Source organism: Salmo salar, chromosome 14 (assembly GCF_965601325.2).
Source record: "Salmo salar chromosome 14, fSalSal1, whole genome shotgun sequence".
Classification (NCBI taxonomy): domain Eukaryota; kingdom Metazoa; phylum Chordata; class Actinopteri; order Salmoniformes; family Salmonidae; genus Salmo; species Salmo salar.
In genome coordinates, this window is record NC_138304.1 from 98,468,141 (window position 1) to 98,539,886 (window position 71,746).

Genomic DNA, 71,746 nt, shown 5'->3' on the forward strand with positions numbered 1-71,746 from the left:
GGGGTGCATTCACAGAGCATTCAGAAAGTATTCAGACCCCTTTTTCCACATTTTGTTACATTACAGCCTTATTCTAAAATTGATTAAATCGTTTTTCCCCTCATCAATCTACACACAAAACCTCATAACGACAAAGCAAAAATGTTTTTATTTTTTATTTTAGCAAATTGTGATGAAAATACAAATCTGAAAAATCACATTTCCATACACTACCAGTCAAAAGTTTAAGAACACCTAATTATTCGAGGCTTTTTCTTTATTTTTTACTATTTTATACATTGTAGAATAGTGAATACATCAAACTATGAAATAACACATGTAGTAACCAAAAACAAGTGTTAAACAAATCCAAAAACATTTTATATTTGAGATTCTTAAAAAGCCACCCTTTGCCTTGATGACAGCTTTGCACAGTCTTGGCATTCTCTCAAACATCTTCACCTGGAATGCTTTTCCAACAGTCTTGAAGGAGTTCCCATATATGCTGAGCACTTGTTGGCTGCTTTTCCTTCACCCTGCGGTCCAACTCATCCCAAACCATCTCAACTTGGTTGAGGTCGGGGGATTGTGGAGGCCAGGTCATCTGATGCAGCACTCCATCACTCTCCTTCTTGGTAAAATAGCCCTTACAGCGCCTGGAGGTGTGTTGGGTCATTGTTCTGTTGAAAAACAAATTATGTGGATCCACACATGCAGAGATCCTCCAGTCACCGACTCTACATCTCACATAGACACGGCTACTTTGAAGAATCCAAAATATATTTTGATTTGTTTAACACTTTTTTTGGTTACTACATGATTCCATATGTGCTATTTCATAGTTTTGATGTCTTCACTATTATTCTACAACGTAGATAATAGTACAAATAAAGAAAAACCCTTGAATTAGTGGGTGTGTCCGAACTTCTGACTGTACCTGTATGTAAATGAGATATTTGTGTATTAACATAACACTCAGGTTCAACATGTCATAACACTCAGGTTCAACGTGTCATAACACTCAGGTTCAACGGGTCATAACACTCAGGTTCAACGTGTCATAACACTCAGGTTCAACGTGTCATAACCCTCAGGTTCAACGTGTCATAACACTCAGGTTCAACGTGTCATAACACTCAGGTTCAACGTGTCATAACACTCAGGTTCAACGTGTCATAACACTCAGGTTCAACATGTCATAACACTCAGGTTCAACATGTCATAACACTCAGGTTCAACATGTCATAACACTCAGGTTCAACGTGTCATAACACTCAGGTTCAACATGTCATAACACTCAGGTTCAACGTGTCATAACACTCAGGTTCAACACTGAGCAGCCTAGAGGGAGAGACGGACAGAGACACAGGGTCACACTCGGACAAAAATGAGCGCACACACACACACACACACACACACACACACACACACACACACACACACACACACACACACACACACACACACACAAACAAACAATGTTGTGTATCGAACGTTCCATTATGCTACAATGCTGATATGGATAAGCCACAAGCCCAACACATCCCTGTCCTCTAGTGTGTTTTACTGTCCCGTGGTGTAGGGGGTCTAGATCACAACCTTCTCTAATACAACACACACAACCTTCTCTAATACAACACACACAACCTTCTCTAATACAACACACACCTGTTCTCTAGTGTGTTTTACTGTCCTGTGGTGTAGGGGGCCTAGATCACAACCTTCTCTAATACAACACACACAATCTTCTCTAATACAACACACAACCTTCTCTAATACAACACACACAACCTTCTCTAATACAACACATACACCCTTCTCTAATACAACACATCCCTGTCCTCTAGTGTGTTTACTGTCCCGTGGTGTAGGGGGTCTAGATCACAACCTTCTCTAATACAACACACACAACCTTCTCTAATACAACACACACCTGTTCTCTAGTGTGTTTTACTGTCCTGTGGTGTAGGGGGCCTAGATCACAACCTTCTCTAATACAACACACACAACCTTCTCTAATACAACACACACAACCTTCTCTAATACAACACATACACCCTTCTCTAATACAACACATCCCTGTCCTCTAGTGTGTTTTACTGTCCTGTGGTGTAGGGGGCCTAGATCACAACCTTCTCTAATACAACACATCCCTGTCCTCTAGTGTGTTTTACTGTCCTGTGGTGTAGGGGGCCTAGATCACAACCTTCTCTAATACAACACATCCCTGTCCTCTAGTGTGTTTTACTGTCCTGTGGTGTAGGGGGTCTAGATCACAACCTTCTCTAATACAACACACACAACCTTCTCTAATACAACACACCCCTGTCCTCTAGTGTGTTTTACTGTCCTGTGGTGTAGGGGGCCTAGATCACAACCTTCTCTAATACAACACACACAACCTTCTCTAATACAACACATCCCTGTCCTCTAGTGTGTTTACTGTCCCGTGGTGTAGGGGGCCTAGATCACAACCTTCTCTAATACAACTCACACAACCTTCTCTAATACAACACACACAACCTTCTCTAATACAACACACAAACCTTCTCTAATACAACACATCCCTGTCCTCTAGTGTGTTTTACTGTCCTGTGGTGTAGGGGGTCTAGATCACAACCTTCTCTAATACAACACACACAACCTTCTCTAATACAACACACACAACCTTCTCTAATACAACACACAACCTTCTCTAATACAACACACACAACGTTCTCTAATATAACACACACACAACGTTCTCTAATATAACACACACAGACACACACACAACGTTCTCTAATATAACACACACACACACACACACAACGTTCTCTAATATAACACACACACACAACGTTCTCTAATATAACACACACACACACAACGTTCTCTAATATAACACACACACAACGTTCTCTGTGTTGCAACACACGTCACACTGCTCTTATTTCAGACTCTAATAACACACACACACAGACACAGACACAGACACAGACACAGACACACACACACACACACACACACACAGAGACACACACACACACACTTCCAGTACATTGTTTGGAGTATCAGCTGTCCATCAGTATGTTGTAACAGTCCATCCTCTTGATGGGGAACAGCTGAGATCCTCCCAGGATGTAGACAGCATTATCCCAGAACACCGCTGTGGCATCACAAAGCTTCTCAAACGGACGCTTGCTATAGAGTGCGTGCAGCTAAACGCGAGCAAAACACATGCATGTCCAGCTTGTACACACACTAATCTTGATGTTGCCTCACTGGATGTAAACCACTGGGCTATAATATTACTTTAGTTTGCTGACAGGATAAGTTATGTGTTAGCTAGCCGGTTAGCACTGCTCAGTTTCTTCTTTCTTCTGGGTTCCTGTTGAGGTAAAATCATTTGCAGCGGCTGTCAAATATCGCCATCTAGCGTCGGTTTACAGACCGCCTCTGCTTGTCTCTTTTCATTCTGGGCTACTTGCTGCAGATAGGCCTACCGTTTTGTCGTTTCATAAATGCACTACTTAAAATGACGGCGCTGACGTGTCAAATGTCTGTTTACTGTTGAACGCTAAAATGTATCGCTATGCATGTCACAGTTCCAGTGTATCAGCTGGGTGCACCTGTCCTGTCTGTGTCCACAGCTAGAAAACCTTTCCGCAAAACCAGTCCCATGACCGGTGACGTCACCGGGACTACGGGCAGAGGTGACCTGGATACACAGAGAGAGAAAGAGAGATTCAGGAGAAAAACGAATAAAGAGAGATTGATTGCGGGGATTAACTGTTGGGTCTCTCGGGATCATTTCAGCGAGAATGTCTGTGCTATTCTGTTGCTGTGTCTCTCCTTCCGAAGACAATGACGAGGTATTGTATTGGAACAGGAAAGAAACATGATGTATTGTCTGGAGTTAGACTACACAGTAAAAAAAAGTAGCCTATAACTTTATTTTTAGCGGGGCAACATCATTTGTGGAATCAGACACATAACCACGGACGGCAGGTAGCCAGCCTATCAGTTAAGAGGTTGATCCAGTAACAGAATCCCTGAGCTGACTAGGTGAAAAATCTGCTCTTGAGCAGGAAGAAGGTTAACCATAATTGCTCCTGTAAATTGCTCTGGATAAGAGCGTCTGCTAAATTACTCAAATGTAAAAATATTCAATCATGCGTTAGGCTACTTTCAAATAATAAGCTTGATCAGATCATATTTACAACAAACCAATGTAATAGTGCGCAACACATGACCTACATGTTTCTGCATCAGGAAGTGTTATGCCACAATATTACACACTACTGAATATAATAGGTCTATTGTTACAGTGTTTTAGACATTGATTGGATTTGTAAACCCGCCCATACCTCACTCACACAGTGGAACGTGTGTTACAGAGACAGCCTCTACTTCACACCAAGCCTTCAAAATCAGCTAAGCCAGAGTCGGCCAGACAACCTCGATCAGCACCCACAGGTTCAATCACACATATTACCATCATATTACAAGTGTGTGTGTGTGTGTGCGTGTGCGTGCACGTGCGTGCGTTATTGTGTGTGTGTGCGTGCGTTATTGTGTGTGTGTGTGTGTGTGTGTTTCAGTGAGTCGGTTGGTCCCAAAGCGTGTGTGTGTGTTATTGACTCTGTGTGTGTGTGTGTTTCAGTGAGACAGAGTGGTCGGTTGGTTCCAAAGCGTGTGGGTCTAATAGACTTGGACCAGCGGTTCTCTGATGTAGCCGTGACGTTCAACCAACAACAGGAGAGCTATGATGCCATGAAGGAACGCATCATCTCTCTGCGACGCACCTACGACTGTAACAATGACAGCAACCTGACTCTTACAGAGTGTGTGAGGAAGATTAAAGAGGAGCACAGTGAGACACACACACACACACATTTGTTTTAGTATCCTTGTGAAGACCAAACAATTGATTCCCATTCAAAATCCTATTTTCCCTAACCCTTTACCCTAACCCTTAACCTAACCCTAACTCCTAACCCTAACCCTTAACCTAACCCTAACTCCTAACCCTAACCCTTAACCTAACCCTAACTCCTAACCCTAACTCCTAACCCTAATTGTAACCCTAACCTAAAATAGCCTTTTCCTTGTGGAGACCGGCTAAATGTCCCCACTTGTCCTTGTTTTACTATCATTGTGAGGACTTCTGGTCCCCACGAGGTTAGTGAAACCAACCCCAAAAACATGCAGGCATAACAGAGCCATGCCAGTCCTCTCTCGCTCTCTTCCTGGCCTCACAGTTCCAACTCCATCATCAAGTTCGCTGACGACACGACAGTTGTAGGCCTGATTACCAACAACGACGAGACGGCCTACAGAGAGGATGTAAGCACTCTGACGGCATGGTGCCATTTAAACTTTTCTCCCTCAACGGCAGCAAAACAAAGGAGCTGATTGTGGACTTCAGGAGGAACCAGGCTAGGCATGCCCACATCCTTATCAACTGGGCCGCCGCAGAGACGGTCAAAACGATCAAGTTCCTAGGCGTACACATCTCCGAGGAGCTGAAATGGTCAACCCACATGGATATCGTGGTGAAGAAAGCACGACAGCAACTCTTCAACCTCAGGACATTCTACTTCTCACTTCCTCCCCTGCTGCTCCCCCCATGGACATTCCCTCAGGAACATTCTATCCCCCCCCCCCACCCCCACCCTACCCCCATCCCCCAATGGACATTTGTCATTATTACAGTTAAATATGTCTATATTATTATTTTACATTTTGTTATTATTGTTTCATTAACTACTCTTTTGGACCTGCACCGTTGGAGCTCAGAGCTTAATAATTAACTGTACCCTGTGCAAGTGACATATAAACTCTTCTAATCTAATCTACCCCGCTCACTCCCACTCCCTTCCATACGACAGGTAAAGGGTAAGTCTACAGATGAAGGCTTATAACCTCTCTCTCTCTCTCTCTCTCTCTCTCTCTCTCTAGAGGACAGTTGGTGTGTAACCATGGTGATGAAGGGGTATGACTTCTCTCTCTCAGTGGTTCCGCTGAGGTCTGCGGTTGAGGGGGAGGAGTCTCCGCCTAGCCGCCTCCGATTGGCTCAGGAGGAGCTCTGGGCCATTTCCCAGGGCGCCAAAGTGATAAGCGCCGCTGGGACCAAGCTCCAGGAGCTGATAGGCTGGCTGCTAAGTGGGGCCGAGCGAATGGCGGAGCAGGTCAGGGAGGCGGCACCAACCCATCAGGACCGCTGTAGACTGGAGGAGAACCTGATTGAGACCATGCAGGAAGTGAGAAGGGCGAGGGAGCTTTCACTAAGTTACCGCCAGCGGGCTGGAGAGGTCCAAACTGAGGCTGCACAGGTAGCAGGACTGGACTGACACACACTGTGGAAAACCAGCTGTGGCTCCCCCAAAACGTAGCAGTTTCTGCAGCCCACTCAGACACTCTTCTGCCATGTTACATAGCCTGTTTATACACTTATGGTTGTGGCCAATAGTTAGGCTACACTCTACGCCTAATTGTCATTGAGACCTATAGGCCTAAGATGGCCGCCAGCTGCAAGGTAATTTAGATATTCAATTTGGCACCGGCTGCCATATGTTACCGCATCGAGAATATTGAAATACTGCTAGTTTTTAATTAAACTGCCTTTTTCGTCAGCACGCTAGGCTAGCTAATGCTAAAGCAACCCATTGGATTCCACAACACTTCCGGAAGCTACTCATCCCAATGTTAGGCATTGTATTTTAATGGAAAGCAATGGGCTGCTTTAGCATTAGCTAGCCTAGCATGAGGAGGAAAAAGGCAGTCTACTTGAAAACCAGCAGTATTGCTATATTCTCGATTTGTCGTTTCTTGATATTGAGATAATTAGGAGTAAGCTACAACATCTTCCATCCCTGAATTGAGGTACATTTGCATTCACCTTATGATATCCAGTGGAACAACCACTTTACAATAGTACATCTATATCTTTTTTTGGGGGGGGGTGGGGGGGGGGGGTAGAAGGATTGCTTTATCCTATCCCAGGTATTCCTTAAAGAGGTGGAGTTTCAGGTGTCTCCGGAAGGTGGTGATTGACTCCGCTGTCCTGGCGTCGTGAGGGAGCTTGTTCCAGCATTGGGGTGCCAGAGCAGAGAACAGTTTTGACTGGGCTGAGCGGGAACTGTGCTTCCGCAGAGGTAGGGAGGCGAGCAGGCCAGAGTGCCCTTGTTTGGGTGTAGGGCCTGATCAGTGCCTGAAGGTACGGAGGTGCCGTTCCCCTCACAGGTCCGTAGGCAAGCACCATGGTCTTGTAGCAGATGCGAGCTTCAACTGGAAGCCAGTGGAGTGTGCGGAGGAGCAGGGTGACGTGCGAGAACTTGGGAAGTTTGAACACCAGACGGGCTGCGGCGTTCTGGATGATTTGTAGGGGTTTAATGGCACAGGCAGGGAGCCCCGCCAACAGCGAGTTGCAGTAATCCAGACGGAGATGACAAGTGCCTGGATTAGGACCTGCGCCGCTTCCTGTGTAATACATAATTTGTCTCTTCCTTTATAGTCATTCCCCTCTATCCAGGGACCTAGTGCTGTTGTTCCTCTATCCAGGGACCTAGTGCTGTTGTTCCTCTATCCAGGGACCTAGTGCTGTTATTCCTCTATCCAGGGACCTAGTGCTGTTATTCCTCTATCTGGGGACCTAGTGCTGTTATTCCTCTATCCAGGACCTAGTGCTGTTATTCCTCTATCTGGGGACCTAGTGCTGTTATTCCTCTATCCAGGGACCTAGTGCTGTTGTTCCTCTATCTGGGGACCTAGTGCTGTTGTTCCTCTATCTGGGGACCTAGTGCTGTTGTTCCTCTATCCAGGGACCTAGTGCTGTTGTTCCTCTATCCAGGGACCTAGTGCTGTTGTTCCTCTATCCAGGGACCTAGTGCTGTTATTCCTCTATCCAGGGACCTAGTGCTGTTGTTACTCTATCTGGGGACCTAGTGCTGTTGTTACTCTATCTGGGGACCTAGTGCTGTTGTTACTCTATCTGGGGACCTAGTGCTGTTGTTCCTCTATCCAGGGACCTAGTGCTGTTGTTCCTCTATCTGGGGACCTAGTGCTGTTGTTCCTCTATCCAGAGACCTAGTGCTGTTGTTCCTCTATCCAGGGACCTAGTGCTGTTGTTCCTCTATCCAGGGACCTAGTGCTGTTATTCCTCTATCTGGGGACCTAGTGCTGTTGTTACTCTATCTGGGGACCTAGTGCTGTTGTTACTCTATCCAGGGACCTAGTGCTGTTGTTCCTCTATCTGGGGACCTAGTGCTGTTGTTCCTCTATCTGGGGACCTAGTGCTGTTATTCCTCTATCCAGGGACCTAGTGCTGTTATTCCTCTATCTGGGGACCTAGTGCTGTTGTTCCTCTATCTGGGGACCTAGTGCTGTTATTCCTCTATCCAGGGACCTAGTGCTGTTATTCCTCTATCCAGGGACCTAGTGCTGTTGTTCCTCTATCCAGGGACCTAGTGCTGTTGTTCCTCTATCTGGGGACCTAGTGCTGTTGTTCCTCTATCCAGGGACCTAGTGCTGTTATTCCTCTATCTGGGGACCTAGTGCTGTTGTTCCTCTATCTGGGGACCTAGTGCTGTTGTTACTCTATCTGGGGACCTAGTGCTGTTATTCCTCTATCTGGGGACCTAGTGCTGTTGTTCCTCTATCTGGGGACCTAGTGCTGTTATTCCTCTATCTGGGGACCTAGTGCTGTTGTTCCTCTATCCAGGGACCTAGTGCTGTTATTCCTCTATCTGGGGACCTAGTGCTGTTATTCCTCTATCTGGGGACCTAGTGCTGTTGTACCTCTATCTGGGGACCTAGTGCTGTTGTTCCTCTATCTGGGGACCTAGTGCTGTTGTTCCTCTATCTGGGGACCTAGTGCTGTTATTCCTCTATCTGGGGACCTAGTGCTGTTGTTCCTCTATCCAGGGACCTAGTGCTGTTATTCCTCTATCTGGGGACCTAGTGCTGTTATTCCTCTATCTGGGGACCTAGTGCTGTTGTACCTCTATCTGGGGACCTAGTGCTGTTGTTCCTCTATCTGGGGACCTAGTGCTGTTATTCCTCTATCTGGGGACCTAGTGCTGTTATTCCTCTATCTGGGGACCTAGTGCTGTTATTCCTCTATCCAGGGACCTAGTGCTGTTATTCCTCTATCCGGGGACCTAGTGCTGTTGTTCCTCTATCTGGGGACCTAGTGCTGTTATTCCTCTATCTGGGGACCTAGTGCTGTTATTCCTCTATCTGGGGACCTAGTGCTGTTATTCCTCTATCCAGGGACCTAGTGCTGTTATTCCTCTATCTGGGGACCTAGTGCTGTTATTCCTCTATCCAGGGACCTAGTGCTGTTATTCCTCTATCTGGGGACCTAGTGCTGTTATTCCTCTATCTGGGGACCTAGTGCTGTTATTCCTCTATCTGGGGACCTAGTGCTGTTATTCCTCTATCCAGGGACCTAGTGCTGTTATTCCTCTATCTGGGGACCTAGTGCTGTTGTTCCTCTATCCAGGGACCTAGTGCTGTTGTTCCTCTATCCAGGGACCTAGTGCTGTTATTCCTCTATCCAGGGACCTAGTGCTGTTATTCCTCTATCCAGGGACCTAGTGCTGTTATTCCTCTATCCAGGGACCTAGTGCTGTTGTTCCTCTATCCAGGGACCTAGTGCTGTTATTCCTCTATCTGGGGACCTAGTGCTGTTGTATCTCTATCTGGGGACCTAGTGCTGTTATTCCTCTATCTGGGGACCTAGTGCTGTTGTATCTCTATCCAGGGACCTAGTGCTGTTATTCCTCTATCCAGGGACCTAGTGCTGTTATTCCTCTATCTGGGGACCTAGTGCTGTTATTCCTCTATCTGGGGACCTAGTGCTGTTATTCCTCTATCCAGGGACCTAGTGCTGTTGTTCCTCTATCTGGGGACCTAGTGCTGTTATTCCTCTATCCAGGGACCTAGTGCTGTTATTCCTCTATCTGGGGACCTAGTGCTGTTATTCCTCTATCCAGGGACCTAGTGCTGTTGTTCCTCTATCCAGGGACCTAGTGCTGTTATTCCTCTATCCAGGGACCTAGTGCTGTTGTTCCTCTATCCAGGGACCTAGTGCTGTTATTCCTCTATCTGGGGACCTAGTGCTGTTATTCCTCTATCCAGGGACCTAGTGCTGTTATTCCTCTATCCAGGGACCTAGTGCTGTTATTCCTCTATCCAGGGACCTAGTGCTGTTATTCCTCTATCCAGGGACCTAGTGCTGTTGTTCCTCTATCTGGGGACCTAGTGCTGTTATTCCTCTATCTGGGGACATAGTGCTGTTATTCCTCTATCTGGGGACCTAGTGCTGTTGTTCCTCTATCCAGGGACCTAGTGCTGTTATTCCTCTATCCAGGGACCTAGTGCTGTTATTCCTCTATCCAGGGACCTAGTGCTGTTGTTCCTCTATCCAGGGACCTAGTGCTGTTGTTCCTCTATCCAGGGACCTAGTGCTGTTATTCCTCTATCTGGGGACCTAGTGCTGTTATTCCTCTATCCAGGACCTAGTGCTGTTGTTCCTCTATCTGGGGACCTAGTGCTGTTGTTCCTCTATCTGGGGACCTAGTGCTGTTATTCCTCTATCTGGGGACCTAGTGCTGTTGTTCCTCTATCCAGGGACCTAGTGCTGTTGTTCCTCTATCCAGGGACCTAGTGCTGTTATTCCTCTATCCAGGGACCTAGTGCTGTTGTTCCTCTATCCAGGGACCTAGTGCTGTTATTCCTCTATCCAGGGACCTAGTGCTGTTGTTACTCTATCTGGGGACCTAGTGCTGTTGTTCCTCTATCTGGGGACCTAGTGCTGTTATTCCTCTATCTGGGGACCTAGTGCTGTTGTTCCTCTATCCAGGGACCTAGTGCTGTTATTCCTCTATCTGGGGACCTAGTGCTGTTATTCCTCTATCTGGGGACCTAGTGCTGTTATTCCTCTATCTGGGGACCTAGTGCTGTTATTCCTCTATCTGGGGACCTAGTGCTGTTGTTCCTCTATCTGGGGACCTAGTGCTGTGGTTCCTCTATCTGGGGACCTAGTGCTGTGGTGCCTCTATCTGGGGACCTAGTGCTGTGGTTCCTTACACCTTGCACTGGTAACTCTATGGGTCCACCTCTTATCGGATGGTAATCTCATTCACACTCACTGAGAGGAGAGAGACCTCTGGGGACACTGACCTCTGGGTCACTTTGAATTATTTTGGGAATCAATGTAGGCTATTTTTACTATCATGTAAAAAGCACACTATGGACCTACACTGTTAGAAAACACTCTCCTGCAGGGTTTGGCTGGTCTTGGAGTGCCACAGATTATGACTGGTTATAGATAATGTTTAAGTATTGTATTGTGAGTATGTCTATGAACTAGTTAGAAATATTAGCTGAGATATATCCTGATTTATTCTGGACAGGAATTCCTATTCTAAATCCTAATCTAATCAAACACTGTTCATTAAACCACTGTCGATTTTAGAGATCATGTTAGGGTTTCTTCTGTGTTAATACTGTATGTTATTGTGTTTTATAACAAATTAAAACTGCACTCTGTTGTTAGTGTTTGAGTGACATAGCGGAGTATTAGAACATGGTACACTGCACCTCTAAACCACTTAGCACACAGAGACTCCTTATTGGTACTGACAGGACCCCGCAGCAGGACAGGGAGATGTGGGGAGGGAGGGAGGGACTGTGTGGGGGGGTTAAGGGTGGGAGAGAGATGTGTGTGTGATTGGAGAGAGAGAGAGAGAGAGAGAGAAAAAGGGAGATGAGAAGATGGAGGAAAAGCTTTGCTACTGACATGTTGCACTGTAGTGTGGACAAGGACGAGACAGTTCATGTGTCTGGTCAATCATTTACATCATGTATTAGTTCAAATGTTACTGCAATTATCTGAAAGGCGGTTTTCTGCAGCGATAACCGTTGCAGGACCATTAGCTATGCACATTTTACACTGCACCTCATAAACTACTGGCAGATGGAGGCTTGTCTATGAATGTACCAAATTATCATAATATATTTCCAGAGTTACTTTTTACATCAACCTGGTGTATTTATTATTAAACCATTATATTTTTCTGGTTAATAACAATTATATAATGTAAGTCAATAAGCCTTGCAGTGATAACCATGTAGATACAATTTATAATACAGCATATTAAAAATACATACCCTTTAAAGAGTTGAGAACATTGTATACTTTCCCTTTTAAAATCACATATAAAGATGAATTTCAATGTTACAAATATCAGATATTATATAAAACACAATGGTTCATCACTAGTGGTTCTGGGGGGGGGGGGGGGGGGGGGGGGGTGCAGTGCCCCTATAACAACAATTTTGGACCCCCTTGTGGCCCCCCTAAATGTGGAGTATGAAATAATGTTTACATAACACATTTTTGCTATCGTTCTTTTTTTACATCCGTTATTAGACAGTGGCAACGATGATGATTATGAACATGGTCTTTTGCCTGCAATGCAGTGAAGAACACGATATGACAACAATAACGTCTAATGTAACTGGCCCCTCTAACAGTACAACTGGCCCCAGCTTGCCCCCCCCAGTTGAAATGGTGTAGAACCGCCACTGTGGTTCATACACGACCAGTGTCTCTTCCTCTTCCCGTGGTCTGCCCTGACTGTCAGAGATGACAGCGACAATCCACCGTATTTGCGGAAATTATGATGTCCCGCCCCTATATCAAATTGCATTGGTCGCTATTTCTGGAGGCGTGGGGGTTACATTTTATACTGTTTGACCATTTGCTCACATGCCTGTCATTCCGAATTAATCCTCGAATTCAAGCTAGTAGGAATTGTGGTCGTAAATGAAGATGTAGGTTGATAAATGATTTAGATAGTGGATTTGTGGAGTAATTGATAGCTACCCATATGCCTGGACGGTACAATAGTGGACTTGGAGACAAAGGAAATCTCGAGATAGCATGATAGTAAGTAAATAATACATTTTTTCTCTCCAGCTAGCTCGTCTTCTTGGAGAGGCCATTCTGACTGCATACACATTTTCAGTTTGAAATCTGACTGAGTTGGCGATTCTGCTCTGGAAAGCAAATATAGCTAACTAAAGTAGTTAGTCCTACTAGCGACCTCACACAAAGCAGCTTGCAATAACTGTTAGGTAAAGTAGCTATCTACAATAGGAAGCTAGCTAGCGGATGTCTGTAGAGCTGACTGGCGAAGCTTTGATAACTAGGAATCATGCCAACTACCGTTAGCATCTACTGTAGCTAACTAACGTCGAGTTAAACTGTGTCAGGCGTGAGTTCAAACCAGCTAATTAGTAACTTCGTTTCGTGACTAGGTTGGCAAGATAGTACAGTTAGCTAATTAGCAACTAGTTTACTGTCATTGGCGTGACAAGCCCAGGTGGCTTCCGTAATCAGACAGCTGTCATAAAGTTTGTCCTTCAGCTAGCTAACAAGTCATTTATACCCTAGTCTTATTTCCAGATGTACCCTTTTCAGTCTGGTTTAGTCTCCATATGATGTAGCTAATCGATTTGATTATGATTTGTATTGTAGTGACGGTCAACTAGCTACTGCTTAGTGTTTATGCCAGTAGATGTTGTGGCTGTACACTGATCAATAGTCTTGTAGCATCGATCTGCGGTGGATACCACAGACCCAGGAAGGGTGGGTATCATTTGTGTAAAGTTCCAACAGGAATCTGTTCCAAAAACTTCGTAAAGTACAAGGTCGCCAACAAACAACTCATACAAAGTAGCACGATCAATTCACCTAGTTAACTAGCTGCCGAATAGGCATCAACTCACCACCTAACTTATTCTTCATGTTTGTCCATAGGCAACCAGAGGGAGGACAGACATTTTTCGGAATAAACGTGGTGAGTGAAAACTTAATGAGGTTGCCCACTCCCTACCCGGTATCTTATTCTGCCGCTGTACGACGTTGTATGAGTTGTTTGTTGGCAACCATGTGATTTACGAAGTTTTTGGAACAGATTCCTGTTGGAACTTTACCCAAATTATACCCACCCGACTCACCACTGTAGAGGTGTACACACAGAGTCCCTCTGCTACAGGACAGTTCCACAGTAATGGGATTACACTTTTGACTCTGATTTTTCACTTTAAAATGTATGCCAAACAAAAACCATTGATTTCAAAGTTTAACAAACCATGCACAAGGACTACTTGGAATAATTTACACGGGCATTTTCACAAAAACACATTTACTGGAAGAATTGTGCTGAAGCACATTTTTGTAAATCTCCCTCCGTTTTTATGCGACCACGTTTTTCAAATATCTGCACCAAATTAAGATTGAAAGATGCAGAAAGAACGTGGTGTCGGCTACGACATGACACTTGAGTTTTGAAGAAAAAAAACGATGGTTATTGAACTACAATAAGTGAAGTGGATTTACATCTGGTAAAGGAATAAGATCATGTGACCCTTATCTGTACTACACATAAATATATAATTATGGATATGAATATCATAGTAATGTATCTTCAATAGGTACACAAAGGTAGAAATATTCAATATCTGTCTTTTGCATATTTGGGTATTCTACACACTGGCTATTTATTATAATGAGCTCCTCCCCCAAATAAGACCACGCCAAAGACGGTACAGTACTGCTTCTCCAATGCAAATCCCAGATCACAAATGGAGGCGACGCCATGGCGACGTTGGCTAGCTAAACTCAGGCGTAAAAACACGTCATCGGGCCTAACGGTCGTATTGTGCTGGACTGCGCATGTGCAGGCCATCAAATCAAAGGCACTCCTTTAAATATAGAGTTGATTTTTGACAACAAAAACAAAAATGTCAGTTTGTCACTCACGAGGTAGGAGTAATAATAAGTTCAGCTACTTGAGACATTGGCTGGAATCTAGGTTGTGACTTTAGACAACTTAAGGAACAGTGTTTCACTTCTCTCATTGACTTCTCCAAGTCCAAACCCCGGCCTGCTCTGCTTCACAAGTGTTCCTGGAAGTCTCGCGATGTTGCGCCTCTTGGTTTAGAAACTCTGTGACCACGGTCTGTACCAGACCAAATTTGAACCAATCACAGTACAGTAGAGTACAGTACATACAGTGAAGTAGATATGTTCAGTACAATACACTACATTGTACTGCACCAGGGGTCTCATTAATGCAGAATTCTGTGTTTTTAACGCAAAAAGATTTTAAAACGCATATGAAATGTGTTTTCTATGAAGGAAAGCTAAAGTTGCACATCCCTGATCAGTTTATTGATGCAAAAAAACACTGACTTTCAATATGAAACACAGGTGACGAGTTCTAAACGCAAATTTGTTGATGGTCTGCGACCTCTGCTGTACTGAACTCTACTGTAAAGTAATGTATAGCACTGTGCTCTACTGTAATGTATAGTACTGTGCTCTACTGTAAAGTAATCTATAGTACTGTGCTCTACTGTAAAGTAATGTATAGCACTGTGCTCTACTGTAAAGTAATGTATAGTACTGTGCTCTACTGTAAAGTAATGTATAGTACTGTGCTCTACTGTAAAGTAATGTATAGTACTGTGCTCTACTGTAAAGTAATGTATAGTACTGTGCTCTACTGTAAAGTATAGCACTGTGCTCTACTGTAAAGTATAGCACTGTGCTCTACTGTAAAGTAATGTATAGTACTGTGCTCTACTGTAATTACTGTGCTGACCGAACTTGTGAAACGGACTTCTATCATTGGTTCAGATTTAGTCCGGCCAGAGCAGACTGACCAAATTTCAACTACTTTTAAACGTTCCTGGACGTCCGGTGTCGTCGGTGCTCAGTGGCTGAGGATGCTTATTACAGTAAACGGGGAGAGTTATGAGCTGAACATAACAGTATGCCAGTGGAAGGGAGGACAGTAGCGGGTGATCCAACTGGTTTGTAACTACTATCATTTCTTATTGTAGCCAATTCAATTGCAGTAAGATAATTCATAGTTTTAATCCCTTAATAATTCATAAACTTCATATCAGCAAAATAAAACTAATTGGTAGGTCTACCTTCACTTGTTACTTCTGTGATCTTTCATTATCCTCCCTCCACATGAGGAGAGACATTATAAAATATCTTCAAGGTATGTGGGGTTTTTGGTAACAGAATTACAAGGCAATGTTTCTTAAACTTACAGAAAGCAGAAACATTTATCAAAAACGTAATATGTGTTGATAGTAGTTGGCAGGGGACTTTGGGCTCCCGAGGGGCGCAGCGGTCTAAGGCACTGCATCTCAGTGCTGGAGGCGTCACTACAGACCCTGGTTCGATTCCAGGCTGTATCACAACCGGCCCGTGATTTGGGAGTCCCGTAGGGCTGCGCACAATTTGCCCAGCGTATTCAGGGTTTGGCCGGGGTACGCCGTCATTGTAAATAAGAATTTGTTCTTAACTGACTTGCCTAGTTAAATAAAAGGTTAAATACATTTAAAAAAATCGACATTGTTTTGATGTATTTCTAATACAGTAAGACTTTTTCTAGTGGATGTTGTCTAAGACCCCTTTTCCATCTGTTTGACCAGAAATCAAAGCCTTATTCCTAGGAAAATGTATATATTCCTTAATATCTCTAAAATATAGACTCTCTTATCTTTCATTTGACACCCGTTCATGGCTCCTGAAAGGAGAGAGCTTGGTCTAACAGCAGTATGAGGAGAGGGCGCTCAGTAAATATGATCAGAGCTAAGCCTTTACTGTGGTTCCTGAATTAAAAGTTGACATTATGCTGTGGTGCATTGAGGTACACTAAGGTATAGTACGGTATTGACGTTATGCTTTGGTGCACTATGGTATTGACGTTATGCTGTGGTGCACTATGGTATTGACGTTATGCTTTGGTGCACTATGGTATTGACGTTATGCTGTGGTGCACTATGGTATTGACGTTATGCTGTGGTGCACTATGGTATTGACGTAATGCTGTGGTGCACTATGGTATTGACGTTACGCTGTGGTGCACTATGGTATGGTATTGACGTTATGCTGTGGTGCACTATGGTATAGTATGGTATTGACGTTATGCTGTGGTGCACTATGGTATAGTACGGTATTGACGTTATGCTGTGGGGCACTATGGTATTGACGTTATGCTGTGGTGCACTATGGTATAGTATGGTATTGATGTTATGCTGTGGTGCACTATGGTATAGTATGGTATTGACGTTATGCTGTGGTGCACTATGGTATAGTATGGTATTGACGTTATGCTGTGGTGCACTATGGTATAGTATGGTATTGACGTTATGCTGTGGTGCACTATGGTATAGTATGGTATTGATGTTATGCTGTGGGGCACTATGGTATTGACGTTATGCTGTGGTGCACTATGGTATAGTATGGTATTGAGTTATGCTGTGGGGCACTATGGTATAGTATGGTATTGATGTTATGCTGTGGTGCACTATGGTATAGTATGGTATTGACGTTATGCTGTGGTGCACTATGGTATAGTATGGTATTGACGTTATGCTGTGGTGCACTATGGTATAGTATGGTATTGACGTTATGCTGTGGTGCACTATGGTATAGTATGGTATTGACGTTATGCTGTGGGGCACTATGGTATAGTATGGTATTGACGTTATGCTGTGGTGCACTATGGTATAGTATGGTATTAACGTTATGCTGTGGTGCACTATGGTATAGTATGGTATTGACGTTATGCTGTGGGGCACTATGGTATAGTATGGTATTGACGTTATGCTGTGGTGCACTATGGTATAGTATGGTATTAACGTTATGCTGTGGGGCACTATGGTATAGTATGGTATTAACGTTATGCTGTGGTGCACTATGGTATAGTATGGTATTAACGTTATGCTGTGGGGCACTATGGTATAGTATGGTATTAACGTTATGCTGTGGTGCACTATGGTATAGTATGGTATTGACGTTATGCTGTGGGGCACTATGGTATAGTATGGTATTAACGTTATGCTGTGGTGCACTATGGTATAGTATGGTATTGACGTTATGCTGTGGTGCACTATGGTATAGTATGGTATTGACGTTATGCTGTGGTGCACTATGGTATAGTATGGTATTGATGTTATGCTGTGGGGCACTATGGTATAGTATGGTATTAACGTTATGCTGTGGTGCACTATGGTATAGTATGGTATTGACGTTATGCTGTGGGGCACTATGGTATAGTATGGTATTGACGTTATGCTGTGGTGCACTATGGTATAGTACGGTATTGACGTTATGCTGTGGTGCACTATGGTATAGTATGGTATTGACGTTATGCTGTGGGGCACTATGGTATAGTATGGTATTAACGTTATGCTGTGGGGCACTATGGTATAGTATGGTATTGACGTTATGCTGTGGTGCACTATGGTATAGTATGGTATTGACGTTATGCTGTGGGGCACTATGGTATAGTATGGTATTGACGTTATGGTGTGGTGCACTATGGTATAGTATGGTATTGACGTTATGCTGTGGTGCACTATGGTATAGTATGGTATTGATGTTATGCTGTGGGGCACTATGGTATAGTATGGTATTAACGTTATGCTGTGGTGCACTATGGTATAGTATGGTATTGACGTTATGCTGTGGTGCACTATGGTATAGTATGGTATTGATGTTATGCTGTGGGGCACTATGGTATAGTATGGTATTGACGTTATGCTGTGGTGCACTATGGTATAGTATGGTATTGATGTTATGCTGTGGGGCACTATGGTATAGTATGGTATTAACGTTATGCTGTGGTGCACTATGGTATAGTATGGTATTGACGTTATGCTGTGGTGCACTATGGTATAGTATGGTATTGACGTTATGCTGTGGGGCACTATGGTATAGTATGGTATTGACGTTATGCTGTGGGGCACTATGGTATAGTATGGTATTCAGTGTAAAGCGTTGGTACCCTGGCGCTATTGCTTCTCTCCTCATTGAATGAATTAGGTGAATTGATGAATGAGTGATGGAAACCAAATAGGAACTGATAAATGTACACGACTTCACCATTTTGAAATTGAATGAACTGAATAATGATGAAGAAGAGGGTGATTTTTTTTTTTTTTGAATTTAGAACAATAGTGTAAAAATAGCAGGAAACGGATGTCCGTGCCTGGTCAGCTGGTTTCTCTTCTCTGACACCACTAATCCAGCTGTAGGTGAAGCTTTATCCTTAGGAACCACCCAGTTCCCGGGTCAACAGTAGCCTGTTTACTTGCCTCCCAAGGGGACTGTGACCTCTTTGAAGCGATGGAGGAAAGTCAACAAGATCCCCAAATATTCTTTCACAATAGCTGGCCTTACAGTATCTGCAGTTTTGCGCTGTGAAATGTCCCACTCTGTGGTGAATAGCATCCTCTTCACAAGCACCCACTCTTTGTTTATGTAACGGGCTGTAAGGCACAAGTGTTCTATTTTTAGAAAATTGTCAGTCCACATGTCAAGTGTAATTACGCCGTTACCCAAGTTCTCTGAAGTCCGGGACCACCCGCCAGCCGATGCAGGTCTCTGTAGTGGTAGAAGAGATTGTTTCTATCAGAGTCCTTTACATCCCCCAGTCATTTAGTTTAATACTTCGGCTAGGTGTGGAAATTCCACAATTTGTGCCACAGTTTAGGCTACTGATAGATGCTGCGGTCAGTCATCTGAGCGAGGATTTAACCTTCCGAATGAATGGTTATGGAATGTTACTGAATAGATAACAAGAATATAAATAAACATCTGGTGGCATCAAATCAGATTTTATGTCACATGCGATGAATATATGTGGTGTAGATTTTCCCGTGCTTGTTTACGACCCCGTCTTCCCAACAATCAACAGTTGTGCGTTATGAGTCTGACAGCACAGTGGGTCGTCGAGGATTTCCTACTGAGGAAAGCCGTATTGCATGCTCAAGAATGTGCTGGTTCTCATATCGCTGCTGCCATTTCAGTGGCATTTGAGAACATGTTTGAAACTTGGAAACATTTGAACACACCCCGGTATTCCATCTGTTTAAAGTGTTTAAACGTTTTGCTCACATCAGCCACAGAGTGAGAGCACACAGACATCTGGAAAAACAGGGTCTTTCACGCAAGGCACAGTGTTCTATTCTTCAACGTGTAAAAAGGCATTTAGCTTGTTTGGGAGAACTGCTTCATGGCTGCGTTTCCCTTTTATAATCCGTTCTTGTCTGCTCTGCCACACAGGACGATCATCGGAGCCGGTCTAATAGGATTCCACCTTCCTTCTAAACTGCCCTTTTATTTGTAGAGTTCGATGTCTCGTCGAAGGTCATAGCGGGCTTTCTTGTGTGTCCGTGTCCCATTCCTTGAAAGCGGAAGCTCTAGCCTGTATCCCAGCCTGTATCCCAGCCTGTATCCCAGCCTGTACTTCATGGTTTTTGGTTTGGATACATTCTTAATCACTGTGGGGAGAACATTGTCTATGCACTTATTGAAATCAACGCTATCGGATGAATCGCGGGAACGTCAAATGTTATGTTCCTTTTGATGGAATAGAAGGAAGGCCCTTCTTGCCATGTCTCTCAGATCGTTCACAGCTTTGTGGAAGTTACCTGTGGTGTTGATGTTTAGGCCGAGGTATGTATAGTTTTTTGTGTGCTCTAGGACGACGGTGTCTAGATGGAATTTGTATTTGTTGTCCTGGCAACTGGACCTTCTTTGGAACACCATTATTTGTGTCTTACTGAGATTCACTGTCAGGGCCCAGGTCTGACAGAATCTGTGCAGATTCTGGTGTAGTAGCACCAGATCATCAGCAAACAGTAGACATTTGACCTCAGATTCTAGTAGGGTGAGGTCGGGTGCTGCAGACTGTTCTACCGTCGCCAATTCTCTCTCGCTCTTTCTCTCTCTCGGTCTCTTTTCTGTTTCTACAGGAAAAAACATCTGGGGCAGCACTTTCTTCTCACCTCCAAGCTCTCCAAAACAGGGTGTTCTGATTGGTCCATTCACTTCCTGGCTTTTGTTCCTGTCTGATAACATGCCAGAGCAACGTTTGCTTGTCCTGTCCATTTTTACAGCACTTGTTCACTTCCCTTCATGGTTTTATAAGAAAAAAGACTGGTGTAGACAAGCCCATGCTTACACCAATCCACTTTTAAGTGGGTGGGGTGGGGAGGAGTGTGTTATTTGGGAGGAAGGACAGAGAATTGGGACTCAGAGTGTGAGTATGGGTTAGGAGGTGAGGTCATGGTGACTGAGGTGTCTGGGAATGGTGTGTGTCTGGGAATGGTGTGTGTGTGTGTGTGAGACTGGGAATGCAGTGTGTGTGTATGTGTGTGAGACTGGGAATGCAGTGTGTGTATGTGTGATACTGGGAATGCAATGTGTGTGTGTGTGTGTGTGTGTGAGACTGGGAATGGTATGTGTGTGTCTGGGAATGGTGTGTGTGTGTCTGGGAATGGTGTGTGTGTGTCTGGGAATGGTGTATGTGTATGTGTGAGACTGGGAATGCAATGTGTGTGTGTGTGTGTGTGAGACTGGGAATGGAGTGTGTGTGTGTGTGTGTGTGAGACTGGGAATGGTGTGTGTGTGTGTGTGTGAGAGACTGGGAATGATGTGTGTGTCTGGGAATGGTGTGTGTGTGTCTGGGAATGGTGTGTGTGTGTCTGGGAATGGTGTGTGTGTGTATGTGTGAGACTGGGAATGGAGTGTGTGTATGTGTGAGACTGGGAATGGAGTGTGTGTATGTGTGAGACTGGGAATGCAGTGTGTGTGTGTGTGTGAGACTGGGAATGGAGTGTGTGTGTGAGACTGGGAATGGAGTGTGTGTGTGTGTGAGACTGGGAATGCAGTGTGTGTATGTGTGAGAGACTGGGAATGCAGTGTGTGTGTGTATGTGTGAGAGACTGGGAATGCAGTGTATGTGTGTGTGTATGTGTGAGAGACTGGGAATGCAGTGTGTGTGTGTGTGTGTATGTGTGAGAGACTGGGAATGCAGTGTGTGTGTGTGTGTATGTGTGAGAGACTGGGAATGCAGTGTGTGTGTGTGTGTATGTGTGAGAGACTGGGAATGCAGTGTGTGTGTGTGTGTATGTGTGAGAGACTGGGAATGCAGTGTGTGTGTGTGTGTATGTGTGAGAGACTGGGAATGCAGTGTGTGTGTGTGTGTATGTGTGAGAGACTGGGAATGCAGTGTGTGTGTATGTGTGAGAGACTGGGAATGCAGTGTGTGTGTATGTGTGAGAGACTGGGAATGCAGGTGTGTGTGTGGTGTGTGTATGTGTGAGAGACTGGGAATGCAGTGTGTGTGTATGTGTGAGAGACTGGGAATGCAGTGTGTGTGTGATGTGTGAGAGACTGGGAATGCAGTGTGTGTGTGTATGTGTGAGAGACTGGGAATGCAGTGTGTGTGTGTGTGTGTGTGTATGTGTGAGAGACTGGGAATGCAGTGTGTGTATGTGTGAGAGACTGGGAATGCAGTGTGTGTGTGTATGTGTGAGAGACTGGGAATGCAGTGTGTGTGTGTGTGTGTGGTGTGTGTGTGTATGTGTGAGAGACTGGGAATGCAGTGTGTGTGTGTGTGTGTATGTGTGAGAGACTGGAATGCAGTGTGTGTGTGTGTGTGTATGTGGAGACTGGGAATGCAGTGTGTGTGTGTGTATGTGTGAGAGACTGGGAATGCAGTGTGTGTGTGTATGTGTGAGAGACTGGGAATGCAGTGTGTGTGTGTGTGTGTGTATGTGTGAGAGACTGGGAATGCAGTGTGTGTGTGTGTGTATGTGTGAGAGACTGGGAATGCAGTGTGTGTGTGTGTGTATGTGTGAGAGACTGGGAATGCAGGGGTGTGTGTGTATGTGTGAGAGACTGGGAATGCAGTGTGTATGTGTGAGAGACTGGGAATGCAGTGTATGTGTGAGAGACTGGGAATGCAGTGTGTGTGTATGTGTGAGAGACTGGGAATGCAGTGTGTGTGTATGTGTGAGAGACTGGGAATGCAGTGTGTGTGTGTGCGTATGTGTGAGAGACTGGGAATGCAGTGTGTGTGTGTGTGTGTATGTGTGAGAGACTGGGAATGCAGTGTGTGTGTGTGTGTGTGTATGTGTGAGAGACTGGGAATGCAGTGTGTGTGTGTGTGTATGTGTGAGAGACTGGGAATGCAGTGTGTGTGTGTGTGTATGTGTGAGAGACTGGGAATGCAGTGTGTGTGTATGTGTGAGAGACTGGGAATGCAGTGTGTGTGTATGTGTGAGAGACTGGGAATGCAGTGTGTGTGTGTGTGTGTATGTGTGAGAGACTGGGAATGCAGTGTGTGTGTGAGAGACTGGGAATGCAGTGTGTGTGTGTATGTGTGAGAGACTGGGAATGCAGTGTGTGTGTGTATGTGTGAGAGACTGGGAATGCAGTGTGTGTGTGTATGTGTGAGAGACTGGGAATGCAGTGTGTGTGTATGTGTGAGAGACTGGGAATGCAGTGTGTGTATGTGTGAGAGACTGGGAATGCAGTGTGTGTGTGTATGTGTGAGAGACTGGGAATGCAGTGTGTGTGTGTGTGTGGTGTGTGTGTGTGTATGTGTGAGAGACTGGGAATGCAGTGTGTGTGTGTGTGTGTATGTGTGAGAGACTGGGAATGCAGTGTGTGTGTGTGTGTGTATGTGTGAGAGACTGGGAATGCAGTGTGTGTGTGTGTATGTGTGAGAGACTGGGAATGCAGTGTGTGTGTGTATGTGTGAGAGACTGGGAATGCAGTGTGTGTGTGTGTGTGTGTATGTGTGAGAGACTGGGAATGCAGTGTGTGTGTGTGTGTATGTGTGAGAGACTGGGAATGCAGTGTGTGTGTGTGTGTATGTGTGAGAGACTGGGAATGCAGTGTGTGTGTATGTGTGAGAGACTGGGAATGCAGTGTGTATGTGTGAGAGACTGGGAATGCAGTGTATGTGTGAGAGACTGGGAATGCAGTGTGTGTGTATGTGTGAGAGACTGGGAATGCAGTGTGTGTATGTGTGAGAGACTGGGAATGCAGTGTGTGTGTGTGCGTATGTGTGAGAGACTGGGAATGCAGTGTGTGTGTGTGTGTGTATGTGTGAGAGACTGGGAATGCAGTGTGTGTGTGTGTGTGTGTGTATGTGTGAGAGACTGGGAATGCAGTGTGTGTGTGTGAGAGACTGGGAATGCAGTGTGTATGTGTGAGAGACTGGGAATGCAGTGTGTGTGTGTGAGAGACTGGGAATGCAGTGTGTATGTGTGAGAGACTGGGAATGCAGTGTATGTGTGAGAGACTGGGAATGCAGTGTGTGTGTGTATGTGTGAGAGACTGGGAATGCAGTGTATGTGTGAGAGACTGGGAATGCAGTGTATGTGTGTATGTGTGAGAGACTGGGAATGCAGTGTGTGTGTGTGTGTATGTGTGAGAGACTGGGAATGCAGTGTGTGTGTGTGTGTGTATGTGTGAGAGACTGGGAATGCAGTGTGTGTGTGTGTGTGTATGTGTGAGAGACTGGGAATGCAGTGTGTGTGTATGTGTGAGAGACTGGGAATGCAGTGTGTGTGTGTGTGTGTATGTGTGAGAGACTGGGAATGCAGTGTGTGTGTGTGTGTGTATGTGTGAGAGACTGGGAATGCAGTGTGTGTGTGTGTGTGTGTGTGTATGTGTGAGAGACTGGGAATGCAGTGTGTGTGTGTGTGTGTGTGTGTGTGTGTGTGTGTATGTGTGAGAGACTGGGAATGCAGTGTGTGTGTGTGTGTGTATGTGTGAGAGACTGGGAATGCAGTGTGTGTGTGTGTGTGAGAGACTGGGAATGCAGTGTGTGTGTATGTGTGAGAGACTGGGAATGCAGTGTGTGTGTGTGTGTATGTGTGAGAGACTGGGAATGCAGTGTGTGTGTGTGTGTGTATGTGTGAGAGACTGGGAATGCAGTGTGTGTGTGTGTGTGTATGTGTGAGAGACTGGGAATGCAGTGTGTGTGGTGTGTGTATGTGTGAGAGACTGGGAATGCAGTGTGTGTGTATGTGTGAGAGACTGGGAATGCAGTGTGTGGTGTGTGTGTATGTGTGAGAGACTGGGAATGCAGTGTGTGCGTGTGTGTGTATGTGTGAGAGACTGGGAATGCAGTGTGTGTGTGTGTGTGTTGTATGTGTGAGAGACTGGGAATGCAGTGTGTGTGTGTGTGTGTGTGTATGTGTGAGAGACTGGGAATGCAGTGTGTATGTGTGAGAGACTGGGAATGCAGTGTGTGTGTGTATGTGTGAGAGACTGGGAATGCAGTGTGTGTGTGTATGTGTGAGAGACTGGGAATGCAGTGTGTGTGTGTGTGTGTATGTGTGAGAGACTGGGAATGCAGTGTGTGTGTGTGTGTGTGTGTATGTGTGAGAGACTGGGAATGCAGTGTGTGTGTGTGTGTATGTGTGAGAGACTGGGAATGCAGTGTGTATGTGTGAGAGACTGGGAATGCAGTGTGTATGTGTGAGAGACTGGGAATGCAGTGTGTATGTGTGAGAGACTGGGAATGCAGGTGTATGTGTGAGAGACTGGGAATGCAGTGTGTATGTGTGAGAGACTGGGAATGCAGGGTGTGTATGTGTGAGAGACTGGGAATGCAGTGTGTGTGTGTGTATGTGTGAGAGACTGGGAATGCAGTGTATGTGTGAGAGACTGGGAATGCAGTGTGTGTGTGTGTGAGAGACTGGGAATGCAGTGTGTGTGTGTGAGAGACTGGGAATGCAGTGTGTGTATGTGTGAGAGACTGGGAATGCAGTGTGTGTATGTGTGAGAGACTGGGAATGCAGTGTGTGTATGTGTGAGAGACTGGGAATGCAGTGTGTGTATGTGTGAGAGACTGGGAATGCAGTGTGTGTATGTGTGAGAGACTGGGAATGCAGTGTGTGTATGTGTGAGAGACTGGGAATGCAGTGTGTGTATGTGTGAGAGACTGGGAATGCAGTGTGTGTGTGTGAGAGACTGGAATGCAGTGTGTGTGGGAATGCAGTGTGTGTATGTGTGAGAGACTGGGAATGCAGTGTGTGTGTGTGAGAGACTGGGAATGCAGTGTGTGTGTGTGAGAGACTGGGAATGCAGTGTGTGGTGTGTGTGAGAGACTGGGAATGCAGTGTGTGTATGTGTGAGAGACTGGGAATGCAGTGTGTGTATGTGTGAGAGACTGGGAATGCAGTGTGTGTATGTGTGAGAGACTGGGAATGCAGTGTGTGTATGTGTGAGAGACTGGGAATGCAGTGTGTGTATGTGTGAGAGACTGGGAATGCAGTGTGTGTATGTGTGAGAGACTGGGAATGCAGTGTGTGTGTGTGTATGTGTGAGAGACTGGGAATGCAGTGTGTGTGTGGTGTATGTGTGAGAGACTGGGAATGCAGTGTGTGTGTGTGTATGTGTGAGAGACTGGGAATGCAGTGTGTGTGTGTGTATGTGTGAGAGACTGGGAATGCAGTGTGTGTGTGTGTATGTGTGAGAGACTGGGAATGCAGTGTGTGTGTGTGTATGTGTGAGAGACTGGGAATGCAGTGTGTGTGTGTATGTGTGAGAGACTGGGAATGCAGTGTGTGTGTGAGAGACTGGGAATGCAGTGTGTGTGTGAGAGACTGGGAATGCAGTGTGTGTGTGTGTATGTGTGAGAGACTGGGAATGCAGTGTGTGTGTGAGAGACTGGGAATGCAGTGTGTGTGTGTGGGTGTGTGTGTGTCTGAGAATGGAGTGTGTGTGTGTGTGCGCGAGCGACTGGGAATGGAGTGTGTGTGTGTGACTGGGAATGGAGTGTGTGTGTGTGTGTGTGTGACTGGGAATGGAGTGTGTGTGTGTGTGACTGGGAATGGAGGTGTGTGTGTGTGTGTGACTGGGAATGGAGGGTGGTGTGTGACTGGGAATGGAGTGTGTGTGTGTGTGTGTGCGCGAGCGACTGGGAATGGAGGGGTGTGTGTGTGTGCTGGGTGGAGGTGTGTGTGTGTGTGTGTGACTGGGAATGGAGTGTGTGTGTGTGTGTGTGTGACTGGGAATGGAGTGTGTGTGTGACTGGGAATGGAGTGTGTGTGTGTGTGTGTGTGTGTGTGTGAGTGTGACTGGGAATGGTGTGTGTGTGTGACTGGGAATGGAGTGTGTGTGTGTGTGTGTGGTGTGTGTGGTGTGTGAGACTGGGAATGGAGTGTGTGTGTGTGTGTGTGTGTGTGTGTGACTGGGAATGGAGTGTGTGTGTGTAAGACTGGGAATGGAGTGTGTGTGTGTGTGTGTGTGTGTGTGTGTGTGTGTGTGACTGGGAATGGAGTGTTTGTGTGTGTGTGACTGGGAATGGAGTGTGTGTGTGTGTGTGTGACTGGGAATGGAGTGTGTGTGTGTGTGTGGGGGGTTGCAGCTAGAATTGGCATGCTCTCTGCAGGTTTCTATTGACCCAGGTTTTTTTTATAAAAGCAATGTCGCAAAATGTTTTATGGAAATGGCAGATATAGGAGACATTTTTATCCATTCGTCTGGGTCAAACTTTATTTATCAAGACAAGTGATGATGGAAACAGTAAATTCCGTAACTGTAAGCTCCACTCCACATTTTAATTTGAAATGTCTACTTCTTGCAAAATAAAAAAATGACTATAAAAATCAAGTTTCTTTGCAGGACAATGATTGTCCTGACTTTCAAGAAGGCCTTCGCCTTGCAGTTCTGATTGGCTGGCATGTTTCACCGTCCAATTATTTTAGATGTACAGGAATGCAAGTTTCACCTTGGCGACCGTGGCGATAGGTTGGCACATGAGAATTATTAGAATATGGCAAATATTAGTCAGTTATTGCATTCTATCCAAGCTGGCTTTCACGGGCTGCCTGAGACATGAAGCAGATGCATTACCTCAGAAAGTAATCATACCTCTTGACTTATTCCACATTTTGTTGTGTTACAGCCTGAATTCAAAATGGATTAAATCTTTGTTTTTTCTCACCCAATCTACAAACAATACCCCATAATGTCAACGTGAAAACATGTTTTTAGACATTTCTGCAAATCTATTGAAATGAAATACACTATATTTACAAAAGTATTTCTGTATGTGGACAAATTAGTGGATTTGGCTATTTTAGCCACACCCATTTCTGACAGGTGTATAAAATCGAGCACACAGCCATGCAATCTCCATGTCCTTACTCAAGATCTCAGTGACTTTCAACATGGTACCGTCATAGGATGCTACTTTTCCAACAAGTCAGTTAGTCAAATTTCTGCCCTGCTAGAGTTGCCCCGGTCAACTGTAAGTGCTGTTATTGTGAAGTGGAAACGTCTATGAGCAATAACAGCTCAGCCGCGAAGTGGTAAGCCACACAAGCTCACAGAACGGGACTGCCAAGTGCTGAAGCACATAGCGCTTAAAAATCATCTGTACTCAGTTTCAACACTCCCTACTAAGTTCCAAATTGCCTCTGGAAGCAACGTCTGCAGAAGAACTGTTCGTCGGGAGCTTCATGAAATGGGTTTCCATGGCTGAGCAGCTGCACACAAGCCTAATAACACCATGTGCTATGCCAAGCGTCGGCTGGAGTGGTGTAAAGCTTGCCACCATTGGACTCTGGAGCAGTGGAAACGCGTTCTCTGGAGTGATGAATCACACTTCACCATCTGGCAGTCCAATGGATGAATCTGGGTTTGGCGGATGCCAGGAGAACACTACCTGCCCCAATGCATAGTGCCAACTGTAAAGTTCGGTGGAGGAGGAATAATGGTCTGGGGCTGTTTTTCATGGTTCAGGCTCCTTCGTTCCAGTGAAGGGAAATCTTAATGCTACAGCATACAATGACATTCTACACTATTCTGTGCTTCCAACTTTCTGGCAACAGTTTGGGGAAGGCCCTTTCCTGTTTCAGCATGACAATGCCCCAGTGCACAAATCGAGGTCCGTACAGAAATGGTTTGTCGATCGGTGTGGAAGAACTTGACAGGCCTACACAGAGCCCTGACCTCAACCCCATCAAACAGCTCTGGGATGAATTTGAATGCCGACTGCGAGCCAGGCCTAATCACCCAACATCAGTGCACAACCTCACTAATGCTCTTATGGCTGAATGGAAGCATGTCCCTGCAGCAATGTTCTAACATCCAGTGGAAAGCCTTCTCTGAAGAGTGGAGGCTGTTATAGCAGCAACAAGGGCACCAACTCCATATTAATTCCCATGATTTTGGAATGAGATGTTTAACGAGCAGGTGTCCACATATATTTGGTCATGTAGTGTATCACATTTACCTAAGTACTCACACCACTGAGTCAATACTTTGTCGAAGCATCTTTGGCAGCAATTACTGCTCTGAGTCTTTCTGGGGAAGTCCCTAAGATCTTTCCACACCTGTATTGTACAACATTTGCCCATTATTCTTTTCAAAATTCTTCAAGCTCTGTCAAGTTGGTTGTTGACCATTGCTAGTCAACCATTTTCAGGCCTTGCCATAGATTTTCAAATAGATTTAAGTCAAAACTGTAACTCGGCCACTCAGGAACATTCACTGTCTTCTTGGTAAGCAACTCCAGTGTATATTTGGCCTTGTGTTTTAGGTTATTGTCCTGCTGAAAGGTGAATTCATGTCCCAGTGTCTGGTGGAAAGCAGACTAAACCAGGTTTTCCTCTAGGATTTGTCCTGTGCTTAGCTCCATTCCGTTTCTTTTTTTTTAATCCTGAAAAACTCCCCAGTCCTTAATGATTACAAGCATACCCATAACATGATGCAGCCACCACTATGCTTGAAAATATGGAGAGTGGTACTCAGTAATGTGTTGTATTGGATTTGCCCCAAACATAACATTTTATATTCAGGACAAAAGTTAATTGCTTTGCCACATGCAGTATTTCTTTAGTGCCTTGTTGCAAACAGGATGCATGTTTTGGAATAATTTTATTATGTACAGATTTCCTTTTCACTCTGTTAATTAGGTTAGTATTGTGGAGTAACTACAATGTTGTTGATCCATCCTCAGTTTTGTCGTATTATAGCTCTTAGAGTTGAACTGTTTTAAAGTCACCATTGCCCTCATGGTGAAATCCCTGAGCGGTTTCCTTCCTCTCCGGCAACTGAGTTAGAAAGGACGCCTGTATCTTTTGTAGTGACATTGTGTCTTAATTCGATTTTGGATGGTGTATCAACTTCTCCATGCTCAAAGGGATATTCAATGTCTGCTTGTTTTATATTTACCAATCTACCAATAGGTGCCCTTTGCGAAGCATTGCAAAACCTCCCTGGTCTTTGTGGTTAAATCTGTGTTTGAAATTCACTGCTTGACTGAGGGTCTTTTACCTGTGTGGGGTACAGAGATGAGGTAGTCATTCAACAATCATGTTTAATCACTTATTGCACACAGTGAGTCCTGCAACTAATTATGTGACTTGTTAAGCAAATTGTTACTCCTGAACCTATTTAGACTTGCCATAACAAAGTGGTTCAATACTTATTGACTCAAGACATTTCAGATTTTTTATTTCTTTACTATTAATTAAAAATGAAAAGATGTTTCAGAAATTCCACTTTCACATTATGGGGTATTGTGTTATAGGCCATTGACAAAACTCAATTGAATCCATTTTAAATTCAGTGTGAATACTTTCTGAAGGCACTGTAGGTGGGAGGGCATACAGGTGGTCGCCAATTTATTAATGCACAATTTGCCTAAATGGGTAGTGGAAACACTTCAACCACTAGGTTTTTATTCGCCACTGTAGTTTTGAGTGGTTTCTTTATTTTATATTTTAGGTGTGTCGCATTACGTCCAGCTGTTTTTCTTGACACAAGATAGTTAAATGTAAATGCAACTTAGCAGGCAATTGTCAACAACAAAGAAGTGCAAACGTTCCAAAGGTCGACAACAAATCACTGGACAAGTTAATAAAAACATCCCTACCGAGGGGAATATTAGAACCAGCACTCTGAAGTTCCTGTTTGGTTTTGGGCAAACCTGACCGGCTGCCTTGCAACACTCCACTCTCTCTCTACTTCCAGTGATCCCCTGTTGCCATGGTCAAAGTTTGGTCGTTATGTTCTCTAGTCCAGTAGGCGGCGTCCATGAAAACGTGCTGTAACTGGATGATATTTACATGATTCTTCTAGCTCTGTTTATACCATACAAGGAGATGTCTGTGTGTGTGTGTGTGGTCTCGTGGAACCAGACAAAATGTGTGTGTGTGTGACTAACGTCACATATGAATATAAAGAATCTTAAGAAGTGGAATTTCTTTCTTCAACTAAGTTGAGCACATGTTCCTGCATGAGAGTTCTCTCTCAATTCATTTCAATTCAAGGGGCTTTATTGACATGGGAAACATGTTAACATTGCCAATGCAAGTGAACTAGATGGTAAACAAAAGTCAAATGAACAGTAAACATTACACTCAAAAAGTCCCAAGGGAATAAAGATATTTCATATTATGGCTATATACAGTGTTGTAACTATATTCAAATAGTTAAAGTACGAAAGGGAAAATACATAAATATGGGTTGTATTTACAATAGTGTTTGTTCTTCACTGGATTTTCTTTTTTTCTCACTCATTTTCTCTCTCACTCACACACACACACACACACACACACACACACACACACACACACACACACACACACTTTTATGTAACTTGCGGGAGAGCCTAAAGTAACATAATAAAGAGAGTGCTGTTGATAATGAGACCTGAGAAACAGCTGAGAATGTCTGAAGCTGCAATGAAGGGAGAAACGAGAAGGAAGGGAGAAACGAGAAGGAAGGAAGGAAGGAAGGAAGGAAGGAAGGAAGGAAGGAAGGAAGGAAGGAAGGAAGGAAGGAAGGAAGGAAGGAAGGAAGGAAGGCTTTTTGGATTAACTGTTAACAGCTTCTTTGCTTGCTTCCCAGGTAGAGGTGTGTCCACAGCAGATGACAGAAGATGTTGGCTATGAACCAAGGAGTGGTGGAGGAATGGCTGTCAGAGTTTAAGGTGAGGGGGGGGTGTGAGTTAGAGGAGAACCAGTGTCAATGTGTCTCCATCAGTTATCACTGCACCTCTCTCACTCTGCCCTGCTCACTCTGTCTCACTCTCAATTCAAAGGGGCTTTATTGGCATAGGAAACATATGTTTACCAAAGCAAGTGAAGTAAACAAATTCAACATCAACAAAAAGCCATTAGAACTGTAAACATTGCACTCAAAAAGGTTTTAAAAAATGATAAACATATTTCAAGTGTTATATTATCATCTATTTATAGTGTTTTAGGGGTAAGATAAATAAACAGAAGTATTGGTTGTAGTTATAATGGTGTTTTGTGTTCCACTGGTTGCCCTGTTCTCATGGCAACGGCCCACCAATCTTGCTGCTGTGATTGGTATTTCACCTAACGGATATGAGTTATTTTTTTCCCCTCCCCAATTTTGTAATATCCAATTGGTAGTTACAGTCTTGTCCCGTTGCTGCAACTCCCGTACAGACTCAGGAGAGGCAAAGGTCGAGAGCCATGCGTCCTCCGAAACACGACCCAGCCAAGCCGCACTGCTTCTTGACACACTGCTCACTTAACCCTGAAGCCTTAGACTGTGGGAAATAGTTAAAGTGCAAAAGGGAAAATAAATAAACATAAATATTGGTTGTATTTACAATGGTGTTTGTCCTTCACTGGTTGCCCTTTTCTTGTGGCAACAGGTCACAAATCTTGCTGCTGTGATTGCACACTGTGGTATTTCACCCAGTAGATATGGGAGTTTATCAAAATTGGGTTTGTTTTAGAAATTTGGTGGCTCTGTGTAATCTGAGGGGAATATGTGTCTCTGATATGGTCATACATTTGGCAGGAGGTTGGGAAGTGCAGCTCAGTTTCCACCTCATTTTGTGGGCAGTGTGCACATAGCCTGTCTTCTCTTGAGAGCCAGGTCTGCCAACGGCAGCCTTTCTCAATAGCAAGGCTATGCTCACTGAGTCTGTACATAGTCAAAGATTTCCTTAAGTTTGGGTCAGTCTCAGTGGTCATGTATTCTGCCACTTTGTACTGTTTAGGGACAGACAGCATTCCAATTTGCTCTGTTTTTTGGTTGATTCTTTCACGTGTGTCAAGTAGTTATGTTTTTGCTTTCTCATAATTTGGTTGGGTCTAGTTGTGTTGCTGTCCTTGGTGGTCTGTTTTGTGTTTGAACAGAGCCACAGAACCAGCTGGCTGAGGGGACTCTTATCTAGTTTAATCTGTGGGCATCACTTCCTTTAAGGTGGCTGTAGAGTTTAACAGCTCTTTTCTGGATTTTAATAATTAGTCCCAATTCTGCTCTGCATGCATTTTTTGAGGTTTTGTGTTGAAGGTGAAGGATATTTTTGTAGAATGCTGCATGCAGAGTCTCAATTGGGTGTTTGTCCCATTTTGTGAATTCTTGGTTAGTGAGTGGACCGCAGACTTCACAATCATCGAGGGCAATGGGTTCTATAACGGATGGAATCATTTTTAGCCAGATCCTAGTTGGGATGTCAAGTTTTATGTTCATTTGCCTTGTCTCTTAGATCATTCACAGCCTTGTGGAAGTTCTATGGTATTGTTGTTGAGGTAGGTACAGTGGATTCGGAAAGTATTCAGACCCCTTGACATTTCAGTTTGTTACGTTACAGCCTTATTCAAAAATGTGATTAAATTGTGGGGGGGTTCTCATCAAACTACACACACTACCCCATAATGACAAAGCAAAAACCGTTTTTTAGAAATTGTTGCAAATTTGTGTTCAGACCCTTTACTCAGTACTTTGTTGAAGCACCTTTGACAGCGATTACAGCCTCAAGTCTTCTTGGGTATGACGCTACAAGCTTGGCACACCTGTATTTGGGGAGTTTCTCTCATTCTTCTCTGCAGATCCTCTCAAGCTCTGTCAGGTTGGATGGGGAGCGTCGCTGCACAGCTATTTTCAGCTCTCTCCAGAGATGTTCGATCGGGTTCAAGTCCGGGCTCTGGCTGGGCCACTCAAGGACATTCAGAGACTTGTCCTGAAGCCACTCCTGCGTTGTCTTGGCTGTGTGCTCAGTGTCGTTGTCCTGTTGGAAGGTGAACCTTCACCCCAGTCTGAGGTCCTGAATGCTCTGGAACAGGTTTTCATCAAGGATCTCTCTGTACTTTGCGCCGTTCATCTTTCTCTCGATCCTGACAATCCCAGACTCTGCCGGCCGCTACCATAAAGGCCTGATTGGTGGAGTGTTGCTGAGATGTTTGTCCTTCTGGAAGGTTCTCCCATCTCCACAGTGGAACTCTGGAGCTCTGTCAGAGTGACCATCGGGTTCTTGGTCACCTCCAATCGTCTCCCCCGATTGCTAAGTTTGACCTGGCGGCCAGCTCTAGGAAGAGTCTTGGTTGCTCCAAACATTCTTCCTTTTTAAGAATGGAGGCCACTGTGTTCTTGGGGACCTTCAATGCTGCAGAAATGTTTGGGTACCCTTCTCCAGATCTGTGCCTCGACACAATCCTTTGTCAGAGCTCTACGGACAATTCCTTCAACCTCATGGCTTGGTTTTTGCTCTGACATGCACTGTCAACTGTGGGACCTTATATAGACAGGTGTGTGTCTTTCCAAATCATGTCCAATCAAATGAATTTACCACATGTGGACTCCAATCAAGTTGTAGAAACATCTCAAGGATGATCAATGGAAACAGGATGCACCTGAGCTCAATTTCAAGTCTCATAGCAAAGGGTCTGAATACTTATGTAAATAAGGTGTTTTATTTTTTTTAATATATATATATATATTTGCAAACATTTCATTTCATTTTGGGGTATTATGTGTAGATTTGAGATTATATATTTTATTTATTTTAAATCCATTTTAGAATAAGGCTGTAACTTAACAAAATGTGGGAAAAGTAAAGGGGCCTAAATACTTTCCGAAGGCAGTGTATTTGTCTGCTCGAAGGCACTGGTGTCTAGATAGAATTTTTAGTTGTTGTCCTTTTTTGGAACAACATTATTTTGGTCTTAGGGTCCAAGATTCACTGTCTTGGACCCTATCTGTGCAGAAGATCTAGGTGCTGCTGAAGGCCCTTCTTGGTTGGTGACCTAAGCACCAGCTCGTCAGCAAACAGTAGACATTTAACTTCATATTCTAGTAGGGTGAGGCCAGGTGCTGCAGACTGTTCTAGTGCCAATTCACTGATATATATGTTGAAGAGTGTGGGGCTTAAACTGCATCCCTGTCTCACACCTGTCTCACACCCCGGCCCTGAGGAAAGAAATGTGTGTTTATTGCCAATTTTAACCGCACACTTGTTTGTTTACATGGGTTTTATAATGTCGTATGTTTTTTTCCCAACACCACTTTCCGTCAATGTGTATAGCAGACCCTCATGCCAAATTGAGTCAATCTTTTTGGGAAATCAACAAAGCATGAGAGTACTTTGTTATATTTGTTGCTCTCTCTCACTCACTCATTCTCACACACGCATACACACATCGTTACCTGTTTATTTCAAGGTTACTCCGAGTACAGAGTGTTGATCTGTGTGATTGTGTACAGACCCTTCCTGACAGTGCAGTGTCCAGCTACGCAGTGTCTCTGAAGGAGAAAGGCTCCCTGGTCCCAGCACTCTACAAAGTCATCAGAGAGAACTACAGTGACGTATGTACTACACACACACACACTGATACAATCCTTTTCCACCAGCATTGCTACATTCTGGAAAAATACTAGCCAGGAGATTCTGGTGTTTGCTAAATAACCAGACAACTTTTTTAAAGTGGTTTAGATGAAACAACTACCTAGGTATGTGGAAAGTGAAAGTGAACTCTCTCTCAAACCTTCTCCTCTCTATCTCTCTTCTAGCTGTTGGAGCCCGTTTGTCACCAGCTGTTTGAGTTCTACCGTAGCGGAGAGCTTTGGCTACAGCGGTTTGTGCTCCAGTTCCTCCCTGAGCTGCTCTGGTCTCTCCTCCTGGCTCCGTCTGCAGCCAGGGACCCACACACCTCAGGCTGTATAGAGGCCCTGCTACTGGGGATCTACAACCTGGTGAGAGACACACCAACACACACACTCTCTCTCTGTCTCTCTGTCTCTCTCTCTGTCTCTCTCTCTGTCTCTCGCTCTGTCTCTCTCTCTCTGTCTCTCGCTCTGTCTCTGTCTCTCTCTCTCTCTCTCTGTCTCTCTCTCTGTCTCTCGCTCTGTCTCTCTCTCTCTGTCTCTCGCTCTGTCTCTCTCTCTCTGTCTCTCTCTCTGTCTCTCGCTTTCTCTCCCTCTCCTCTCCTCTCCTTCTCTCTCACTGTCTCTCTCTCTCACTGTCTCTCTCTCTCACTGTCTCTCTCTCTCACTGTCTCTCTCTCTCACTGTCTCTCTCTCTCACGGTCTCTGAATAACAGAGTAGGTCGGCTGTCACTCATCATCCTGTCTCAGCGATTACTCATCCTGACATTTAGCAGCTCTGACGTCGCCTGGCAGGCCTTTGAACACACATTCACACACACCACTCAGACATTGCTTTCATGGCACGCTCTTATAACAAATGTCATTTCCTTCAACCTGACATTCCGTCTCCCCCCGTCCCCCTCTCTCTATGTAGGAGATCGTAGATAAGGATGGACAGAGTAAAGTCCTCTCGTTCACTGTCCCCTCCCTCTCCAAACCCTCAGTCTACCACGAGGTAAGTACAAGTCAGTCTTTCTCTATGAACAGTAGTGTATGGATAGAGATGGCCAACTGTTCAATCTTCCTCAGATCAAAGTGTTTCTAATCCATGACTCAAAAAAATCCAGAGTACTGAAGCTTTCTATGGATCAAGTTATTAATATGAATAAACCCCTCCCCCAGCCCTCCCACATTGGCTCCCTGGCGTTGACTGAAGGGGCTTTAGCCAATCACGGGCTGAGTAGAGTGGTGTACAGCGGGCCTCACCTACAGAGAGAAACCTTCACTGCTCAGAACAGGTCAGAGACAGAGAGTCCACTGCTGTGTGCTACATTTCTTTCATGACTAATGGACTGTTGTGCAACAGTTCTTGGTTTGTGTTAATGTTGCATTTTGTGTGTATGCGTGTGTGGTTTTACTATCCTTGTGGGGACCAGAAGTCCTTATAAGGATAGTAAAACAAGGTCAATTTGGACAAGTGGGGACATTTTGCCGGTCCCCACAAGGGAAAAAGCCTGTTTTAGATTTAGGGGTTAGAAATAAAGGTAGGGTGAGGAGTTATGGGTTAGTGATTAGGAAAAATAGGATTTTTAATGGGAATAAATGTTGTGGTCCCCACAAGGATAGTAAAACAAACGTGTGTGTGTGTGTGTGTGTGTGTGTAGGTTCGAGGTGCTGACCTTCCTGCTGCTGAGTTACAATGCGTCCCTCAGTTACATGTCCTCCTCCTCTCTGCAGTCCCTCTGCCAGCTCAGCTCCAGGTAACACACAGATAATACTTCATGACCCTGCGCTGTTCTGCCATCAGGGAAAGTCCGTTCCCAACACACACTCACGTGCGTACACACACACATTCCCACTCCCCATGCCAGCATCCGCTCAACTGATCCTCTTTAAGACTTGAGCGTGGAACTGAGCCAAGATACTAGCACTTCCTAGACACACAGATCTCTCTCTCTGAGGATTAGTTCATCTGCTGGCAGTGTGTTGAACACTGAGCTAAAGCCACTCAGAGAGGTGATCAGCTCACTACAGTTCTACTGGATAAGAACATGAATGCTGGCACCACTGTGGCCTTCAGGAACAGGGCTGCTTGAGGTCAATACATTTAGACACAAGTAATCGACTTCCTTGTCCCAAAAACAACGTTTGCTTGCAAAACCTGCCAAAACATAGCAGTATACCTAGACTGGTATGGATTTTTCAAATCATAGTGCTCTTTTATAAAAGAAAATACGCTCGCTGACACATTTCTCAAAGCTTGTCCTTTGTGTCTCGGTTGGTTGACTCTGCTCTGTACTGTGATTGGTGGAATGACGTTATTCTCTGTGTGATTTGGTTGACTGTATTCTTTAAACTGTGTTTGGTTGACCAGTGGTATTCTCTGTGCTGTGATTGGTGGAATGACGTTATTCTCTGTGCTGTGATTTGGTTAACAGGGTGTGTATCTGTGCTGTGATTGGTGGAATGACGTTATTCTCTGTGCTGTGATTTGGTTAACAGGGTGTGTATCTGTGCTGTGATTGGTGGAATGACGTTATTCTCTGTGCTGTGATTTGGTTAACAGGGTGTGTATCTGTGGTTTCCCACGACAACATTTGAGGAGGTATAAAGGCATCAGCTCTCGTCTGACCGTCACCTCTGAGTTCCTGGTTCAACTCGTCACTGGGATACACTACGCACTGTGAGAACACACACACCAGAGGAGGCTGGTGGGAAGAGCTATAGGAGGACGGGCTCATTGTAATGGCTGAAAGGGAATAAATAAAACGCTATCAAACATATGAAAACCACATGTTTGACTCTGTTCCATTCATTTCATTCCAGCCAATACAATGAGCCTGTCCTCCTATAGCTACTACCACCAGCCTCCTCTGATACACACTAGCCCTAACCTCTGACCCCTGATTTTTAACCTCGACCCGGACCCTGTGTGTGTGTTCCAGGTGTAATGGGGAGATGGACCTGGGTTCCAAGGCGCTGGATGATGTTCTGTACCGAGCTCAGTTAGAACTGTTCCCTGAAGCTCTACTGGTGGGTGACATCACACAAACACACATGCACACGCACACACACACCGGTGTGTGCCAGGACATTGACCTCTCCCATGGTGTGTGTGTGTGTGTGGTGCCAGTAATCCCAGTAGATTATTCAATGTTAAGACATTGAGATGTTAATCTGTAATCCTGAAGGCTGCTGCTGTGTCAAACAGCTTCACAGCAGGCAGCGGTTGTTCAACAGCCCCGTTGTCAATGCCTAACATTGTGTGTTTAGGTGGGTAATGCCATCAAGTCCTCCCAACAGTGTGCAGCGCTAAAGTCTGGCGCTAGTAAAGAAGGAACTCGCATCATTCAGGTGGAGATGACTCCTACTTCCTCTAGGTATGTTATGTATAAACTATCGGCACAGTTTTCATGTTTCATCTATAGGTATACTTTCCTAGATTGATCTTTTTTTTGTGTGGACATTTTAATATATTGGATTTTGACATTGCATTCCATAACGTTATCATGTGCCAAGTTAGATCAATATTGTTTTTTTGATGGATGATGATTTTAAATGACGTTTCCTGTTTTGAACTACTAATAATTGCCCCTCTGAATGTGCATTCCGTCCTGTAGGATCTCACGGAACGCAGTCACATCACTCTCTATCAGAGGACACCGCTGGAAACGACATGGTAAGATACATTCACACACACATTGACACACATGCACACAAACAGGACTGGGTTTAGAAACATTATCCTAGTCTCAGTAGGGTATCTGATCTATTCTCTGTAGCTTGTCTAGTGATTTAAAGACATTAGTCTGTCTGTCTGTCTCTGTAGTGGCCTGTCTGTAGGACAATTTCTGACTACTTATGAGAGGTTATCAGTTCCAGACCCTTCCCATCCACACAGCTCGACTGACTACTAATGAGAGGTTATCAGTTCCAGACCCTTCCCATCCACACAGCTCTACTGACTACTAATGAGAGGTTATCAGTTCCAGACCTTCCCATCCACACAGCTCTACTGACTACTAATGAGAGGTTATCAGTTCCAGACCCTTCCCATCCACACAGCTCTACTGACTACTAATGAGAGGTTATCAGTTCCAGGAGGAACTGGAGTTCAGCATGTCATGGGTTCTCCACATCAAGATATTTACTTATCTATGTATTATTCACTACATCACTGCTCATCTGTCTCCATATTGTCCTCTATACATTAGCACTGTCAAATCAAATGTTATTAGTCACATGTGCCGAATACAACAGGTGTGACCTTACAGTGAAATGCTTACTTACAAGCCCCTAACCAACAATGCAGTTTAAAAAATACAGATAAGAATAAGAGGTAACAAGTAGTTAGCAGCAGTGAAATAACATATTGCTGATGCATTATCAAGGCCTGTACATATTACGGATGCATTATCACTGCCTATACAGTTGAAGTCGGAAGTTTACATACACTTAGATTGGAGTCATTAAAACTCATTTTTCAACCACTCCACAAATTTCTTGTTAACAAACTATAGTTTTGGCAAGTCGGTTAGGACATCTACTTTGTGCATGACACAAGTCATTTTTCCAACAATTGTTTCCAGACAGATTATTTCACTTATAATTCACTGTATCACAATTCCAGTGGGTCAGAAGTTTACATACACTAAGTTGACTGTGCCTTTAAACAGCTTGGAAAATTCCAGAAAATTATGTCATGGCTTTAGAAGCTTCTGATAGGCTAATTGACATCATTTGAGTCAGTTGGAGGTGTACCTGTGGATGTATTTCAAGGCCTACCTTCAAACTCAGTACCTCTTTGCTTGACATCATGGGATAATCAAAAGAAATCAGCCAAGACCTCAGAAAAAAATTGTAGACCTCCACAAGTCTGGTTCATCCTTGGGAGCAATTTTCAAATGCCTGAAGGTACCACGTTCATCTGTACAAACAATAGTATGCAAGTATAAACACCATGGGACCACGCAGCCGCCATACTACTCAGGAAGGAGATGCGTTCTGTCTCCTACAAATGAACGTACTTTGGTGCGAAAAGTGCAAATCAATCACAGAACAACAGCAAAGGACCTTGTGAAGATGCTGGAGGAAACAGGTACAAAAGTATCTATATCCACAGTAAAATGAATCCAATATCGACATAACATGAAAGGCCGCTCAGCAAGAAAGAAGCCACTGCTCCAAAACCGCCATAAAAAAGCCAGACTACGGTTTGCAACTGCACATGGGGAAAAATATTGTACTTTTTGTAGCAATATCCTCTGGTCTGAAGAAACAAAAACAGAACTGTTTGGCCATAATTTTTATTATTTTATTAACCTTTATTTAACCAGGAAAGGCTCATTGAGATTTAAAATCTCTTTTTCAAGAGCGTCCTGGCCAAGATAGGCAGCGCCAAGTCATTACAAAAATTACAGGCAAACAACATGAAAAACTACAAGTAATCTAGTAAAAACCATAGAATTCACAAGAGTATAACAAAATCAAAAACAGCAAATTAAAAACATTGACATGTCAGGGAATCAGACTCAAGATCATTCATCAGTGATTTAAAAAACACCAATCGGGACAAGTTCTTCCAGTTTAAAAGTATTTTGTAAGGCGTTCCAAGACGATGGTGCAGAGGACATAAAAGCCCTTTTACCAAATTCAGTTCGGACATTTGGAACAGTTAGCAGGATAAAGTCCAGCGAACGAAGAGAGTACCCACCACATTTCTGAACAATAAAAAAATAATGACCATCCTTATGTTTGGAGGGAAATTGTGGAGGCTTGCAAGCCAAAGAACACCCTCCTAACCGTGAAGCACGGGGGTGGCAGCATCATGTTGTGGTGCTTTGCTGCAGGAGGGACTGCTGCACTTTACAAAATAGATGGCATCATGAGGCAGGAGAATTATGTGGATATATTGAAGCAACATCTCAAGACATCAGTCATGAAGTTAAAGCTTAGTCGCAAATGGGTCTTCCAAATGGACAATGACCCCAAGCATACTTCCAAAGTTGTGGCGAAATGGCTTAAGTACAACAAAGTCAAGGTATTGGAGTGGCCATCACAAAGCCCTGATACTAACTGACCTAAGACAGGGAATTTTTACTAGGATTAAATGTCAGGAATTGTGAAAAACTGAGTTTAAATGTATTTGGCTGTGTATGTAAACTTCCGACTTCAATTGTACATATTACTGATGCATTCACTTTATTATTGTCATTCATGACCACCACACAATATTAAATTTCTACATGATCACTGTCATCTTTTTTGCGTAGTTTACTGTATTATTATACATGCGTGTACATTATCACTGTCTGCATGTGCATTGTCACTATACTCTATACTGTGTGATCATGATTTTTTTTTTTTGCCATCACATTTATTTTACTGTCTGTTTGTGTGTCTGTCTCATATCTGTGTCCCCATCTCCATGACCCCAGAGTCCCAGGAGGTCAGTGTAGACAGTGACCTGGCGGCCCCTGGAGGTCAAGGGTCATCCATCCCAGAGATCAGTGTGACGATGCCCAATGGAGACTCTCTGCGACCCCGTGACCCTCGACCATTAACCGAGCCGGAGCTGCTGGGGTCAGCCTCAGAGGTCAGCCCCACCCACGACCTCAGTCTTAGAGGTCAAGAGGTCAGGAGGCAGAAGTCTGTGAGGCGATTGGTGGACGAGGGTTCTGGGCCCGCCTCCGCAGGGAGGGCCCAGTACTAAGACCCTCCCCATCCCCGGGGTAACCTAGGTAACAGTGTGTGGAGGCGTGGTCTTATCTAAGCATGACGGCTGATTGGTTTGCTGACTAACTTTTGCCGTGCGGCGTTGCCTCCTGATATCTACAGTACCAGTCAAAAGTTTGTATTTGTACTATTTTCTACATTGTCGAATAATAGTGAAGACATCAAAACTATGAAAAAACACATATGGAATCTTGTTGTAACCAAAAAAGTGTTAAACAAATCAAAATATGTTTTATATTTGAGATTCTTCAAAGTAGCCCCCCTTTGCTACTTGATGACAGCTTTGCACACTCTTGGCATTCTCTCAACCAGCTTCATGAGGTAGTCACCTGGAATGCATTTCAATTAATAGGTGTGCCTTGTTAAAAGTTAATTTGTGGAATTTTTTTCCTTAATGCGTTTGAGCCAATCAGTTGTGTTGTAACATGGTATACAGAAGGTCAAAGACCAAGTCCTTATTATGGCAAGAACAGCTCAAATAAGCAAAGAAAAACAACAGTATATTACTTTAAGACATGAAGGTCAGTCAATCCGGAAAACTTTGAAAGTTTCTTCAAGGGCAGTCGCAAAAACCAAGCACTATGATGAAACTGGCTCTCATGAGGACCGCCACAGGAAAAGATGACCGAGAGTTACCTCTGCTGCAGAGGATACGTTAATTAGATTTACCTGCACCTCAGATTGTAGCCCAAATAAATGCTTCAGAGTTCAAGTAACAGACACATCTCAACATCAACTGTTCAGAGGAGACTGCGTGAATCAGGCCTTCATGGTCAAATTGCTGCAAAGAAACCACTACTAAAGGACACCAATAAGAAGAAGAGACTTGCTTGGGCCAAGAGACATGAGCAATGGACATTAGACTGGTGGAAATCTGTCGTTTGGTCTGATGAGTTCGAATTTTAAATGTTTGGTTCCAACCGCCGTGTCTTTGTGAGACAGAGTAGGTGAACTGATGATCTCTGCATGTGTGGTTCCCTCCGTGAAGCATGGAGGAGGTGGTGTGATGGTGTGGGTGGGCTTTACTGGTGACACTGTCTGTGATTTATTTAAAATTCAAGGCACACTTAACCAGCATGGCTACCACCGCATAATGAGGCGATACGCCATCCCATCTGGTTTGCACTTAGTAGGACTATAATTTGTTTTTCAACAGGACAATGACCCAACACACCTCCCAGGCTGTTTAAGGGCTATTTGACCAAGGAGAGTGATGGAGTGCTGCATCAGATGGCCTGTCCTCCACAATCACCCAAATTCAACCCAATTGAGATGGTTTGGGATGAGTTGGACCGCAGAGTGAAGGAAAACCAGCCAACATGTACCCAGAATATGTGGGAGCTCCTTTAGGACTGTTGGAAAAGCATTCCTCATGAAGCTGGTTGAGAGAATGCTAAGAGTGTGCAAAGCTGTCATCAAGGCAAAGTTTATTTTTTTGGTTACTACATGATTCCAAATGTGTTATTTCATAGTTTTGATGTCTTCAGTATTATTCTACATTGTAGACAATAGTAAAAATAAAGAGAAATCCTAGGTGTTACTGTATGTCCTCGGGTCTCCTTCTTCACTCTCTCCATCCATTCTCCCTCTGTTCTCCATTCACTGGTGAAGGAAGTTTTGTGTGTGTGCGAGGTATTTTGGTCTCTAAAACGCCTTGCTCCAACACATCACTGGGTTAACGGGGTTGACAGACTGCTCTCTTCTGATTGGTTAGCTGTAGCAGCTGAGGAGGATAGGCAGCTCTGGATTGGCCATTAGGTCACTGTACTCATCAAATCAGAAAGGGGTTCTATCTAGTCTGCCCATACTGGGAGTCTCTTGCCCAGATGTTATAAAGTTTTTCTTTAGTATTAATTTCAGTTTTTATATCAGTTCAGTTTTATTGAAGGACCTGCCTATCTGTCCGTCTGCTAGTATAAGATTGTGTGTGTGGTGGGATTGCTTTCTACTACTCCTGCTGCCCAGACCTCTGCCTGTTGCTGGCCTCTGATAACTGGTGATACCTGATAAGTTAACTGATCACAGTACCACTAACTGCTATCACACAGTAGTACAGCTGAATGGCAACCAGTGCTTGAAGTGGAATGTAAAAAGGTGCTCTCTCCTTCTCTTTCTCACTCTCCCTCCTTCTCTCGCTAGACGCAGTGGATTTGGGTTCCCCGGATGAGTTGATGGACATCTCGGAAGTGGACGAAGGGGTGTGGCCTAAAAGAGGGTCCGGCCCGGACTACCTGACTCCGCCCACCATCACTATCAGCAACAGTATCACCCCTGGGGTGGGAGGGACCAAGACAGGAAGCAGGAAGTGGCATTTAGGCGGACGGTCGCATAAGGAGAAGGAGACTTGTACTCCAGGGGGGCAGGCCTTGGTCGAGAACCTGGATCTGTCAATCAAACGTCTGACGCTGACGTCCAGCCAATCGGTGCCCAAGGGGCCGAGCCATAGCGCTCTGAGCAGCCTATCGCGTACAGCCAGCGCCGTGTTCTCCCGCTCCTTCGAAGGAAACAACACTGGAGGTAACCGTGGTAACCCAGAAGTTGGCCGCTATTCATGCAGTGGCAGTCTACAGGAGGAGGAGCTAGGCTATATAAGCCCCTCCCACACCCAGCGCTCGCCAAGCATCAGGGTGCACTTTAGGAGTGACCTGTGAACCCTAACATTTAACCCTTGACTTCTCACCACCCATCTAAACCCTCTAACCCCATGCCCCTGTACCTTTTGATCTGGACTCCCAGCCTGCCAGTGGGACTGGAACCCAAACTCATTAACACATGCCCTCCCTTCTTTCCTCTCCACACCATTCTTCATCTCCCCCACCTCTTCTTCTCCAGTAGGACAGCTTCCCACCTCCAAAGGCTGGCCCCTCTCCTCCCCCTCCTCTCTCCCCAAAGCAAGAGCCTGGTGTGAGAGAGCCGGGAGCCTGGGTCCATCCCTCATCCCTGGAGTTACTGAACCACCCCCCCTGGTGGTAACCAGACAGAACTGCAGACTGGACAGAGTGACTCACTACAACTGTTTTTGTAAAAGGTTTGGAAATTGAGTATTTAAAAGACTCCTGTTTGTCCTGCTTGGCTTTCCATACATCCCTCCTGACCATGCCCCGGTGTGTGTGTGTGTGTGTGTGTGTGTGTGTGTGTGTGTGTGTGTGTGTGTGTGAGTGAGAGAGAGAAAATGGGAGAGTTGAGCCCCCAACCCCTTCCACCCTGTACTCCTACCCATCATGCACTAGGGTTTGAACAACCCCAACACAACGCCAAGTTCACACTCCTGTTGCCATAGCATCCCACGAAACGATTAAACGACAGATTGCAAAATTGTGGAAACCCCCCAAAAATGATGTATGTCGTAAATGTCTGAAAAGTATTGATTGATGTTATCCTATTAGAAGCAATATTTTCTCACTGATCTGATCAATAAACAAGCTTATTGGGGTTTGTATGTTTCAGATCAATAAGTTGATTGGGGTGGGTTTGTTTTAATGTTTGTTTTGATGATGTATGAACTGTTTTTGTAAACTGTGGTATGTTCCTATGACAAAGAGAGACTAGGGTTTTTTTTAAAGATACACTCCGCAATATGACACCATCACACACAGTGGGGTGACTTCCTGCTAACGGTGTTGATATAAGTGTAACTGAATCCCTCACCCCTGCCAACTCGCTTGGAGGACCCTCACATGTTGCTTTCGAAGAGTACCGAGGGATCACTAAACCCATCAACTTCGGGACACGCTCGTGACTTCGAATGATGTAATTCATGTTCCACGTTTAAAAAAATAAAATGAGCATGACATTTTAAATGAACAAATCCTGTTGTTTTACAACATGTTTTAAACCTCAGTAACAGTTAAATGTTTAATTTGTGAGGTTTTTCATCTGTTACATGTGTCAGTCAGACAAACAAACAACTGCAAAGGGACTAATAGTTGGACACGCCTCTCCAGTCTTCTGTATCAAATTGCAAACATCACGATGTGTCAGGATGCCAACGTGGCTCTGCAGCCTTGCTGGCTTGGCCAACGTGGCTCTGCAGCCTTGCTGGCTTGGCCAACGTGGCTCTGCAGCCTTGCTGGCTTGGCCAACGTGGCTCTGCAGCCTTGCTGGCTTGGCCAACGTGGCTATCCAAGGGTCTAATTAGCCCCTACCTCCTCAATGAATTTTCACTCCCTCACCTTTGTGACACTTGTGCATACAGTATGGCGGAGGCATGTGTAAACACTCAAATGGAGTGATTCAGCCTATGTAGTAGCAGGAAGTCACCCCACCGTGTATGCTGATGTCATATTGCAGAGTCTACCTTTAACTGTGGTGTTCTATGTACAGCAGACAAAGTCCAGTTATAAATGTGGCATTTTCCTACGAGAGAGAGAGTTGTTGTTTTAGCAGTGTTGAATCCCTTCAGTGTTAAAGCACAAGAAAACCCAACCCTGCACGACCACCATCCCAAACATACCCCTGGGCGTAGGAGGAGGGGCTATAGGGCCGTAGGAGGAGTGGCTATAGAGGCTTAGGATGAATGGCTATAGGGGCGTAGGAGGAAGGCTATAGGGGCTAAGGAGGAGTGGCTATAGGGGCGTAGGAGGAGTGGCTATAGGGGCTTAGGAGGAAGGGCTATAGGGGCTTAGGAGGAGGGGCTATAGGGGCTTAGGATGAGGGGCTATAGGGGCATAGGATGAGGGGCTATAGGGGCTTAGGATGAGGGGCTATAGGGGCTTAGGATGAGGGGCTATAGGGGCGTAGGAGGAGTGGCTATAGGGGCGTAGGAGGAGTGGCTATAGGGGCTTAGGATGAAGGGCTATAGGGGCTTAGGATGAAGGGCTATAGGGGCTTAGGATGAGGGGCTATAGGGGCGTAGGATGAAGGGCTATAGGGGCGTAGGATGAAGGGCTATAGGGGCGTAGGATGAAGGGCTATAGGGGCGTAGGAGGAGTGGCTATAGGGGCGTAGGAGGAGTGGCTATAGGGGCTTAGGATGAGGGGCTATAGGGGCTTAGGAGGAGGGGCTATAGGGGCTAAGGAGACGGGCTATAGGGGCTAGAGAATTTGGAGTAGGCCTATTCAAGCTAGGGTTGATCTTTATTGATTGATTGGTCTTTAATGAATCTGTTCTCTGGTCTATCATAACCTGCTTTATAATGTAATACACACAAATAACACCCTTGAGGAGTCAGCAGTACAAAGTCAAAGTCACACTCTTCTCCATTTTGGTGGCAATAAAGTTCACTGGGTAAAGATGGAGAGAAGTGTTGGGAGCATAGAAATAGAATGAATTGAACGGACTTGGAAGCTCTAACCCTGGCAATTTGGCTGGTAAACTCATGGGTACACTTGCAATGGCTGCCTGGTATTGTGATGCAATAATTTTCAAAGTAATGTAGAATGTTCATTTAAATTGTTAACTGATGTGGCTCATGCAATGGAATGTATTTTTTTGTAATGTCAGTTGTGTTTAAACAAATCACAGCACATATTGATGTTTATACTTCCTGCTTTTACTTCATGCTTTGCGCCTATGGGTACACTTGCAATGGCCGCCAGTCCATCTATTTTGCCATCATTGACTTGAATAGTGACAACCGTTCTATTCATTCTATTTCTATGATTGGTAGTCCGTAGATCAGACAGAACACTGTTTCCTACTGGAGATCTGAATGCAGAATAAAGTCTGCCCCTCTGGAACCTTTGTGTTCTAGAACCAGTGTTCTATCAGTCCCAGAGTTCTATCATAACCAGAGTTCTGTCCGTCAGTGTTCTAGATCTGTTTTATATTCATATGGTGGAACAATAACAATCATGTTTCTGTATTCTGTTGTTTTACGGTACGTCATGAATCTGTACATATTATTGATGGACTTCAATTGTTTGGGATTTTCTGTCTGAAGATAACTCACTGATAGAGATACTCTCTCTGAGAATAAAGTATTTCTATATTTCACTATATTTCTGTTGCTGTTCTTCATCACACACATGCAAGCACAAACACACACTCATCCTCACTCAGGAGATTACATGATGGGCCTAGTTGTCAAACCCAAACATCTGAGTGAAAGTATGCAGCCAGTTTGTGTATGTATGTTATCTGCATGCATATTTCCGTATGTATTATGTTAATTTTATGCGTTGTAATGTTCAGAAGAACATTAGTATGAGGAGTTTGCTTGGAGCTAATCTCACATGGAAAGATTCACGTGTAAACGGCGAAAAGTGACAATTTTCGAGAGAATTGTACTTCTGGGTAACGAGATTAGTTTGGAGCAGAAACATTTGCGCCCACAAAGTGGCGCTCGTCACAATTGTGATTGTACCAACTGTCGCAAAAAGCAAAACCTTCTGCCTTGCTTTACGGCCAAGCTTCCTCCGTCGACTTTTTCACGTCCTTCAGAGAATCAGTGAACCTGCTAGATACCTGTCTACCTTCGCCGGAGTTTACCTGCATATTACCATGGCGAAGTTCAGCAAGGAGACCAAACTACGCCTGCAGACGGTATTCCAGGCCGGACAGTTCGTCATCCGCTGGGGTTTCATCCCCACGGTGCTCTATCTGGGTTAGTACGGGGCTAGCTGGTTAGCTTAGCATGCTACCAGTTCGGGTTCCTAGAGTAGGCTAAAAACAATGTGCACCCCTGACGGAGTTTGGGAAACGTTGAGCTGTGGCTCACAGTGGTCAGTTATCATAGTCAGTGGTGTGAATGGGGAAATGAAACCAGAGAGAGACAGACCCTGAATTAACCCAGGTATGCCCCAGCTGTCAAAGGAAACTAGTTAGCAAAAATGAGGCAAAACGCACATTGGGACTCATCGTGTTAAGCCTTAGTTTAAGTGTGTGTGCGCTGGGGTAGCTGCGGTAAGACAGTGCTGTGGCAGAAGCGTTCGGGGTCAAATGTGCTGCTCTACGCTACAGTTTTTTTGTGCGTGTGTGTTTGAACCGTGTTACAGGAGAAATCAGATTCATGATCCCCCACGGGAGAATCCAACCTCTTTTTATTTAGCTAGTTTCACTTGACAGCAGGGGCGTACCTGTGTTAATTCAGGGACTGTCTGTTTCTGGTTTCATTTCCCCATTCACACCCCTAGCTGTGACAACGAGCCACAGCTCAGAGTTTCCCAAATTCGATGCTGGGGACCCCATGGTTTGCAAATTTTGGGGTTTTGCCTTAACACTATACCGTGATATGTTGATCATTTGAATTAACTGTGTGGTGTTAGGGGAAAAAACTAAATGTGCACCCCTTGGAGTCCCCAGGACCGAGTTTGGGAAAAGTCTTAACTAGCTGGTTTAGCTATTATTTCGACAGGAAATCCCTTTGTCAGACTACGGCCATAAATCTCCATAAATGTGGGGTGCGTGGCTTAACTAACTGAAATAGGAAAAACATATAGCTGATTATGCAATTCCAATCGCATGCAGTGGTTGCATAACACAAACGAGCTTCCCCTAACTCGAATTTGTGAATATTGAACAGATGTCAAGGAGGAGGAACCTTACTCAGCCTTACTTTGAAGAACCTCAAATAGAAAATATATTTAGATTTTAACACGTTTTTGGTTACTACGTGATTCCATATGTGTTATTTCTTTGCTTTGACGTCTTCCCTATTATTCTACAATGTAGAAAATAGTACAAATAAAGAAAAACCCTGGAGTGAGTAGGTGTCCAGACTTTTGACTGGTGCTCTATATGTCATTTATATTGGTTGCAAGAATTTTGTATAATTGAAAAATTCAAAGTTTTGAATCCAGTGTCATTTTGTGTATCAGTTCATAAACCATGTGCCATGAAATTGGTACATCAAATCTCTTCCCAACTATTTAGCAATCTATATGGCACAGCTGTCAATTTATTGGTTTTGACATGAAACTGCACCACTCCTTTCCAAGTGTCCCCCTCTCCCCTCTAGGTGCTAGCTGAGGGTTATGTTGTGTGTGGGTGCACAATGACTTGTATTCAGAGAATAGTGCAGAATGCACATTGCTATTGGCTATCATCAAGTTTGATTCTCACAGCGCATCTCTCATGCTACGTGGCTAATGTTTTGCTACCAGACCAGTAGTTATATTTAGGTCCGGAGTGGTTACAGCTTCTCTGGGAGGGAGATGGGAGGTTCCCTAGTGTAACTGAGTGTCTGCCACAAGCTAACATGGTTACACAGTACACACACACTATCTTCAGAGAACTTGATGGGGAAACCCAGAATGTTTCCTGTGTCAGGAATGAGAATGGTGATGCAATGTGGCATGAATGAATCTAATGAATGAATATGGTTGCAGAAATAGAAATGTAACTTATGATGACACACTGAGTATCACAAGCTAGCTGTCCATTCTTAAAATACGGTTACTATTCTCTTATCCCCTCTCGCCAGTCAGTAACAGGTGTTAGAGACGAAAACATTTCCAGACGGTTCTAGATTTTGAATCGGCACCGTTCGATCACACCCAGCAAATGATCGCTAGCACATAGTGGGTGCTTTTAGCCATTTGTCTTTGCGATGTGTCTTTTTTAGTTATTAGGGTAGTCAGTTCCAACATTCAGTTTCCTTCCTGGACATCTCTATTGGACCACAGGGAGAACTGCTGGCCAGGAGGAAAGGGGGGAGAGGGAAAGCGAGAGGAAAGGGGGGAGAGGGAAAGCGAGAGGACGAGAGAGATTGGGGTGGAGAACGAGAGCGGGGTTGAGGAAGGGTCAGGAAGTGGGGAAATCCAGACTCTGCCTGCCCGATTGTCTGGAATGTTATGGTGCTTCAAGTATTGGTTGTTGGTTACGCAACACTCATGTTCACCCCTTGTCAGGAACACGCTACTGATGCTAGTAAACTACATGGCCAAGTTTGAGTCATAGGATATGATGGAAGATACTACCAGATGTTACGAAGGCTTTGAAAAACGAAGCTCAGGAATGCAACTAATATCTCTTAAACAATTTGCTTCTCTTCATCTCTGCTCTTTGTTTTTGATTGACAGGTTTTGCTCGTGGTGGGGATCCTGGAATGCCTGAGCCAAACATCCTAAGGTATGCTGTGTGTCTGTCTGTGTCTGGGGTTTGGCCTCCTGATATAGGGAATAGTGTTCCATGGATCTGGTCAAAGTAGGGCACTATAGAGGGAATAGGGAGCCATACCATTCAGACGAAGATGACCTCTGACCTTGTTTTCTCTCTTCCAGTCTGCTGTGGGGCTGAGAACAACCCTGACCTGGCCAATCACCTCATCCAACCGTGGTCATGTGACTCCCAGCTGTCACCACAGAAACGGACACCATCTTACCCTCACCAATTTCTATATGGCTAATATATTATAGGTTGGATGGAACTTTCATTGTCACGTCACTCAGGTTGCATCGGAGACATGAAGCTCTGAATGTTCCCCTCATTCTGAAACGCCCAATGGCGTGATGGACATCTTATTCTGAAAACAGGTCCTTTACTGCGACCAACGTTTCTCTATTGTTTTGTTTCCTCTCTGTTTGGGAACATGTACAACTTTTATCTTGTCATTTGGTCATGGACCTGTGTTTGTCTGTTTACTTGAAATGATCCTATATAAAATGTCTGCCTGTTGGTTGAAAGTGGACCTGAGTTTGTGTATAAATCACCTTTTGAGAGAAGATGACTGTTTGTGATTCACTGGTTGGTCAATTCACTTACCGATCAGTGGAAATAATGTTTTGTTGTGATGACATGTGTGACTAACCATCTGGTTGAAACTACAGTATCAGTCAAAAGTTTGGACACACCTACTCATTCAAGGGTTTTTCATTATTTTTACTATTTTCTACACTGTAGAGTAATATTGAAGACAAAACCACTATGAAATAACACATATGTAGTAACCAAAAAAAAGTGTTAAACAAATGAAAATATATTTTAGTTTCTTCAAAGTAGCCACCCTTTGCCTTGATAACAGCTTTGCACACTCTTGGCATTTGCTCAACCAGCTTCATGAGGAATGCTTTTCCAACAGTCTTGAAGGAGTTCCCACATATGCTGAGCACTTGTTGGCTGCTTTTCCTTCACTCTGCGGTCCAATTAATCCCAAACCATCTCAATTGGGTTGAGGTCTGGTGATTGTGGATGCCAGGTCATCTGATGCAGCACTCCATCTCTCACCTTCTTGGTCAAATAGCCCTTACAGGCTGACCACACTGCTCGCGTCGCGTGCGACGAGCTTTGTAAAATAAATGTAGAAATCTATGTTATTCAATTATTGCACCCACACTGCTCGCGCGCGCCAACAAGCATCTGTGTTGCCAAGGGCTAAACTAGAACTCCTTTCTATTTCTGATGCAGATCGCGCTGCAAGTCCTGCCTCTCCCATCTCCTCATTGGTTTATAGAAGCAGGTACCCACGTGCCATCTCATTGGTTATACCCACGTGGGTGATTGAAAGACGAACTGTGTGGCCGGTCGTCATGGTAATACTATAAAAGTTTAGATGCCGATCACCATATAAGTTCAAAGAAGAAAAAGCCTGGAAGGAAGAGAGATGACTAGAAGCGACTCGGCTGACCGGTTTATGTCTGGATTAATTGTCGGAGTGGAGGACCTTGTGCATTTCAGGTAAAATAACAACTCAATGTTTATATCCCAGGACAAATTAGCTAGCAACAGCAAGCTAGCTAAATAGGATAAATTAGCTAGCAAGTGCAAGCTAGCTAGCTAAATTGCCATAAATGTTTAATGCTTTTCGACCTGTTCCCAAATTAATGTAATTAGTTCAAAGTTTGTTTTGATATTTTAACCTGTGTGTTGTGATCGCTTTTGGTGTGGGGGGACAAAATAAATGTATGCACGATGGCGCACGCATGCAGCCGGTTTGGGTTCCGTGTTACACAGCCTGGAGGTGTGTTTTGGGTCATTGTCCTGTTGAAAAACATATGATAGTGCCACTAAGCGCAAACCAGATGGGATGGCGTATCGCTGCAGAATGCTGTGCTAGCCATGCTGGTTAAGTGTGCCTTGAATTCTAAATAAATCACAGACAGTGTCACCAGCAAAGTGCCATCACACCACCTCCTCCATGCTTCACGGAGGGAACCACACATACAGTGATCATCCGTTCACCTACTCTGCATCTCCAAAATGACACGGCGGTTGGAACAAAAAATGTCAAATTTGGACTCATCTGACCAAAGGACAGATTTCTACCGGTCTAATGTCCATTGCTCGTGTTTCTTGGCTCAAGCAAGTCTGTTCTTTTTATTTGTGTCCTTTAGTAGTGGTTTCTTTGCAGCAATTTAATCATGAAGGCCTGATTCACACAGTCTCCTCTGAACAGTTGATGTTGATGTGTCTGTTAGTTGAACTCTGAAGCATTTATTTGGGCTACAATCTGAGGGGCAGTTAACTAATGAACTTATCCTCTGCAGCAGAGGTAACTCTCGGTCATCTTTTCCTGTGGCGGTCAAAATGAGAGCCAGTTTCATCATAGTGCTTGGTTTTTGCGACTGCACTTGAAGAAACTTTCAAAGTTCTTGAAATTTTCCTAATTGACTGACCATGTCTTAAAGTGTTGATGGACTGTCATTTCTCGTTGCTTATTTGAGTTGTTCTTGCCATAATATGGACTTGGTATTTTACCAAATAGGGCTATCTTATGTATACCAACCCTACCTTGTCACAACACAACTGATTGACTCAAACGCATTAAGAAGGAAAGAAATTCCACAAATTAACTTTTAACAAGGCACACCTGTTAATTGAAATGCATTCCAGGTGACTACCTCATGAAGCTGGTTGAGAGAATGCCAAGAGTGTGCAAAGCTGTCATCAAGTCTAAGGGTGGCTACTTTGAAGAATCTTCAATGTAAAATATGTATTTGTTTAATACTTTTTTGGTTACTACATGATTCCATATGTATTATTTCATGGTTTTGATGTCTTCACTATTATTCTACAGGGTAGAAAATAGTAAAAATAAAGAAAAACCCTGGATTGAGTAGGTCTGTCCAAACTTTGACTGGTACTGTATGTTCAGTAAACAAACAACACAGGAGCAACACATTTCTATATTCTTTGAGACCATTTATTATTCATTGTTGTAAACATCACAGTGTCTGTCCAACATGTAGTCACTGATGTACTGTTAAGGCACTTTGAGATGCATTTAATTCTGTGCTTGAAATCCATCAACAGCATGTCATCATTAGAAAAATACATTCGGAGTGCATTTCTATGGAAATAAATAATCTTTGCTTTAAAAAAAATAGATATATTTTTATCTGAGGCACAAAGCTTCTCGAGATCAAATGAATGAATCTGATTAAATAAAATAAATTAATTAAATGCATTTCATCTCAACCATAAATATTTTGATCATTTTCAAGTTCAGTCAAAGTACATTCAATAAATAAGTAAAAAGAAACCGCTGCATTAGAGAATAAGACACTGCAAGTTTCTACTCCAGGCCTGATATAACACATCTCTGCTCAGTGTTGTCATGGTTACTGGAAGTCTTTGCCCCTCTTTTCCATGCGGCGGAGGGCTCTCTTGGTGTCAACCAGGAAGTTACGTAGCTCCCTAAGGATGGCGTGAACGCTGGTCTTCCTCTCCCACTCTGTCCCTGTAGACACCTCACCCAGAACACGCTCCCTCTCACTGGCAGACAGGTCCTCTACTACCTCAGCAGCCTTCATCTTGAGAGAGAGTGAGAGAGATACACTATGTTAGGTCAATCTGTGTGCCACAAGACTGTGCTAAATCTTAGGCATCTGTGCTAAACCTTAGGCATCTGAATTAATCCAATTCTGGGAAATTGGCTCATGGACCACAATGAAAGTTAATTGTTTCTTTTTTTAAGGATATTTAAGTAGTATTCCAATATAATATCACACGTTTATATTACATATTACTATTACATACCTGGTCTTTGACCAGCCCTATCAGGACAGTGGTCTGGTGTGTGACAGAGGGGAGTAGGGTTGATTGAGGGTATTCAGCCTTAACATGCTGAAGAAGAAGCTGGTACACTCGCAGACCCCGTCTGATCTCCTGCAGACATGCCTCCTATAGGAGAGGGGACAACAAACACCCTCAATCAATTAATCAATTAGTCACATTTTATTTAAACTCCCTAGGGCCTAAATTCTAGAAGGAAGACATTGAGAAACAAGGCTCAGACTGTCAGCCAATAAAGATATCTGCATGTTTCTACCTAGTCCATCTCCTTCTGCCATTAAAATGCGTCTTTTCAGTTAGGGGATTTTTCATTTTGATCACAAAAGGAATATCTTGGCTTCATTATTTGGACTGAATTCGAGACACAGGTCAGGGACATTTATTCATTGATTTCCATCTTTACCTTGTTGGTGGTGGAGCAAAGAGTCTTGGAGAGGTGTGGGGGGGTGGAGAGGACCTGGTGCTGTGAGAACGATGAAATCTCTTCCACGGGCTTCTGAAACTCCTCCACAAACTACAGTGGTGGAAAAAGGACCCAATTGTCATACTTAAGTAAAAGTAAAGATACATTAATAGGAAATTACTCAAGTAAAAGTGAAAGTCACCCAATAAAATACTACTTGAGTAAAAGTCTAATAGTATTTGGTTTTAAATATATTTAAGTATCAAAAGTAAAAGTACAAGTATAAATCATTTCAAATTACTTATATTAAGCAAACCAAATGGCACCATTATCTAGTTACGGATAGCTGGGGGCACACTCCAACACTCATAATTTACAAATTAGGCATTTGTGTTTAGATGAGAGGCAGTAGGGATGAACAGGGATGTTCTCTTAAGTGTGTGAATTGGACAATTTTCCTGTCCTTCTAAGCATTCAACATGTAACAAGTACTTTTGGGGGTCAGGGAAAAATGTATGGAGTAAAAATTGTATGCTTTTCTTTAGGAATGTAGTGAAGCAATAGTTGTCATAAATAGTAAAGTAAAGTACAGATACCCCGAAAAACTACTGAAGTAGTACTTTCAAGTATTTTTACTTAAGTATTTTACACCACTGACAAACTACAACACAAGGATGAATAAAAGTTATATTTTCCAGATTGGTTTAATTTATTATTTTCAATGTTAGTAGGCTTATTGTTGTTTTCAACTATAACGTTCAAAATGTTAAACACATCTAAAACAACTCACCTGTTGGTTCCGCAAGGTGGTTACCTCGTGAACGAGCATCTTGATAATTTGCTCCCACTTCGGGGGCGCGCCCGTTTCACCGTACAACGAGTCTGTCGCGAGCTCCTCTCCCGAGGTCCATCCGGAGGTCATGAGCTCAGAGAGCGCGCTGGGCACTGGACTCCCCTTAACGAACACCACGAGCACCGAGAGAAGTGAGAGATCTGAAAGGGGGGAGAGGAGAGCGGGTGAGTGATAAAATACAAAAATGCAACCCAGCTTATTTGACCAGGGAGAACGGCAGATGAGTGTGACGTCAGACGTACAGCGTGTAGAAGAAGTCATGTTCCAGCTAATTGTTTGTAGGCTCTGGGTCCAGTGATGCTCCTTACTGATGATGAAGTTGGTAGGCTTCTTGTTTTGTCAGACTGATGCTGCATGCCCCAGCATTTATATTCTTACACATCGCAGGGGTTTCCTCTTCTCCTCCCCTAGCCCTCCTCCCCCTATTCTGTTCTCTTCTTTAGCATCTTTCCATCATTATCAGTCAGACATATTGGCTACTTCCTTAATGGCAGCCTATTACAGACTAATATCTCTCCATTAGAGACTTCCTGTAGTCATATATTTGTCAATATGTCCCAAAAGGTACCTATTCTCTACTTAGTGCACTATTTTTGACCAGGGCCCTGGAGCCCTGGTAAAAAAGTAGTGTATTATGTAGGGAATAGGTGTCATTTGGGACATAGGACACAAACAAAATAATGACTACAGGAAGTCTCTAATTGAGAGATGGCAGCCCATCATCATATAACCTGTCATGTTACGCAGGGCAGTAGGTCTCTCTACTGTGCACCATGGAACACCTCAAACAGTTATCAGTTATCAGGCCTGTCTAGAATGCAGGGTTGTGGTAATTCTCTCAATTCATCCCAGATAACACTTCTGGCCCACATCAGCCAGGGTCGGTTTAACTACAGGACAGATTTTGTGCATATGCTTGAGTAAAAGTAAATGCTATACATCAAATTCCTTATATTAAGCAAACCAGACAGCACAATTGTATTGTTTTTAATTTATTTAATTTATTTACAGACAGACAGGGGCACACTAACACTCAGATATCATGAGTGAGTCCGACAGATCAGTAGGGATGACAACGCGTTATATTGATAGGTACATAAATTGGACCATAATGCTCAGCTTGGTCTCATTGATGTCCTGCCTGAGCATTCGAAATATAACAAGTTATTTTGGGTGTGAGATAAAATGTACGGGAGTAAAAAGTACATATTTTCTTAATAAGGAATGTAGTGAGAGAAAGAAAAAAAACGTGTCAAAAATATTTTTCAAAACGACTTAAGTACGACTTGAAAGTTTTTTTACTTAGTACTTCACACCACTGGGGCCATAACACAGACAAACTGCACAAAGTCCATCTGGTTGAAGTTGTCTTTTCTTTTGTACCAAGTCTGTTGTGTGTTATGTGTGAGGAGTGAAGTTTGTTTCTTTATTCTGTAAGTGTCTACCACGATCCATGCATATATAACATATAGTTTGGCAGGTTTATCTACATTGAGGCTCTTATAAATGGGATTAAGGAAGTGTTATGCAACATATATTCTCCCAAAAAGGAGGACCCACATTTTTTGCATGAAGTCAACTTTATACTGGGAAATATAGAAGGGTAGATCATCCTTGCTGGAGACTTTAGTGATGGACAATATTATTGATAGAAGTACATTTACAGATCACTTTACGCCAAAGGATAGACTTGTAATACATATGCTAGCAGAAGATATGGGCCTTACAGACATAGGAGATTAGTCCATCCTAATGATAGAGAACATACTGTTTTTCTCCCACTGTTGCACGCTCCAGAATAGATTTCTTCTTGATATCTAATTTCATGGTTATTAATGTGATTGATTGCATGATTGGGCCCATTGTCCTCACAGATCATGCTATAGTAGAGTTACATGTTGATATCAACTCTGAAAATGTGATGAAGGGTAGATTTAGACTCCACACCATGCTATTACAAGATGAGATATTTAGCCAGTCACTAGCAGATGAAAGGTAGATTTAGACTCCACTATTACAAGATGAGATATTTAGCCAGTCACTAGCAGATGAAAGGTAGATTTAGACTCCACTATTACAAGATGAGATATTTAGCCAGTCACTAGCAGATGATCTTAGATCCTTTTTTGAGATCAACATAGGGTCAACTGAAGAGGTTTCCACAGTATGGGGAACCTCTAAAGCATATATTAGAGGGAAACTAACATGTGTCTAAAAAGAAGAGAGAAGAGGTGAGGCAGTAGAAAGATTAGAAACAGAGATATGTGGTTTGGCAAGACATTTCACAGATGGCACATTTAAAACTGCCTGCACATTTACATTTCAGTTGCATGAAATGTATAACAAAAAGGCAGAATATGCACTCTTTAGACTTAGAACCAGTTTTAATGAGGGAGGTGAGAAGACAGGCAGGCTCCTAGCAAGACAACTAAAAATACAGAGCACTTCTAACGTTATTCCAGCAATTAAGAAGGGCAATGAGATGGTGACCTCATCCAAAGACCTAAACCGTGTGTTTCAATGTTTTTATGAAGATTTTTATACATCCTCCTGTTCAGCCCCATAGATATGGATACTTCTTTGTCTGGTATAGAATTACCTAGATTATCAGATAGCCAGGTAGAGAACTTGGACTGTACTATAACAAAAGAGGAGTTTAGAGCCGCCATTTTATTTCTGAAAGCAGGGAAGTCACCTGTATTGACAGTGGTTTACCAGGAAGCATTAAAAATGGCTCCCTCCCTTCCTTTAATGAGGCTTTGATATCGCTGACACCTAAAAAGGATAGAGATACTACAGAACCTATGCATTTTAGAGCTATCAGCCTCCTAAGCGATACGCTTAGAGAAGGCGCTACCTAATATCATACATAGTGACCTAGTAGGACTGATTAAGAACAGAACCTCAACTGATAATATGAGGAGGCTCTTACATTTCATGTTGTTAAACCGCTGAAATATAGTTCCCACCGCTGCTGTCTCCTTAGATAAAGGTTAAATAAAAAGAAATAAATACAAATATGCTGAGAAGGCATTTGATAGGGTACATTTACATTTACGTCATTTAGCAGACGCTCTTATCCAGAGCGACTTACAAATTGGTGCATTCACCTTATGGTAGGGTGGGCTTTTCTCTTAAGAACCCTAGGAAAATTGTGTTTTGGACCTGACTTTTGTAAAGGGATAGGGGTCCTCTATTCCAATCCTAAAATAACAGCACTTTCCAATGGAATTATCTCTCTTTTTTTAAGTTTTTCTAAAGGCACAAGGCAGGGTTGCTCGCTCTCCCCTCTCTTGTTTACCATAGTTTTAGAGCCTCTTGCGACAATGATAAGAACAGATCCAGAAATCAGGGGTGTACATGAAGGAGGAAAAACACAAGCTGCTTATGTATGCAGATTATATTCTACTGCTGTTCTCTGATCCTCTTCAGTCTGTACCACCATTACTTACTTCTATTGAATCATATTCTAGTATGTCAGGCTACAAAATGAATTGGAATAAGTCGGAAGCAATGCCAATTACTGCCATATGTCACTTACCCCATTTAATTTCAAATGTGTTCCTACTGGGATGAAATATTTGGGTATTCAATTGAGTAAAAATGATAAAAAAGTGATATGGCAATTTATTTGCCACTACTCAAGATTAAGACCAATTTAGAAAAATGGGAAAATATAAAACTTTCTTTATGGGGAAAGATCAACATGATTAAAATGGTTGTGATACCACAATTTAATTACAGTGCCTTTGGAAAGTATTCAGACCCCTTGACTTTTCCCACATTTTGTTACGTTACATCCTTAAAATGGGTTAAATATTTTTTAAATCCTCAGCAATCTACACACAATACCCCATAATGACAAAGCAAAAACAGGTTTTTATTTTTTCATGCAAATTTCTTAAAAATAAAAACCAGAAATACCTTATTTACATAAGTATTCAGCCCCTTTGCTATGAGACTCGAAATTGAGCTCAGGTGCATCCTGTTTCCATTGATCATCCTTGATGTTTCTACAACTTCATTGGAGTCCACCTGTGGCAAATGCAATTGATTGGACATGATTTGGAAAGATACACACCTGTCTATATAAGGTCCCACAGTTGACAGTGCATGTCAGAGCAAAAACCAAGCCATGAGGTTGAAGGAATTGTCTATAGAGCGCCGAGACAGGATTGTGTCGAGGCACAGATCTGGGGAAGGGTACCAAAAAATGTCTGCAGCATTGAAGGTCCCCAAGAACACAGTGGTCTCCATCATTCTTAAAGGGAAGATATTTGGAACCCCCAATACTCTTCCTAGAGCTGGCCTCCCAGCCAAACTCTGCAATCGGGGGAGAAGTGCCTTGGTCAGGGAGGTGACCAAGAACCCGATGGTCACTCTGACAGAGCTCCAGAGTTCCTCTGTGGAGATGGGAGAACCTTCCAGAAGGAAAACCATCTCTGCAGCACTCCACCAATCAGGCCTTTATGGTAGAGTGGCCAGACGGAAGACACTCCTCAGTAAAAGGCACATGACAGCCCACTTGGAGTTTACCAAAAGGCGCCTAAAGACTCCCAGACCATGAGAAACTAGATTCTCTGGTCTGATGAAACCAAGATTGAACTCTTTGTCCTGAATACCAAGCATCACATCTAGAGGAAACCTGGCACCATCCCTACGGTGAAGCATGGTGGTGGCAGCATCATGCTGTGGGGGTGTTTTTCAGTGGCAGGGACTGGGAGACTAGTCAGGATCGAGGTAAAGATGAACGGAGCAAAGTACAGAGAGATCCTTGATGAAAACCTACTCCAGAGAGCTCAGGACCTCAGACTGGGGCGAAGGTTCACCTTCCAACAGGACAACGACACTAAGCACACAGCCAAGACAATGCAGGAGTGGCTTTGGGACAAGTCTCTGAATGTCCTTGAGTGGCCCAGCCAGAGCCCGGACTTGAACCCAATCGAACATCTCTGGAGAGACCTGAAAATAGCTGTGCCGCAACGCTCCCCATCCAACCTGACAGAGCTTGAGAGGATCTGCAGAGAAGAATGAGAGAAACTCCCCAAATACAGGTGTGCCAAGCTTGTAGCATCATACCCAAGAAGAATCTATGCTGTAATCGCGGCCAAAGGTGCTTCAACAAAGTACTGAGTAAAGGGTCTGAATACTTATATAAATGTGATTTTAATAAATTATCAAATATTTCTAAAAACCTGTTTTTTCTTTGTCATTATGGGATATTGTATCTAGGTTAATGAGGAGGGAAAAAACGATTTAATCAATTTTAGAATAAGGCTGTAACGTAAAAGAATGTGGAAAAAGTCAAGCGGTCTGAATGCTTTCCGAAGGCACTGTATATTTCTGCAATGTTACCTATGAATATACCAGACTGGTATTTTAAACAATATGACAAATTAACTAAATACTTATTGTTGGACAGGAAAAAAAAAACAGGATTAATAGGAAGAAGCTGAGCTCACCAATGGATGTAGGAGGCTTGGCTTTACCAGATGTTAAATTGTACCATTTTTCATTTGAAATTGCTAAATTGGCGAAGCATTGGGGCGAAGGGGATGGCGAAGCATTGGGGCAAAGGGGATGCTGGCTTGGATTGATATCAATAGAACGGGAACCAAGTTATCCTTTCACCCCTGTTGATAATCTGTTACATAGTCTAACAGGGGAGAGGTCTGTTGATACTGTTACATAGTCTAACAGGGGAGAGGTCTGTTGATAACTCTGTCTAGTCTAACAGGGGAGAGGTCTGTTGATAATCTGTTACATAGTCTAACAGGGGAGAGGTCTGTTGATACTGTTACATAGTCTAACAGGGGAGAGGTCTGTTGATAATCTGTTAGTCTAACAGGGGAGAGGTCTGTTGATAATCTGTTACATAGTCTAACAGGGGAGAGGTCTGTTGATACTGTTACATAGTCTAACAGGGGAGAGGTCTGTTGATAATCTGTTAGTCTAACAGGGGAGAGGTCTGTTGATAATCTGTTACATAGTCTAACAGGGGAGAGGTCTGTTGATTCTCTGTTACATAGTCTAACAGGGGAGAGGTCTGTTGAAACTCTGTTACATAGTCTAACAGGGGAGAGGTCTGTTGAAACTCTGTTACATAGTCTAACAGGGGAGAGGTCTGTTGATAATCTGTTACATAGTCTAACAGGGGAGAGGTCTGTTGATAATCTGTTACATAGTCTAACAGGGGAGAGGTCTGTTGAAACTCTGTTACATAGTCTAACAGGGGAGAGGTCTGTTGATAATCTGTTAGTCTAACAGGGGAGAGGTCTGTTGATACTGTTACATAGTCTAACAGGGGAGAGGTCTGTTGATTCTCTGTTACATAGTCTAACAGGGGAGAGGTCTGTTGATAATCTGTTACATAGTCTAACAGGGGAGAGGTCTGTTGATTCTCTGTTACATAGTCTAACAGGGGAGAGGTCTGTTGAAACTCTGTTACATAGTCTAACAGGGGAGAGGTCTGTTGATAATCTGTTACATAGTCTAACAGGGGAGAGGTCTGTTGATAATCTGTTACATAGTCTAACAGGGGAGAGGTCTGTTGATAATCTGTTAGTCTAACAGGGGAGAGGTCTGTTGATACTGTTACATAGTCTAACAGGGGAGAGGTCTGTTGATAATCTGTTAGTCTAACAGGGGAGAGGTCTGTTGATACTGTTACATAGTCTAACAGGGGAGAGGTCTGTTGATAATCTGTTACATAGTCTAACAGGGGAGAGGTCTGTTGATAATCTGTTACATAGTCTAACAGGGGAGAGGTCTGTTGATAATCTGTTAGTCTAACAGGGGAGAGGTCTGTTGATACTGTTACATAGTCTAACAGGGGAGAGGTCTGTTGATAATCTGTTCCATAGTCTAACAGGGGAGAGGTCTGTTGATAATCTGTTACATAGTCTAACAGGGGAGAGGTCTGTTGATAATCTGTTACATAGTCTAACAGGGGAGAGGTCTGTTGATAATCTGTTACATAGTCTAACAGGGGAGAGGTCTGTTGAAACTTCCAACACAATTTTTCTACACTCAAAAGAGGTGTGGAGAACAGTACACAAGATATGTGGAATTTCACATCTAAAACAAGGATACTCATCATTGTGGCACAATCCTAGGCTACGGATAGGAAAGAAGTCTGTATACTGATGATGTGGGAGACAAGGGATATTAATGGAAGTATTTACAATTGAGGGAACAAAATCCAGGAAATAACCCAATAGCGGAGTATTTACCAAAACACAAAGCAGCCATTTTTTTTTACTGAATATTTAGTCATCTGCAGAGTAGACTGTAAAAACCTCAGAATAATAATTGACCTTAAGTGTGAAATTGAGGATGATACTTGGTTGAAGATCTTGTCCAGCTCAGAGAGGAACATAAGGGAAGCCAGGGGGAAAGTTACTCAATATAAGATACTACATAGGTTTTATTGGACCCCAACAAGGCTTTATAACAGGGGTCTGACCAACAGTTCTCTGTGTTGGAAATGCCAAAAAAGACCCTGGAACATTTTTACACATAATATGGGAATGTACATTAGTGCTGCCTTTCTGGAAGGATGTTTTGAAATATCTGGAGGAATGGTTGGGGTTAACAATTCCAGTTTCACAGAGAATATATCTCTTGGGTGATGAAACAGTTACCTAATGTAACAAATGAGGAATTTGCACTGATCACTGTTGGTATGGTTACAGCAGCTAGAGTAATCCTTAGAATTTGGAAGGGTTGTGCCACTCCTACTCTGAAACCGTGGATAGAATTAATGTTGGAGGTAGCATCTTATGAACAAATGCTTGCTAGGATCACTGGAAGAAATGACAAGTCTAGAAGCTGGACATGTTTTAGTTGTCATGTTGTTTCTAAGACTGGAAGGTGATGACTTATGCTTGTGAACCCGTTTAGTTCTGGAGCTGTGTGTGTGTGTGTGTGTGTGTGTGTGTGCTATGTTGGAGGGTATGTATGGATGTCATGCTCAATGCTGTACAATATTTCATCTTTATTTTTTTCATTTGTTTATGGAATAAACAAATAACTTTAATAAATAAATAAAAAATTAAATGTTTGCAATTCAGCTAGCTGTTTTCTGCTCCATGTAGGCTAGCTTGCAAGCAATGCCTGGTTTTCAAACCATGCAACAGCTTGTTAGCCACTCCCAATGCTTTGGGGCTGTGCTTTGCCTCTTGAGTGTTCTGATGTCTGACAAATGGTTTACCATGTTATTGTCACCAGAAATTACAACTGTCAACGTGGGGTGAAGTAGCTAGCTAGCCAACCAACAACAGCTGGAATGCCACAATCAGTCTTCAAGTGCCTTTAGCAGCACTGCAGTCTAGTAAAGAAACTCACAAATTGCTTCCTGGTGTCTAAAATACCTGGACAAGAGGGCATTGAACCCATCATTGTTCTGTTTACTACTATTACAGACAAAACAACAGGCTATAGCTATTATTACAGACAAAACACAATACTGTTGCGAGTATGCCATTTACTGATTACATGCCCCCCACCCCCTCTCTCTTTGTGCCCTTTTCAGTGTAAATACAGCTTCCCTGTTGAGATTGTCAGTGATGGCATTCTAGATAACACCAACTTATGGAGACCTGCGTGTGTATGTAAACATCTACTGTAAGTTCACCGCTTATTTTGTCAATTACATCGGCGATGTCATTTACAAAATAGCCTCCAACACTCTACTCAGCAAACTGGATGCAGTCTATCACAGTGCCATCTGTTTTGTCACCAAACCCCCATATACTACCCACCACTGCGACCTGTATGCTCTAGTCGGCTGGCCCTCGCTACATATTCGTCGCCAAACCCACTGGCTCCAGGTCATCTATAAGTCTTTGCTAGGTAAAGCTCTGCCTTATCTCAGCTCACTGGTCACCATAACAACACCCACCCGTAGCACGCGCTCCAGCAGGTATATTTCACTGGTCGTCCCCAAAGCCAACACCTACTTTGGCAGCCTTTCCTTCCAGTTCTCTGCTGCCAATGACTGGAACGAATTGCAAAAATCGCTGAAGTTGAAGACTTATATCTCCCTCACTAACTTTAAGCATCAGCTATCTGAGCAGCTCATATATCGCTGCAGCTGTACACAGCCCATCTGTAAATAGCACATCCAACTACCTACCTCATCCCCATATTGTTTTTTGCATTTTTTGCTCTTTTGCACACCAGTACTTCTACTTGCACATCATCATCTGCTCATCTATCACTCCAGTGTTAAATATCTAAATTGAAATTACTTCGCTACTATGGCCTATTTATTGCCTTACCTCCTTACTCCATTTGCACACACTATATATATTTTTCTATTATTATTGACTGTACTTTTGTTTTACTCCATGTATAACTCTGTTGTTTTTTTGTGGCACTGCTTTGCTTTATCTTTGCCAGGTCGCAGTTGTAAATGAGAACTTGTTCTCAACTGGCCTACCTGGTTAAATAGAGGTCAAATAAACCTGTATCATTTGTCCTATATCAAACATATGATAGATCCTGTGTCACTCTGAGAAGACTGTTACAAGATGTGCTGTTGGTGGCGCTGCTTTTGTAGTTGTCATGACACCGAAAGTCACCAACAGACTGTATTAGAAAGGTTTGCTGAAAGAGGTTCACGTGCGAAGCAAAGACTTGTGGGCAGATTTCTGTATTGCACTCTAGGGTTTGTTTCTGGACCAGACCATTGTTTTACAGCTTGAGTGCCCAGTGTCTGCCTTAAATTATGCAGAATCTTAAAGGGTGGCTGAACATTCTAGTTTGGCCTCCTTTTAGATTTGGTTCATTAAAAAATGCTAGAGGCCATGACTGAGTTCAAACGTGGCTTGGTTTAGGGGTGTGGCTTGGTTTAGGGGTTTGGTTTAGGGGTGTGGCTTGGTTTAGGGGTTTGGTTTAGGGGTGTGGCTTGGTTTAGGGGTTTGGTTTAGGGATGTGGCTTGGTTTAGGGGTGTGGCTTGGTTTAGGGGTTTGGTTTAGGGATGTGGCTTGGTTTAGGGGTGTGGCTTGGTTTAGGGGTTTGGTTTAGGGATGTGGCTTGGTTTCGGGGTTTGGTTTCTGGGTGTGGTTTCGTTTCGGGGTGTGGCTTGGTTTCGGGGTTTGGTTTCTGGGTGTGGTTTCGTTTCGGGGTGTGGCTTGGTTTCGGGGTGTGGTTTGATGTGGGTGTCACGTCAGTTTTTGAGAGTAGAATAAATGTTTCTGACTAATATCGATGCCACATATTCTGTTTTCTAAAGGAGAAGTAGTTTTTTAGGGGCAGTTGCTCTTTAACATTACATTTCTGTCCTAACCACAGGTTTCCCCTACAAGGAAAATAAGAATTCCAGTTCCACATGATGGTAATCTGACTGGCATAGGCTAATAATAACTCATTTTAGTTCACTTTGAGAACATTTTCACTACTTTCTCCCTTTCTGTTTTTGAAGTGAACCATGAAAACCATTTGTCACCCAAGCAGATAGAATGTACAGTATCCCAGTGTGCATCGGCTCCATCAGACCCACCCCCAGAGCCGTCTGCGGTGCAATGCGTCCCTCTGTCTCCATGGTGATTGACCCCAGGTGCCCCTATGTGGAGGTCAGTGAACAGGTGCTCCTGTGCTGCCTTTCCAACTGGAAGAGCGTAAATCAACGACAGTGTTACAACGGGGTTTTGTTTACCTATTTGTTTTGATAGTGCTTGGTGAATGTTTTGTATATGTATTGTTTATTATTAAAAGAAGAGAAGTACGGCAAAACCCCGAGGGTTGGCCTGGACAAACTGACCCTGGATTACAGTCAAGGAGGCTTAAACCTCCCCAATGGTAGAATGTACTACTGGGCTGCAGTCTAGGTTTCTGGCTCAGAGCTTTGACAATGATCCCTCTCCCTCATGGTTGAACATTGAAAAGCTTGAGGTAAATGATGACACAGGGGCAGAATTGTTTTACAAATGGGACAGAAAATCTATAAAAACCATCAGACAACCCTTTAATCATACATTCTGTCCTGGCATGGTGCAAACTGCATGAACTGTTCAGACGAGAGGGATTCCTTTCCCCTAAAACCCCTTTATGGAAGAATAGATTGATTCCTATGTTTTTCCAGAATAGTAACTTTAGACCATGGTCTGATAAAGGGATCACTCTTCTGGAACACTGTTATGAGGAGGGAGTACTTATGTCTTTTGAACAGCTGAAACAGAAATACCACTTGTCTAACAGGGACTTCTTTAGTTGCCTACAACTACGAGACTTTATTAGAGTGACTCTCAAGGGACAATGGAACCTACCTAAGATGTCACCTATTGAACAGCTCTGCAATGCAGACCAACCACTATTCAAGACCATTTCACATGTTTACAATGCTCTTATGTCAGGACTAACGCTGCCTGAGCTAGACAAACCCCGACTTAGATGGGAAAAGGATCTGGGTATTGATCTTGATGAGGGTCTATGGAGTGACCTATGCAGGGATGGTGTTACATCCACATTGAACTCCAGATGACAGACTGATCCAGTTTAATTTCCTCCATCAGCTCTATATCACCCCATCTAGACTGCACAAGTTCAACCCTGATATCTCCTCCCTATGTTTTAGATGTGGCTCAGATGAAGGAACATTCCTCCATTCCACTTGGCAGTGTTCAAAACTACACGGTTTCTGGCAGGGGGTATGCGATACCATATCCTCAATCCACGGGGTGGTATTCCCTTTAGACCCAGAGGACTGTCTACTGGGTAACTTTACTAACTCCAATCTTAGGCAAAGCCATACTATAAAGCTAACAGAAATATTGCTAGTGATTGCTAAGAAATGTATTGCCTTGAAATGGAGGTCGGATTCCACCCTGCCAGTTGCAATGTGGCTCTCGGAAGTTAATAGTTGTATCCCATTGGAGAAAATCACTTACTGCTTGAGGAATAAGTTAGACATTTTACAGAATTTGGCAACCTTTTATTGACTATATGGATAATCTCCCCCCACATCACATTGATTGAATCTCTATATAATCCTTATATAATGTTTCACACGTAATGTATAATATGTAGTTTACGGCAGGTGACCATATGATTCAATGTCTCATTATTCTTTTTTATTGTACTTTTTATTATGACTTATTTGTTTTATGTTTGTATATACAATTTATTATTTCTTTTTTGTTACGCTCGTCTGTTACTGTCACTTTGTCCTATTGCTGTCTAATATCTTTTCACTTTTGTTTTGAATGTTCTTAATTGGAAAATGCAAAAAAAAAATGATTAAAAAAAAGACGGGAAGTTATAGATTAGTGGTTACAAAATAAAGAGAGATTGCGTGTGCGTACATGTGTGTGTCGCTCATAAGAGTTTTCAAATGTGTACTTTATGTGTGTGAGCCTGCACAGGTTGAATGGAGTGGCATTGAAGAGGGATAGTACCGTAGTACCATCATGAAGATACTTTCCTAGTTTGTTAGAAATGTGTCTACCTTTTGATTGTCAGGTGCTGGCCAACTTGTCACTGCTCGTCACGTTAGGTCTGCATTTCCAAAAGAAAATGTCCCTCTTTGCCACGTTTCCAATCAGAGCTCAGAACACTACAGTGCACGTGCAGCGTCTTCGGACCCTGGCAGAGAAATTGAGAAGGGAGCTCATTCCTTGTTATAATACAAATATACATACTGTACTGTACGTCGTTAAAAAAAGTAATACTTCTGTCTCAATTTCTGAAGATCAGCACAGTCGAAGGAAGTGGGGATGAGGGAAAGGTCAGGACACCGTATCAGTTTTTGAACTGTAATATTGTATCATTTTCAGTTGAGTGACCGTTCATGTTTTGAATTTGTGTTGCTCTGTGTGTCTCCCTCGTAGCTGGCTTCAACCAAGCAGCTCTACCTCAATGTCCACTGCACCACTTGCTAGAGAAATATCTGAGTGTTCTCCGATTTTCTCTACCGTATCTTTAGAAGTGCATTCCCTAACATTCTCTGCTTTTTAAGGGGAATGTGAAAGGGAGCGTTCACTCCAAAATCAAAGTTTATTAAATGTTTTCAAACTCGGTGTAAAGTACTTAAGTAAAAATACTTTAAAGTACTACTTAAGTCGTTTTCGTGGTATCTGTACTTTACTATTTTGGATTTTTTAAACTTTTACTTCACTATATTCCTAAAGAAAATAATGTACTTTTTACTCCGTACTCGTTACATTTTGAACGCTTAGCAGGACAGGAAAATGGTTCAATTCACTCACTTATCAAGAGAACAACCCTGGTCATCCCTACTGCCTCTCATCTGGTGGACTCACTAAACACAAATGATTCATTTGTAAATGATGTCCGAGTGTTGGAGTGTGCCCCTGGCTATCCATAAATACATAAATTGTGCTGTCTGGTTTGCTTAATATGTAATTTGAAATTATTTATACTTTTACTTTTGATACATGTACTTTTGATATTTAAAACCAGATACTCAAGTAGTATTTTACTGGGTGACTTTCACTTTTACTTGAGTCATTTTCTATTAAGGTATCTTTACTTTTACTCAAGTATGAGAATTGAGTACTTTTTTAACCACTGTTCAAACGTTATCTAATGTACTGAACTATACTCTATTTATTGAACTGTATTGAACTCTACTATACCCTATTCTGCTGTGCTGTACTGCACTGTACTCTACTCTACTGAAGCTCTGCTGTGCTGTACTGCACTCTACTCTACTGAAGCTCTGCTGTGCTGTACTGCACTGTACTCTACTGAAGCTCTGCTGTGCTGTACTGCACTGTACTCTACTCTACTGAAGCTCTGCTGTGCTGTACTGCACTGTACTCTACTCTACTGAAGCTCTGCTGTGCTGTACTGCACTGTACTCTACTCTACTGAAGCTCTGCTGTGCTGTACTGCACTGTACTCTACTCTACTGAAGCTCTGCTGTGCTGTACTGCACTGTACTCTACTCTACTGAAGCTCTGCTGTGCTGTACTGCACTGTACTCTACTCTACTGAAACTCTGCTGTGCTGTGACGTCCAAACTTGTGAAACATGAGGAGAATGACATTCATATCCATAATTATGCATTTCAGTGTAGCACAGATTAGGGACCCATGACGAAATTCCATTACCGAAATCCACTTCACTGACTGTAGTTCAAATTCAAGGTGCCATATCATAGTTGACATATACCCCATTCTTTCTGCAGACCTCTTTGAATTTGAATTGTGAGCAGATATTTAAGAGTTAAAGGGTTTTTGGAAAACTTGGTTTCATAAAAACCTGACATTCTGTTTACTGTAGTTCTGTTACCAAAGTTTTCATTTTCACAGTTCTTCCACTAAATTCATTTTTGTAACATGTTTAGTGAAAATTGTTAAACGTAGTCCTCATGTGTAGAGGTGTATGGTTTGTTAAACTTTGAAATCAATGTATTATTTTAATCAGCTGTGTAGTGCTAGGGCAAAACCCAAAACGTGCACCCAGGGGATCCCCAGGACAGAGTTTGGGAAACACTGATCTAATATCTTAAATTTGTTTTACTGTTTCATTTTCTCAATTTTATAATCCACTCATGAGATTTAATAATCGAGACTGAGTTTCAATTACTAATTTTTCTACCCAATCAAATGTTTATATAATTTTTCAAATTCTATAATTTGTTGCCTTGTTGCCACACACACACATTGAAGAAGTACCCAAATGTCATACTTGAGTAAATTTAAAGATACCTTAATAGAAAAAGACTCCAATAAAAGTCATCCAGTAAAATACTACTTGAGTAAAACTCAAAGTATTTGGTCAAAGTTAAATATACATTTACTTTTGATACTTAAGTATCGTTTTACATGTGGAACAACAAAAGGCACTTTTTGTCATTCTACTTGGCAGTGTACTAAATGACAAGCCTTCTGGCATGATGTTTGTGATACCCTGGCCTTTATTATGGAGATCCCTTTCCCACTTGACCCTGAAATATGCCTTCTGGGTAACTTCACAAATGTGAATTTGAGGAATAACTTCAAAATATAATTGACAGCAATCGCCCTTGCCCCTGCAAGAAAATGTGTTGCATTGACGTGGAAATCATATTCCCCTCTCCCAATTACAAGATGGCTCTCTGAAATTAAGAATTGTATTCATATGGAGAAGATGACCTATGCTTTAAGAAATAATTTCAACCACTTTGTGAAAATATGGCAACCCTTCGCGGTCTATATGGAACCACTTCCATTGGGGTTGGTGGATGTGAGTTTGTAGATCAATGTAGATTGATGTAGCTGTTGTCTCTCTGTAATGTGCTGTTTGTATTGCTTTGTGTCTATGTTGGTATCTCTTGTCATTTGTCTTATTTAGTCATTAGTATTATTATTATTCTAATTTAACTCTTATTTTGTAATTTGTCATTGTTTTAATTTATTTTTATTTTGGCGGTGGGGAGGGTTGATTTACCTTTTGTCGTAGTAC

The 71,746-nt window shown here is 43.4% G+C and overlaps 3 protein-coding genes across 6 annotated transcripts; 2 read left to right on the forward strand and 1 right to left on the reverse strand.

The window, feature by feature from the left end:
* Positions 1-3,633: 3,633 nt before the first annotated feature.
* On the forward strand, positions 3,634-6,916 carry LOC106570583 (uncharacterized). Its single transcript, XM_014143032.3, has 4 exons — positions 3,634-3,833; positions 4,359-4,437; positions 4,625-4,834; positions 5,923-6,916. Exons 1-4 carry the CDS (start codon positions 3,783-3,785, stop codon positions 6,312-6,314), a joined length of 732 nt encoding a protein of 243 aa, XP_013998507.1. The 5' UTR covers positions 3,634-3,782; the 3' UTR covers positions 6,315-6,916.
* A 5,758-nt stretch (positions 6,917-12,674) lies between these two features.
* On the forward strand, positions 12,675-48,126 carry LOC106570580 (hyccin-like). Of its 4 annotated transcripts, XM_045694948.2 has the most exons (14): positions 12,716-12,919; positions 13,793-13,832; positions 31,733-31,814; positions 35,351-35,452; positions 35,657-35,839; positions 36,387-36,467; positions 36,635-36,750; positions 37,117-37,212; positions 38,019-38,135; positions 38,398-38,485; positions 38,726-38,832; positions 39,073-39,131; positions 41,890-42,192; positions 44,327-44,601. In XM_045694948.2, exons 3-13 carry the CDS (start codon positions 31,764-31,766, stop codon positions 42,162-42,164), a joined length of 1,275 nt encoding a protein of 424 aa, XP_045550904.2. In that variant the 5' UTR covers positions 12,716-12,919; positions 13,793-13,832; positions 31,733-31,763; the 3' UTR covers positions 42,165-42,192; positions 44,327-44,601. The 4 variants fall into 4 exon arrangements, with proteins under 4 accessions (XP_045550902.2, XP_045550904.2, XP_045550901.2 ...); XM_045694945.2 differs by lacking the exon at positions 41,890-42,192 and having other exon boundaries at positions 44,327-48,126; XM_045694947.2 differs by lacking the exons at positions 12,716-12,919; positions 41,890-42,192 and adding an exon at positions 13,459-13,621 and having other exon boundaries at positions 44,327-48,126.
* Positions 48,127-54,188: 6,062 nt separating this feature from the next.
* il6 (interleukin 6 (interferon, beta 2)) lies at positions 54,189-56,651 on the reverse strand. The gene is made up of 5 exons (XM_014143031.3): positions 56,577-56,651; positions 56,272-56,474; positions 55,482-55,592; positions 55,043-55,186; positions 54,189-54,816 (listed from the first exon to the last, which is right to left on the reverse strand). The coding sequence occupies exons 1-5, from the start codon at positions 56,593-56,595 to the stop codon at positions 54,625-54,627; spliced, it is 669 nt and encodes a 222-aa protein (XP_013998506.1). The 5' UTR covers positions 56,596-56,651; the 3' UTR covers positions 54,189-54,624.
* Positions 56,652-71,746: the final 15,095 nt, after the last annotated feature.

Excerpts from the sequence above, each read along its gene's own strand:
- LOC106570580 (XM_045694946.2), top strand. The coding sequence starts at position 31,764 with ATGTTGGCTATGAACCAAGGAGTGGTGGAGGAATGGCTGTCAGAGTTT. Across the intron at positions 35,840-36,386 it reads TACTGGGGATCTACAACCTG|GAGATCGTAGATAAGGATGG; the intron begins GTGAGAGACACA and ends CTCTCTATGTAG. Across the intron at positions 36,751-37,116 it reads ACCTTCACTGCTCAGAACAG|GTTCGAGGTGCTGACCTTCC; the intron begins GTCAGAGACAGA and ends GTGTGTGTGTAG.
- LOC106570583 (XM_014143032.3), top strand. The coding sequence starts at position 3,783 with ATGTCTGTGCTATTCTGTTGCTGTGTCTCTCCTTCCGAAGACAATGAC. Across the intron at positions 3,834-4,358 it reads CTTCCGAAGACAATGACGAG|AGACAGCCTCTACTTCACAC; the intron begins GTATTGTATTGG and ends CGTGTGTTACAG. Across the intron at positions 4,835-5,922 it reads GAAGATTAAAGAGGAGCACA|AGGACAGTTGGTGTGTAACC; the intron begins GTGAGACACACA and ends CTCTCTCTCTAG.
- il6 (XM_014143031.3), bottom strand. Across the intron at positions 55,593-56,271 it reads CCACCTTGCGGAACCAACAG|TTTGTGGAGGAGTTTCAGAA; the intron begins GTGAGTTGTTTT and ends CCACCACTGTAG. Across the intron at positions 54,817-55,042 it reads TAGGGCTGGTCAAAGACCAG|ATGAAGGCTGCTGAGGTAGT; the intron begins GTATGTAATAGT and ends CTCTCTCTCAAG.